The sequence below is a fragment of the Castanea sativa genome, chromosome 7, assembly GCF_040712315.1.
Source record: "Castanea sativa cultivar Marrone di Chiusa Pesio chromosome 7, ASM4071231v1".
Classification (NCBI taxonomy): Eukaryota; Viridiplantae; Streptophyta; class Magnoliopsida; order Fagales; family Fagaceae; genus Castanea; species Castanea sativa.
The window spans coordinates 43,630,702-43,701,543 of record NC_134019.1 but is presented as its reverse complement, the minus strand read 5'-3'; the positions used below and the strand labels follow the sequence as shown (position 1 = coordinate 43,701,543).

At 34.8% G+C, this 70,842-nt stretch overlaps 7 protein-coding genes and 1 pseudogene across 8 annotated transcripts in view; 4 read left to right on the top strand and 4 right to left on the bottom strand.

Moving 5' to 3' along the window:
• LOC142642877 (beta-amyrin 6-beta-monooxygenase-like) overlaps positions 1–1,895 on the top strand; it is a 2,594-nt gene extending 699 nt beyond the window's left edge. Inside the window, exons 1-3 of the mRNA XM_075817317.1 lie at positions 1–331; positions 1,116–1,303; positions 1,398–1,895. The exon at positions 1–331 is cut by the window's left edge and continues 699 nt beyond it. Of these exons, the coding sequence (XP_075673432.1) occupies positions 1–331; positions 1,116–1,303; positions 1,398–1,700 (822 nt within the window). The 3' untranslated portion in view covers positions 1,701–1,895. The remainder of the gene's footprint in view (positions 332–1,115; positions 1,304–1,397) is intronic.
• Positions 1,896–7,605: 5,710 nt separating this feature from the next.
• Positions 7,606–7,914, bottom strand: LOC142644524 (protein S40-7-like). Its single transcript, XM_075819112.1, has one exon. It carries the CDS (start codon positions 7,912–7,914, stop codon positions 7,606–7,608), a length of 309 nt encoding a protein of 102 aa, XP_075675227.1.
• Positions 7,915–12,789: 4,875 nt separating this feature from the next.
• Positions 12,790–15,311, top strand: LOC142642012 (beta-amyrin 28-monooxygenase-like; annotated as a pseudogene).
• An 8,813-nt stretch (positions 15,312–24,124) lies between these two features.
• Positions 24,125–31,589, bottom strand: LOC142642723 (V-type proton ATPase subunit B 2). The gene is made up of 15 exons (XM_075817140.1): positions 31,469–31,589; positions 29,931–29,995; positions 29,499–29,554; positions 29,285–29,383; positions 29,020–29,079; positions 27,787–27,898; positions 27,474–27,682; positions 26,752–26,880; positions 26,488–26,625; positions 26,055–26,205; positions 25,854–25,936; positions 25,318–25,365; positions 25,092–25,145; positions 24,912–24,995; positions 24,125–24,795 (listed from the first exon to the last, which is right to left on the bottom strand). The coding sequence occupies exons 2-15, from the start codon at positions 29,986–29,988 to the stop codon at positions 24,610–24,612; spliced, it is 1,467 nt and encodes a 488-aa protein (XP_075673255.1). The 5' UTR covers positions 29,989–29,995; positions 31,469–31,589; the 3' UTR covers positions 24,125–24,609.
• Positions 31,590–34,095: 2,506 nt separating this feature from the next.
• On the bottom strand, positions 34,096–40,700 carry LOC142642722 (uncharacterized). Of its 2 annotated transcripts, none has more exons than XM_075817139.1 (13): positions 40,364–40,700; positions 40,058–40,109; positions 39,219–39,325; positions 38,899–38,967; positions 38,749–38,803; positions 38,015–38,059; positions 37,764–37,918; positions 36,421–36,659; positions 36,019–36,109; positions 35,182–35,310; positions 34,923–35,076; positions 34,569–34,663; positions 34,096–34,479 (listed from the first exon to the last, which is right to left on the bottom strand). In XM_075817139.1, exons 1-13 carry the CDS (start codon positions 40,571–40,573, stop codon positions 34,294–34,296), a joined length of 1,587 nt encoding a protein of 528 aa, XP_075673254.1. In that variant the 5' UTR covers positions 40,574–40,700; the 3' UTR covers positions 34,096–34,293. The 2 variants fall into 2 exon arrangements, with proteins under 2 accessions (XP_075673254.1, XP_075673253.1); XM_075817138.1 differs by having other exon boundaries at positions 38,015–38,062; positions 40,364–40,699.
• A 4,245-nt stretch (positions 40,701–44,945) lies between these two features.
• On the top strand, positions 44,946–48,392 carry LOC142643321 (protein CHAPERONE-LIKE PROTEIN OF POR1, chloroplastic). Its single transcript, XM_075817890.1, has 3 exons — positions 44,946–45,399; positions 46,783–47,143; positions 48,051–48,392. Exons 1-3 carry the CDS (start codon positions 45,031–45,033, stop codon positions 48,224–48,226), a joined length of 906 nt encoding a protein of 301 aa, XP_075674005.1. The 5' UTR covers positions 44,946–45,030; the 3' UTR covers positions 48,227–48,392.
• Positions 48,393–49,273: 881 nt separating this feature from the next.
• LOC142643320 (protein ALTERED PHOSPHATE STARVATION RESPONSE 1-like) lies at positions 49,274–55,137 on the bottom strand. Its single transcript, XM_075817889.1, has 4 exons — positions 53,580–55,137; positions 51,987–52,210; positions 50,592–50,815; positions 49,274–50,504 (listed from the first exon to the last, which is right to left on the bottom strand). Exons 1-4 carry the CDS (start codon positions 54,478–54,480, stop codon positions 49,655–49,657), a joined length of 2,199 nt encoding a protein of 732 aa, XP_075674004.1. The 5' UTR covers positions 54,481–55,137; the 3' UTR covers positions 49,274–49,654.
• Positions 55,138–64,330: 9,193 nt separating this feature from the next.
• On the top strand, positions 64,331–65,953 carry LOC142644521 (uncharacterized). Its single transcript, XM_075819107.1, has 3 exons — positions 64,331–65,262; positions 65,545–65,713; positions 65,828–65,953. Exons 1-3 carry the CDS (start codon positions 64,331–64,333, stop codon positions 65,951–65,953), a joined length of 1,227 nt encoding a protein of 408 aa, XP_075675222.1.
• The last annotated feature ends 4,889 nt before the right edge of the window (positions 65,954–70,842 follow it).

Here is a 70,842-nt window from a genome sequence, read left to right as displayed (position 1 = left end):
ATGCAAGGTTTATTGTCTGTGCCTATAAATATACCAGGCACAACCTTCAACCGTGCCATAAGAGCAGGCAAAGTTATTCGCCAGGAGATTTTAGAAGTCATCAAACAGAGGAAGAAGGAGCTATCCGAGAATAATGGGACAGTTGCTCGTGACTTTTTGACTCGCTCGCTTCTTGAATTTAATGAGAATGGAAAAGCTATTAATGAGATTATGATTGCTAGTAGAATTATGTCCTTACTTATTGCTGGCCATGATTCCACAAATTCAGCAATCACATTTGTGTTGAAGTATCTAGCAGAGTTTCCTCATGTTTACAGTGAGGTCTTCAAAGGTACTTCTCAACGCTTGAACCCTGGCTTCTTTTAATGATTTACAATTAAGCTATACTTCTTTTGTTTCTCAAAAAAAAAAAAAGCTATACTTCTTTCCTAGTATAAAATAATCTTTATCAATAGTACTAGTGTCTCTACCATTTAACAATTTTCGATAGTATAATGTTGAATTGCGGTTGGGGATCAACTACAATTTCAATTTAGAATTCATTTTCATATTTTCTATATGTATATATTCAACTAAACTTGGTGTATATCTTTGTTAATATAGCACTGCTTAATAACTTCTTCTTGGATTAAAATTTGAAAATTTTCACCTTTAAATTAAATATTTTTGTACTTCTTAATATGCATGTTAAATTACATATTAATCGAATGCTATGTACTATTTGATCAATAACTTATGTTATTTATTATTCGATCAAAGCCCATGTTTTGTTGAAAACTTAAAAATATAAAAACTTTAAATTTAAATATTTTAAAAATAAGACAATTATTGATCTATGATGATCTTGATATTTTGGACAAATATAAGGTATAAGAAAAAATATATAATTTAATGGTTTATTTATCAAAATACATATCTAATATAAAATTATTAAATGGTCTAGCATTATCAATACATCTACATACACACTATAGATGCAAAACCTTACTGTGGCTCCCTAAGAAGAAATAGAAACTTTTTTTGGTATGCTATATGCCTTCAGACAAATGACATAACTTATAAATGAAATTTCGAATGATTAATCTAATGAAAAAGTGGGCCTTATTTGTAAACAGAGCAAATGGAAATTGCAATATCCAAAGGCCCGAATGATTTGTTGAATTGGGACGACATTAAAAAGATGAAGTACTCTTGGAATGTGGCACTTGAGTCTATGAGGCTAACACCACCTACTCAAGGAACATTTAGAGAGGTTGTAAATGACTTCACTTACACAAATTTTACTATTCCAAAAGGGTGGAAGGTATGTGACACTTTCCAAGTTACCAGTACATGAGCTAAATTATACATCAATTCTCTATAGTGATGATTCTTAGTGTTAATCCATATATTTGCAGACATTTTGGACTCCATATTCGACACATAAAAATCCCGAATACTTTCAAGATCCTGAGAAATTTAATCCTTCAAGATTTGAAGGGAATGGACCTGAACCTTACACTTTTGTACCATTTGGAGGAGGAGCTCATATGTGTCCTGGGAGGGAGTATGCTCGATTAGAAATACTAGTGTTTATGCATAATGTGGTGACAAGATTCAATTGGGAGAAAGCAATTCTAGATGAAAAGTTGTCTTTCAATATAGCACCCATTCCGGTTAATGGTCTTCCAATTTACCTTAAGCCTGATAGTCATAAATAATAGATTGAGTCAAACATTAATTGAATGACACAAACTTTGTATAGGAAAATGTTAAATCTACTACCGATTTTACTGTAAAATTTTAAAAATCTATCTAGCAATAAATGTAAATTGTGTCATTTCAATAACATAATAAATGAATGTTTAAATTATTTTTTTATGATTTGTGATATATCAATATATAAGTCTCATGTAATAAAAATTGTAATATCCCAATATCAATCATATGTGCTTAGCATTTATTTATTTCTTTTTATTCTTGGGAAGGATGTAAGCTTATCAATTGATATGTCATCAATCATAAAAATAAAAATAAAAAAATAAAAAATGTAATGCAAAAATTTGATTATTATGTTATTGAAATAACTCAAAAAGAAAGATTCATTGCAATATCAATTTATAAGCTTTCGGTAATAAAATTGGTAATAACTTTAGCATTGTCTAACATTAATGAGTCCCCCTCTTAATTTCAATTATGCTTTAATTTTTTTTTGCCCCCAAGGAGTATATTTATGCTCATTGTTGATTCAATAAAACTAACTACTAGTCCCCCAACTTGGAGAAATTATACAGTGTCAGAGCATTCACATCAGTTTCCTAAAAAAAAAAATCATCAATCTCCTTAAATACTATTATCTAAACTTGTAGGGACACGATTTTCAGAACAAGCCTAAAATGTAAGGGATCTTAACCCAGTGAACTCAGTACAATAAATTTGTAGATAGTGGGTCAAAGAGCTAGGTTTTCGTGCATGGATAACAGTTAATATGGTTTTGGATGATGAGCCAACAAGAATTGAACCCAGTTTGTGCGAGAAAGTTTGTCATCAGCACAGTCTGAGGAGTTCTATTCTAGTATATATTAGATGACAATGGTTACAGGAGTTGTTGAGATTGCTACAGTGTTTTCTCTTCTCTTTTTTCCATCCTCTTTTCATAAAGGGCCTCTTTCATTATGTAATTCCTTTTGGATGATCTTAATCCTACACTTGTTGATCTTTTGAGCCACCACTTGAATGTTTGTCCCATTAGACACCCTTTCTGGCCTTCTGTGAGTTGTGATTGTCCATGTAGCACTGTTCAGGGGTTTTTTCCACATAAATGCGGTCAGAAAGTTAGCTGCAGGGCATTCAATGCGGTGTAGCAGCTTTTCCTTAGATATTTTTGAGTCCTTATCCCTCTTGTACGTTCATGATGCTTGTCCCTATCATTAGAACGTCCTGAAATGTCACTTTGATCATTAGGATCTATATCCGATCTGCGTTTAGGTTATTCGAGGAGATATTCCTCCTCAGATTCGGATTACTCACGATCTTAGCCAAAGCCCCACGCTCTCGGCCGGAGCCCAAGACCCCACAAAACTAATCAAAAAACTCTAATTTTGCTTGCTTAGCTATTTATTATTTTCATACACATACATCAGCCTCAACACTTTATCAACATTAAAATTTAATGTAGTGGGGATAGAGGCTCACTACATGTAACGATGAGTCCTCTTTAAAAATTTTAGTTAATTAAGTGAGGCTAATGTACGCTTGTTTCGGTTGAGTTTAGATAAATTTTTGCTGAAATATTAAATTGGTGAGACTGATGTAAATGCTCTTAAATCACTATGTCTTTCTTTCTTTTTTTCATCCTGTTCCTAACCCTTTATAGCCCTTATTTTTATGGGAAATTTACTTTAGAATTGCATCAGTTTGTGTAAACTTTTTTTTTTTTTGTCTATTTTAGCATAAAAACCTATTCTATTTTACATACTCACTTTTGAAAACACTCATTTATATTATTTATTTTACACTACATTTCATTAAAAAGAAATCATTTTTTCTTGATTTTTTAATTGTCTCTTTCTTCACACATAATAATCATCATCCACTCTCTTCTTTCATCATACATAAAAAGAAAAAAAATGCAAAATAAATAGTGTCAGTGTAAATTTACATTGTAACAAACTTATAAACTTACACAATTATACACTAATTGATGTGGGTCATTTTTTATACAAAAATATGTAAATTATATATATATATATATATATATATATATATATATATATTTCTATTATACACCCACTAATGTGAGTGCTCTTAGGATTACAAAAAATATTACGCAACTTTACCCATTACTCGCAACTCACCTTGTATACATAAAAAATAAAAATAAAAATAAAATAAAAAACTCACCAGTTGTGACAAAAATTGTGCAAATTTTTGTTATAGCATGGTTCAAATTCCCTTCAATAAAAAAAAAAAAAAAAAAAATGCAATGGAAGGCATACCTTAAATCATTAATAAACCATTTTAAGAAATTTTTTTACAACATTTCAATTTATCGTAAAAAGTTTCTTAAATTATTTTTGCCAAAGTTTCCTATATATATATTCCCAAATTGCAGCTAGGAAGGACTCTTGTGGGGGAATTTGCCAATGCATTTTTTTGGCTGTGCAGTTTCGTTGGACCAAATCCTTGACCTAGTTGTTGATTTAATTGTTCTTCTCTCTTTTCATTTATGTCATCCCTTTTTCTTCATTCCTCTTTCATGTAAGTTCTCATTCACACTTTACCTTTACAGGTCTGCTCCTCTCACATGGGTGATGAAAGAAAACTGAGTTGTAGACCCAGCTCCGAAAAGACTATCATGGTAAATGGCCTAAAGATTTATCATATTATTTTAACTAAGTAGTAAATACTTTTAACTTTTATGATAAGTGATTCTAAAAAAAGAACTTTTAAATTTTATCTATTTAGTTTATTAATTTTTATTATTTTAAAGAGAGATTTCTTTTGATAAATATTAAATAGTCCTTCTGTCCTATTTTTATTATTCATGTTTTAAGAATCAAACCTTGGAAGGAAATCATTTGATGTATATTGTAAAGTCACAATTTGCACCCAAACCAACAGTAAGATGGGGATAGGCTCAAAAAATCCAATACAATGAAATTTGTAGAGAGTAGGTTTGAAATCTAATTTTTAGTGATGTTGAATAACAAAAATGATGGGCTAGATTGCAACATCATACACACTGGATTGTTTATGTAATAGAAATTGTCCTCAAACACAAGCCGAGGATGATTGATATTATCTTTTCAAAGACAGATTACAATTATGGGTGCTAATGGGTACAGTATTTTCTCCCTTTTGTGTTCGATCCCCCCCGAACGTCTTCCTTTGCCTTTTATATTATCCTCCTTCTTCTCCCCATCTTCCATGTATGAATCAGATTACTGATTTAGATACTTGTCCCATCAACCTCTCCCTGAATTCTTTAGAGGCAGTTGTAAGGCTGAACTTTGATGCTCAGGCATCACTTTCCCATTAATGCGACCAGAGAAGTAGTTGTTGAGTATTCAATGCGGTGGTAACAGCTATATCTTATATATTTCACAGCCTTTCTTCTTATCTTGTACATCCACCATGCTCACCCTTACCTATAGGATCTTCTAGAATATTGTCTTTGGACGTTAGACAGCCCTTTTCCTACCACGGCTTTACATAGCCGTGGACATATTCTTCCTCGGATCACCTTCTTAGATAAACTTGATCAAATATCACTTCTTTATCTATTAGTATTGCCTTGTGAGTTGATATTCCCACATCCTCGGACCATTCAACGTCCTCGGACTAGGCCTTTAGCTCAACCAACAAACATTCCTAGGCCAACCCAACACATATTCCTGGGCCCATTGACCCTACCTATATCATTTATATAAAAATATATAAAATAACTATTGGGTTTATTAATTTTTATATTTTAAAGAGAGATCTCTTACGATAAATAGTCCTTCTGTCCTATTTTATTATTCATGTTTTAAAATCAAACCTTGGAAGGAAATCATTTGATGTATATCATTTACATAAAAATATATAAATTTTCACAACTATTTAATTTTCTCAGCAGGAAAAAAAAAACTCATTTATTTAAAATTTATTAATAATTATATTGGTTTTTAAAATAAATTATAGAGCATGTTAAAAAATTATTTTGAATAATTTGGTACATCCAAAACGAAATAAGCCCCTTCTATTAAAAAAAAAAAAAGAAGAAGGAAAAATAAATAAAGCCTAACAATTTGGGACAAGAAGTAATATCTCAATATGTGATATGAAAACCCAAAAAGGACTTTCATTGCTCATATGCATGGTTCCATGACCATATTTATTTCATAATATTGCTGGATTGCACAATCTGAAGTCTGAACACTTTTAAGTGGGAGGTGTGTTTGGATACTGCTTATTTTGTTGAAAATTAAAAACTGAAAACATTGTAACAAAATAAATTTTAAATGTGTAAATAATGCCATCAGACCCATTTTTAATGAAAGTTTTGGTGAAAAAAGATATTTGTGGGTCCCGTGAACAATGCACGGTATCCACTGAACAGTCACATTCTAGTGAAAAATTTGGATGATCAAAGAGGTAGTGGGTCCAATGCACAGTGCACGAGACCCACTGACAAACAACATCTCACGTGAAAACACTATTCTCAATAAAATAAAAAAAAATAATAAAAAGGAAAACGCAAACACCGCAAAAGAAGACGCAATCCAAAGGCATGCCCTATCTAAGATGTATTGTCAAATACCAATCATTTTGTGTGGTAGGCCAAGAGTTATTCGTTAAAAGCACAATAATTTTGTATTGTTGAATACCAAACCAAATCAAATCATTTGGATTGCGTTTTTGTTTGCTGCGTTTGCGTATTTTTTTTTTTTTAATTGAGAATAAGTATTTTCATGTGGGATGTTGTTTGTCAGTGGGTCCCATGTACTGTGTACAGGACCCACTATCTCTTTGACAGCCAAATTTTTCACTGTAATGTGACTGTTCAGTGGATTTTGTGCACTGTTCACAGGACCCACAAACCTCTTTTTTCAACAAATTTTTTATTAAAAATGGGTCTTACCGTACTATTCATATATTTAAAAATTATTTTGCTACAGTATTTTCAATTTTTAATTTTCAACAAAATAAATGGTATTCAAACTCACCCCAAAACTCAAAAGCAAAGCAAAATCACAAAGTGAGAAAGAAAATATTGTCAGATAAGAGAACTGAAACAAGCTATACGGCTTCTTCATACTGAGACTCTGAGAGTCAGATTGGTTTTCAAAGTTGGGTCACTAATGCATGTGACCAGGTCAGATCAGCTCGAATGCGTGGCAAGCAATGAAAATGTTAGATGTCTGAACGAAAGACAATAAAGAAACCTTGCTAAACGTGGTGAGGCTTCTGATTAACCTTCACTAAAAACTGGTAAAAAGTCTTTTGAGAAAATCAAACTCTGAGCATATGATAAACATTATAGTTTAAACCAGTACGTGCATATACCAAAATAGCAATTAATACAACAAAGATTCAAGGTCATTCCTTCACGGTGGTTTCACCTATATACTTTGTGGAAATAGAAATAAAGCACTATAGTATTAATTAAAGTAACAAATTGAGATGTGACATAATATCCAACCACTAGGGTGGTTGCCCCGGTGGTTATGGGCTCACTCTTATGGCCTGTTTGGAAGTTTAGAGAGGGAGTAGAGGAGAGAAGAGTAGTGGAGAGGAGAGGAGAGGGCAATGGTTACCCCTCTACCTTGTTTGGGAGTTTTTAAAATTAGTAAGGGAGAAGGAAGTAATTAGTCATTTTTCTTATTTAAATGTTAAAAAATTAAAATGGAAAAGAGAGGAAATGATTTAAAATAGACAATTTACTCCTATTTGATTTTTTTTATCCAATTAATAAAGCAAATTTTTTTTTTTTTTTATATCTATTCTTTCACTGTTTGACTGTTTGGATGCCAAGAAAAAGAAAAAAGAAAACTTTGTATGCCTGTTCCATCTAACACCACCGGATCTTCCTCTCGATCATGCTCCACAGCGGCCACCGCCGGATCCCCGGTCCCACCGCCCTCAGTCGAGAAAACCCGTTCGGCGCCACACCGCATTGCGAACCCGCCGAAGATCCCTCCCTTTGAGGGTCCTCCCAGCGCCTTCGAGCACCGAACAGGCCAGCATCAGCGACTGAGCTCTCGCCCCAATCTCGTGCGGCGGCAACATCTCGCCGTCCACGACGTCGTCGTCGTCGTTAACGTCGTCGAATTCGTGCGGACTCCGCATCGGTTGAGACATGACCGGCACGTTCACCGGCGCCGACTGGTACTTGACCGAAGAAGGCAGCGGCATTCGGTCGACCGGCGGCTTAGAAATTGCCGGAATCATCGCGAGGAAGAGGAGGACGAAGAGGAAGAAGACGACATGGAAGCCTTGTGGTAAAAGTGTGAAACGTTTCCAATTTCTCTCCTTTGCTCTGGATCCATTTCCGTGGTATTTCAATGGTTTTTAGCAAAAATGACATGGTTGTTTAGCTTCTCAGTCAGTGAAATAGTGAGATTCAAAAAAAAATTTCATATACCTTAAATTTTCTCAAGAAACAAACAAAGATTATTTATATAATTAGTTTGTAATTTTATTAATTTAGAAAGGGTAAATTAGAAAATTCATTTGGTCAATAATTTATCTACTTTCCTCCCCCCTCCAAATCTCTCCAATTTGGGGGAATTAAAAATAAGGGATTAGAGGGAGTAGAAACTCCTCCAAACCCCTCCAAATCCCTCTCCCTCCTTCCTTAAAAAACTTCCAAATAAGGTAATTGAATTACTCTCCCTCCCTTTACTCTACTCCCCCTCCTTTTTTTAACTTCCAAACAGGCCATTAGGGATTTGGGAGGTGAAGGTCTCAGGTTTGAATCCTACAATGAAAAGCGTTTAGAAAATAACTTCATGCTCTCAGTTCATGCTCAATAGTGTTCTTGATGATGCATTGCTAGCTATGACTCATTCAGATCCTTTACTTCCACAAGTTCGGGTCCAGTAAATAAAGTGTTATTCTGATCACGCTCAGGTGGAAGATGTCAACTCAAATCGCCCTCATTTACTCTTTTTTTTTTCTCAACAAAAAAAATAAATAAATAAAAAAAGACATGATATCCAACTCTCGTGATAATTAATAAAACTGATTACAGTAGCAAGATATGATTTTGATATAGTCTGATAGGCTGGTAATTAATGGCTTTAGTTACAACTTACAAGTAAAAAATAGCAATACCTAGGTGTCGGCTTCAGAGTTTAGACACATAAACTTCCATATTTGAACCTTTTGTCAAGGAATACTGATTGTCATTTGTTCACTTCCTCAAAAAATTATTTATGGCAGATTGTTAAACTGTGTTGTGCCTTAAACCAAAGTCCACTAATAAAAGTTCAAACTCCCCTCAAAATTAAGAAAATATGTATTTACGACAATTATATTTATAATGGTTGTAACTTTCTAGTCAGACTAGAGCACAGTAGGCAACTACTTTAATAAAAATCTAAAATTTTAAAATATATAAAATTGCTTTTTATGTTGCTGTTAAAATTTTTTGAAGATCAAAAATATGAATATTCTAGTATCTACTTTATATCTCTCTCAAATTTTTGTTTTTTGTTTTTGTGGTCTCATCCAAATTCCTAACCCTTTAAGCCCTAACTAGCTTTTTAGTTATTTTGACTACTTTATTGTGAATGCTCTTTATATAATGTATTATAACCCTAAAGCCTCCACTTAATTTTTCCCTGCTCCATATTTCTTGAGTTTGTCACAATTTTAAAGTGTAGGTTTTCGCTGTAAACCTAAATTTTTGCTGTTTAAAAACTTAGAAAAATTGAGAAAGAAATATTGAATTCTCTAAATATTTTTTAAATGCAATCAAGATGGGGAGACCAGGTATATTGCTCACTTTGAACAATTTTTGATTAATTTATTTTGAGCAGTAAATTAGATGTCTAAAATTTATGTATTTAGATAATGTTTTACCTTGATTGCTAGTAACTATGAATTTTATTTGTGTTTCTTTATTTTAATGATATAAAATATATACTTGTAATTAATTAAACTATGTATGAAAAAATAAATTATAATTTACGTTTATATTAATTTTGAATAACAATTACAATTGTTCAGAAATATTTATTTATTTATTATTAATACCACTTAATATTTTGATTAGAAAAGGGTTAATATTTAATTGTTTTCTTTTTAATGTTCTTTTACTACTGGCCCTAGCTAGACTAAAATCCTCACTCTACCACTATTTTTCCTATTGTAAACTATCTCCTTGTCACCACCTACCAATACATAAATTTCTTGTATCTTTTTTTCTTCTCTCTCATCTTTAATCTTACCTACTATCTCACTCTCTCTAGAAATGCAACATCTTGCTCTCTCTGTCTCCCTCTAGAATCTTTCAATATAATTATAGATATACAATTGTTAAGGGTGGCTCTAATTTATGCCTAAACTTTTGCCTCGAGTTTGGCACCTTAAAAAAAATAATAAATAAAAATTTCAGTTTTTAGTCTTTTTTATCCTATTTGGGTGGGTCTTTCACAATATATATCATAAATTTTTTTAGCTTCAAACATGTTTAAAGCTATCACTTTGCAATTTAGAATATAGCAATTGAAGAGGCAATTCATGTGTAATTTTAGTCATATGACGTTGTTTATGATTCATTTTACTTAAAAAGAACACATAGATAATTTCATATATCATCACACACACATACATAATATATATATATATATATATATATATATATATATATATATATATATATATATATTCCCTTTAGTACCTTTAGCATGTACACAATATAGAAAATATACCAACAGCACATTTAAAAAAATAATGTATACGTATTTAGTATTAAAAATAATGAATACGCATAATTTTAAGAGCATCCACATTAGTGGTGCTAAATAACTATATTGCTATTTTTAGCACCACCAAATACCAAAATGTGCCCTGCAATGGTAGAGCCAAAACTATATTTTTTGGCTTCACAACTACAGTGCATAGCTACTACTATTAGCTGTGCACTGTAGCTAAAAAAATATATATATACATTTGTGCGTTCACACTGCTTTTGATTATTTTGCTCATTTTTATTTTTTCTTTTATTCTTATTTCTCTCCCCTACACTGCTATTGTTTGTGCGTTCACACTGCTTTTGACTATTTTACTCATTTTTATTCTTTCTTTTATTCTTAATTCTCTTCTTCTGCATTCACATTGCTATTGTTGTCCATTCACACTTCCATTACTCTTTCTTTTTTTCTTTTTTTATATAGCGTCACACGTAGGGCTGTAAATGATCCAAGCTTTGCCGAGTAATGTGTATTTGAGCTTGGCTCATCAATAAAAATCAAATGCTCAACCTTGGCTTGAGCTTGAGACAAGCCTAAAAACAATATTTGAACTCGAGCTTGTGAGAATGCCAAAAAGTTTGAGCTCAGCTTGGCTTGGCTTGGCTTGGCTTGGCTTGATTAATTAATCAAGTCAAGCTCGAGCTTAATACCAAGCTCAAACTCGAGCTCAAGTCAAGCTTTCTAGCTTGGGATCCAAAAAAATTGCATCATCAAATGCTTATATCACCAAAAATCAAGTAAACAAATACACACACACACACACACATATATAAATATATAATATACTCATTTTATCATGCTTCTAACACCCATGATTAGAATTTGTTCAAATTACAACTTTACATAATTAAATCCATCCAGCATCATTTAGGGTCCGTTTGGATACAGCTGAAAACTGAAAACACTATAGCAAAATAATTTTTAAACGTGTGAATAGTGCCGTGGGACCCATTTTTAATGAAAAAGTTGTTGAAAAGTGAGGTTTGTAGGTCCTGTGAACAGTGCACAAATGTGCAGAAAAATAAAAAATCACGGCTAAAAAAAAAAGGCATGAAACACCAGTTTGGCATTGTCCATAAGCCTCTTGCACTGTTCGTGGACAATGAACAGTGCAAGAGACGCTGTCCAGGAAAAAAAAAAAAAGCTGAAATGCGTTTTTCAAAAAACGTGGACGCAATAATCTAAATCCAAACAATACCTTATTGTCTATAGCTTGAGTAATTGTTCAAAATACAATTTTTATATCCACATTTGTCATTCGTACAACTATAATCTTCACAAATCTAAATAAATTAACAGTCCAAAACATAAATGAATAAACAAGCTATAAAATAACATTCAAAAATATGTGTAATGTCATAATAATAAGTTTATTTAGTAAACATATATCAAGCTATAAACAACGTTAAGCTCGGCATATTTTGTATTGAGCCCTATTGTTCACGAACAATTTATTTTGCTTCAGCTTGGCTTGTTTATTAAATAAGCCTAAAACTAAGGCTCAAACTTGACTTATTTATAAACAAATGAACATGAACGAGTTTTTTATAGAACCGAACCCGAGTTGTTCATGAATAGCTTGGTTCGTTTACAGCTCTAGGCTATATATTGTTTGTACGTTTACACTGCTATTGTTCTTTTATTTTTATATTTTATCTTTTCATATATATTGTTTTTTTATTTGTGCGTTCATACTACTATTGTAGTAGATATATTATTTTATTGTAATGTTTATATTATTTATGTTGAAAGCTAAAATAGATCTACTAATACTAGATATTTTTTTAAATGAATAAGTAAAATAGATAAAGTAATTTTTTGTGGTGCCAAATAGCTAAAAAAATAACTCTATCAATGTAGATGCTCTAACGGGGAAAAAATGGTGCAATAAAAGGTATGTGCTCCCAAGCCTTGCAATCAAACGGTTTGGTATATGAAAAAACAATGATACATGCATCACAATTGTTTGACTGCCAAGGTTTGCAATCGTATTATAGGTGTACGTAAGTAGTCCTAGAGCAATGTCTTGGTTTTCTAGACTGCTTAAAAATTTGAGCAGCCAAATTAATTTTATGATCTAAATTTTATAATTTAAGATGCAAAATTCGAAATTTCAGGGGGTGCTAATATGCAAATTTTCATCTAAGTTATAGGTATTTTCACCTACTCTAGGGGAAAAGCCCCCTAGCTCCGCCTCTACCTAGGGAGGTGGTATATAGTGTACCCGGCATATATGCCGGTACAAGATATCATTTTCGCTACCTAGGTGGCTATTATTTCTGTCAAATTAACTGTTAGGAGTGTGAGGTTCCAACCTCTTTCTCTAAAATCTTTCACTCTCTAGAAAATGCAAGCACTCTTCTTTTCCTATATATATCCTAGCTAAACTTGCTAGAGCTTGTCCATCACCTTTTCACGTCTTGCTCATTGCTTGAATTGTGGAAGTTGGTATGGATTTCTTCCCAAACTTGCTTCACCTTGTAATCCTTTGTATTTCGGTCTCTCTCATATTCCTTATATATAAACAAAAATCCAATCATGCCAAGTTGCCACCCGGTACAAAGGGATGGCCTGTCATTGGAGAATCATTGGAATTTGCCACGGCTAGAAGAAGAGGAACCCAAGAGATCTTCTTTAACGACAGAATGAGAAAATATTCGCAGGATCTCTTCAAAACCTCACTGTTTGGTGAGAACATGGCTGTGTCTTGTGGTGCTTCAGCAAACAAGTCACTGTTCTACAACGATAAAAAAAATCTCTCCGCTTGGTGGCCACGCTCCATGCTAAAAATTGTAACTTCTCCTGAACTTATTGAAGATGTAGCCCAAAAAGATTTTGCTCAAATGAGGAGGTCCGTGGCTCAATTTCTCAAGCCCGAAGCTCTTCAACATGTCATACCCATCATGGACTCCATGGCAAAGGAACACTTGGAGAAAGAGTGGTCTCCTTACAGAAAAGTCAAAAGTTTTTCCACTCTCCATGAAATATACCTTTGCATTGGCTTGTAGGTTATTTTTAAGTGCCACAAATCACAACCATGTGACAAAATTTGCTGATCACTTTGCCATTATCATGCATGGTTTACTGTCTGTGCCTATAAATATACCAGGCACAACCTTCAACCGTGCCATAAGAGCAAGCAAAGTTATTCGCCAGGAGATTTTAGAAGTCATCAAACAGAGGAAGAAGGAGCTATCCGAGAATAATGGGACAGTTGCTCGTGACTTTTTGACTCACTCGCTCCTTGAATTAGATGAGCATGGAAAAGCTATTAATGAGATGATGATTGCTAGTAGAATTATGTCCTTACTTATTGCTGGCCATGATTCCACAAATTCAGCTTTCACATTTGTGTTGAAGTATCTAGCAGAGTTTCCTCATGTTTACAGTGAGGTCTTCAAAGGTACTTCTCAACACTTGAACCCTGGCTTCTTTCAATTAAATTACAAGTAAGCTACACTTCTTTCCTAGTATAAAATACTCTTTATCAATAGTACTAGTGTCTCTACCATTTAACAATTTTCGATAGTATATTGTTGTATTGCGGTTGGGGATCAACAACAATTTCAATTTAGAATTCATTTTCATATTTTCTATATGTATATATTCAACTAAACTTGGTGTATATCTTTGTTAATATAGCACTGCTTAATAACTTCTTCTTGGAATAAAATTTGAAAATTTCCACCTTTAAATTAAACATTTTTGTACTTCTTAATATGCATGTTAAATTACATATTAATCAAATGTTATGTACTATTTGATTAATAACTAATGCTATTTATTATTTGATCTATAACCCATGTTTTGAAAATATTTTAAAAATAAGACAATTATTGATCAATGATGATCTTGATATTTTGGACAAATATAAGGTATAAGGAAAAAATAATAATTTAATGGTTTATTTATCAAAATACATATCTAATATATAATTATTAAATGGTCTAGCATTAATTGTCAATACATCTACATACACACTATAGATGCAAAACCTTACTGTGGCTCCCTAAGAAGAAATAGAAACTTTGTTTGGTATGCTATATGCCTTCAGACAAGGGACATAACTTATAAATGAAATTTCGAATGATTAATCTAATGAAAAAGTGGGCCTTATTTGTAAACAGAGCAAATGGAAATTGCAATATCCAAAGGCCGGAATGATTTGTTGAATTGGGACGACATTAAAAAGATGAAGTACTCTTGGAATGTGGCACTTGAGTCTATGAGGCTAACACCACCTACTCAAGGAACATTTAGAGAGGTTGTAAATGACTTCACGTGCACAAATTTTACTATTCCAAAAGGGTGGAAGGTATGTGACACTTTCCAAGTTACCAATACATGAGCTAAATTATACATCAATTCTCTATGTTATAATGGTGATTCTGAGTGTTAATCCATATATTTGCAGACATTTTGGACTCCATATTCGACACATAAAAATCCCAAATACTTTCAAGATCCTGAGAAATTTAATCCTTCAAGATTTGAAGGGAATGGACCTGAACCTTACACTTTTGTACCATTTGGAGGAGGACCTCGAATGTGTCCTGGGAGGGAGTATGCTCGATTAGAAATACTAGTGTTTATGCATAATGTGGTGACAAGATTCAAGTGGGAGAAAGCAATTCTAGATGAAAAGTTGTCTTTCAATATATCATCCATTCCGGTTAATGGTCTTCCAGTTTACCTTAAGCCTCATAGTCATAAATAATAGATTGAGTCAAACATTAATTGAACGACACAAATTTTGTATAGGAAAATGTTAAATCTACTACCAATTTTACTGTAAAATTTTAAAAATCTATCTAGCAATAAATGTAAATTGTGTCATTTCAATAACATAATAAATGAATGTTTGAATTACTTCTTTATGATTTGTGATATATCAATATATAAGTCTCATGTAATAAAAATTGTAATATCCCAATATCAATCATATGTGCTTAGCATTTATTTATTTCTTTTTATTCTTGGGAAAGATGTAAGCTTATCAATTGATATGTCATCAATCATAATAAATAAAAAAATAAAAAAAAGTAATGCAAAAATTTGATTGTTATGTTATTGAAATAACTCAAAAAGAAACATTCACTGCAATATCAATTTATAAGCTTTTGGTAATAAAATTGGTAATAACTTTAGCATTTTCTAACATTAATGAGTCCCCCTCTTAATTTCAATTATGCTTTATTTTTTTGCTCCCGAGGAGTATATTTATGCTCATTGTTGATTCAATAAAACTAACTACTAGTCCCCGAACTTGGAAAAATTATACTGTCTTTTGGTAGACCACGTCATTTGTCCATCATTCCACTAAAAGACTCCTATTTGTTTAAATTGCTCAGTCAGTAATTAGTTTCTGTTTTTTTTTTTTAATTTAACTCAGCAATTTTAAATAGGAGGGAGTCTTTCACATGTCCACCATGAAAACCTTATAATTTCTCTAGAACTTGGATGTACACATATTTAGAGTTCCTAGAATAAAGAAATTTTTATTTATAATCTAAATCTTGTACATTATTGTTCTTGCATTACCAAGTACACATTTGGCCGAATTAGGGAAGAACAAACACACATTGATTTTATGGGAAATTATACCGTACTCAATTTTTTATTTTTTTTGTGGAACCTCTTATAGTTATAAGAATATTTATGATAGTAATCTAGTGACGCAGTGTTAGAGCCCGGAACATTTTTTACAAGGCCAAGCGAAGTATAGCAATAAATTTTAAAATCGACAAAAATAAGAAACACACAAATATATATATATATATATATATAGAGAGAGAGAGAGAGAGAGAGAGAGAGTATTATTCTAATATGGTATATTTTATAGTATTATTTTACATTTATAAAAATTAAAAAAAAAATCACCAAGAAAATTTTATAAAGTTCAAGACAATTATTTTATCTCATTTAGTCATGTGCAATTATCCTCTAAATTGAATTAGTCCTAATTGATATTCTTTATGTTGGGTTATAGATTGACTCCAATTAAATATTTCAATTACTTAAGTTGATTAATTAGATCAAATTACATGCAAATAACGTGGAGGTACAAACAAATTACCAAATAATCTAGAGTGCAGTGAAAAATAAACTTGACAAAGTGATTTGTTGACAAATGGAGAAATCTTCGTAAGGCAAAAACCTCATTAGGTGAATTTCAAGTCACCACTTCTATGAATTCATTAATCAAGAACAAGCGGTTACAAGTGTGGACACAAGAATCCATAACGAGTTTTTAGGTTTCTCCAAAGACGTGGGAAGTACGCCTTGGCCTAGGGTAGACCATGGCAGAGGGTGTAAATGGAGTCGCCACCTAGATTAAGTCTAAGAACAATAAATATAGCACCCTTGTGGAATGAATAATCTTTACCAAAGCTCGTGTCTGGAGATTAGGTATGGTGATGAGAAGGTGTTAGGCACCTAACCTCACCCGACCCGTAGGTCGGCCTCCACTTATTGTGTTCCAAATCCTAATCTCATCAAAGGGTCATCTAATATGTTATTCTAAACTCACACGCACTAACATGCATCTAACATCCAAACAAGGCAAATGTCCAACACTCATCCAAAGCATAAAACCCCTACCATTCATCTAGCAAAATATATCCAAAGGCAGCAAGCACATCACAAAACAGTATCACTAATAAGGCATCAACATCAAGCATATCCCGAACATCCAAGCATAGCATCATGACATCAACCAAGCATATTCATCATATTCATCAACCATATCATGCTCATCACCACACCTATGCATCAATGCATGTTCATATTATTCATCCAAGATACAAACCCTAATTATCAATATATCAATTAAACAAGTAAAACATGTTATTCTACTAACCTTAGACCTAGACACGTGAAAACTAGATTCAACAGGACATAAACATGTGATTAAAACTAATCAAAACAAACAAAATAGTAAGAACCCTAAAGTTGGGTTTCTAGGCACACGTATGCATACGCATGCCTTGAGTATGCATACGCATACATAAAGCATATGCACACATACACGCCCAAAAACACATTGTTTCTCATAGCATTTGGATGGACCATTACCAATAGATAAAATTGTTTTTGAAAAAGATAAAATAATCTTTGTAATATGATCATATTGAAGACTCTCTAAAAAAATTTAATTTAATATATTTAATATAATCTACTAGTAAATAGAGAAAAAAAAATAGACATTAACTTAATATCCATCTCCTATCAAAAAACAAAACTTAATATTCATCTGAAAGCTAATAAATGAATTATTATTATTATGAAATAATTATTTATTGCTATTCTTTAGGAATGAATTATCAAATCATTTATTGGTGGCTATTTGTTTTTTTAAGGAATGGTAAGTGTTTCACTATTTTAAGGGATATTTTTTGGGAATTTTTCAATAATTTGTTGTCGTGGTTATCTCTTTAGGTAAGTGGTGGGTATTAGTATATATATACATAACGATAGTAATCCCTAATTATAGCCACTACAATTCTCAACAGTCAATCCTAACCAAAAGGTGTCGCCGCTTTAGCAAAACACTCAATCCTAACCTTACCGTTGCCCTTACCCTTGCCCCCTTTGCCCAAATATGGAGGAGAACAAGGTGATGCCTACAGATTTACCCTTCATTTTTATCTTAGGATTTGATTGGAGCAAACCCTCGTACAAAATCTCCAAATTCCAAAAAAGAGTTGAGATTTTTGCAATGCAGATTACAGATTTAGAGAAAGAAAGTGCACGACCATGACAAAGTAAGTTAGATCCACTTATGATAGTCGGTCTTCCTAGATCAGTCTTATAGTACTGCTTCAAATATCTTATAGTAACAGACTATTGCTTCATGAATTTAGATTGAAAATAATTGACAAAAATAATTCGGGTTAAGTTATTGCAACGATATATTCGTTGTAATTGATAATTGTTTCATACTTGTCATATAAATAAGTTCTAAAATAATTTATATCAAGTTATTGCAATGATATATGCTTCATGTTTGTCATTGCAATAAATTATAAAATAATTGATATCAACTTATTGCAATGATATATTCATTGCAATAAAATATCACTTTGAAATTTTTTTTGCAATAAATTGCAAAAATAGTTGGTATCAAGTTATTGCAACGATCTATTCAAACTTGTGCAACAAATTTTCTTCTACCCTTACCCTCTTTGCCTGGATATTGAGAGGAGTAAGGTGATGCCTACAGATTTACCCTTCATTGTTATCTTAGGATTTGACTGGAGTAGGCCCTCATACAAAATCTACAAATCCCAAAAAAGAGTTGAGATTTTTGCAATGGAAATTACAGATTTGGAGAAAGAAAGTGCACAACCACGACCAAGTAAGTTAGATCCACTTATCGTAGTCGATCTTCCTATATCAATCTACACGGCCGTACTTGGTTCATCCCTTTACATCTGTAATAGTTCAAATTATATAATTTTTGACGTCTTTGATATTAATCTCTATGCTAAAACTAATGTCAACTATTCTACTGCCAAAAGCTGTAGTTCTATACCAACTACTATTAGCTAATATCACCCTCATACCATAGTCCACGACTTCAAGTTATATGTTTTGGGTGGTCTGAAGTACCCCTTTCCCAAGGACAAAAAAGAAGGGGGTAATTTTCATTGGATGGAAAGTTTTGACCATATTTTAGAAAAATGGAAATCCTTATCTAGTCCTCCAGTGGAAATCAATCCTCATCATATGGTTACAGCTCTTCGTAAGAGCCAAAATTAGATTATTGTTAGCACACTTCTAACTTACCATGGGAACGAGAGTTTTGATACTGCTAGTTGTATGCTCTTTGCGTATGATATTAGGTTGGGTTTTAGGACAAATCTAGATCCCTTATTCGCAAGCTACTTGGTGGGGGTAGTGCTCCAACCTAAAATGCTCATGATTTGTTTGTTACGATTTGTTATTTGTCTATGTTACAATTTGTTTGTTGTTATGTCTTTAGCATTTTTTACCCAACAAATATGTTACTTAAATTTGTTGCAAAAGTTTAAAATGAAAGAGATCGTTGCAATAACTTGATACCAACTATTTTTGTAATTTATTTCAACGAAAATTTCAAAGTAATACTTTATTGCAATGAATATATCATTGCAATAACTTGATATTAATTATTTTATAATTTATTGCAATGACAAACATAAAGCATATATCATTGCAATAACTTGATATTAATTATTTTACAACCTATTGCAATAACAAGTATGAAATAATTGTCAATACAATGAATATATCGTTGCAATAACTTAACCTGAATTATTTTTGTCAAATGTATTCAATCTAAGTTCGTGAAGTAATAGTCTATTTCTAAAGGGGTATGCGCGGTTCGGTCGACTCGGTTTTTTCTTAAATTTATTACCGAATCGATAGAGATCGGTTTTTTCATAATTAAAACCGATGCGCACTGACCACAGTTAGTTTTCTGATCTATAGCAGTGCGGTTTTTGCGGTCGGTTTAATCGGTTTGGTCGGTTTGAATATTTAAAAAAAAAATTAATTAAAAATATTGGGCTTCAAGCCCAATATCAATACCCAACATGTTCAAGACTTCACTTCAATTGACAAAATTTTCACACATCAACCTATTCACAGTTCACACATAAAAAAAATAAAAAATAAATAAAAAACCCCGTCCATCTGTACAAACTTCTTTTTTAAAAACCCTACCCATAGTTCACGCATAAAACTTTTTTTTTTTAATTAAAAAAATTGGGCTTCAAGCCCAATATCAATACACAACATGTTCAAGACTTCACGCAATGTTCAATTGACAAAATTTTCACACATCAACCTGTTCACAGTTCACACATAAAAAAACCCTGTCCATTTTCACACATAAACAGCTCCTTGCCCAAATAACTCAACTTGAAAACAATTGATATTATGATATATAAGCAAATGCATTAGAAATTTAGAAACTACAAACAAGCGCAGACCCACAACCCTAATCTCCTGCTTGCACTCACCAGCGCTTTTGACATTGATCTCCTGCCTACACTCACCCATGACCCACACAATGGTTACTGAAGATTAAAAGCAATAGAGAATGATTAAAAGCAATAGAGTTACCAGCGGTAGTTAGTGGTGATTGGTAAGCCAACTGAGCCAAGAGTGGCGAGAGGCAAGACACAAGAGTGAGAGATACACTAGAGCTGAGAGAGTTTTTTTAGATTGAGAGACTTAAGTGATCTAATGAGAAAAATATATATTTATACTAGGGATGAAATCAGAAAACCTAGCTTAAAACTACACCATTTTGATGGTTTTTTTTTTTTTTTTTTGGTTAAATTACTAAGTGAAATGACCACGTTTTGTTATTTAAAAAAAAAAAAAAAAAACTAAGTAAAATGTATCGGTCGGTTCGGGAATGAAATCGGTTTTGGATTTGCAACTCCGGTGGTGGCACCGCACTGGCATCGGAACAGGCTTCACCCTCTGAACGCCGGCCTAAGCTCATTCAGTAGGCGATAAAGTCGGGACGGTGTCATTGGCGCCAGTCGGTTGGATCGGCTCCGGTGACGTTTTGCTCACCCCTAATTATTATAAGATATTTGAAGCAATAAATTGTTTATTGCAACAACATATATATTATTGTATTAAAATTGTCATTAAAATATCTGTAATATATCGCAACAAAATTTTTTATTGCACAAACATATTACCTCATATTTTATTGTAACACACTGCATCAACTATTGCAATGACTCTAAGGTTATTTATTGCTACGATTTTTTTTTTGTCGTAATAAAAAAAAAAATTCTTGTAGTGCTTCCATCCTCTCCATCAACTATTGCAATGGATTGCCCCATTATATTAGATGTGTTCATCATCATTTTTTACGAAGGGTAAACTCTTTTTTCTTTTCTATGAACTTGTTTTTTTTTTTTTTAAATTGTCTATTATTATACATGTTTGATAACCACTAAATTTTGATGTTTTGAATAATAGGGTCATTATAACCATGAACACGCGGATCGATACATGCACCTGTGGTATCCAGGATATTGTGCGAAGATATTAGACGCAATTATTGGGAGTTTCCATGATAGATGGCATCTTGTTCCAATAACCTCGAGTATTATCTAACCCAGCCACCATTTGGGTTTCAAATCATGCCATGAAGTAGAGGTTAGAATTCTAAATTTGATAATCTACGTTAAAGTATTTTGCTTTCATACTTTGTTTTTGTTTCTTATTAGTTTTATTTTTAAGGGTGTTATTATGAGAAATGATTACTTACTAATGATATTATTACAAATTATTTTTTAGTTTATGATATGCTAAACATTAGCAATCTATCTTCTTCTTCTCTCCCTCTCTTTTTTAAGAAGATAATGAAATTACTGATAACAAAATCACATTACGAAAGTACATCTCTCTTGATAGTTGACAATTCACCTTGATCTATTAAGGCCTTCCCATATTTTACATTCTTGTTGTACTTAATCTCTTGATGCACTAGTGTCTCTTTGTGATAGCGATTGAAAGTCTAATGGATTTTGGCAGGGTTGGCTTCCTTTTGCACCTAACCACTCCCAAACATGACTTCATTCTTAATTTTTAATTTATATCTCGTACTATGGCAACTAGTTGTATGTTATCCTCTTCCTGTACAGTCTTCCCCAAAAGTGCATTTAGGGGATCTTCTAGTAACTTGATTAAGTCCGATTTATTGATAGCGAAGAATCCATCCTAGTCAAACACTTGAAAATTAATTGATTTTGATTGAGATTTGAAGTAGACAAGTTGAATTATGATTTAGTTTTGAAGGTACATATATTAATTATCTATTAATCTAAGTTATAATTTATTTCAGGTGCTATGCTGGTGAGTTATGGAGCTGCCGTGATGAGTGACCGTATAATAAAGCTGCTTGGATTTTGATTTCAATACAGAGCTGGGTCGCATATGTGAAAGAGCTTATACATAGTAGAAAACTAGAAGAATTTATGTGAAAAAGGAAGGTAAAGAACAAAGGATGACCAAGCTCCTCAATAGCTTTTCTAAAACTTACTTGAGTTTTTCCAAACTCCCTAATGTTACATGACAAACTCCCTAATGTTAAGTATTAGCTTAGCTGTTTATATAAGGTAATAAGGAACTACTTTATCTCATTTTAGCAACTTGATGCACATGCCACCATTAGATAATTGAATCTACACCTATCTTTGTATCAACAATGAAACCAACTCCTCATCAATCAAAATGTCAAGCTACAATTTTTATATGAAAACGAAACAAAACCATATTTCTTGGAGTCTACCGATATTTGAAAAACTATCAAATTAGTCTAGAAATTTAAGTTAAAAACAATAACACTCAAATTGGGTCTTGTTGAAATAATGAAATGCATTTAAGGAAAGAAAAGTTTCAATATTTTTATTAATTCTATCATATATCAAGTAACTTTCGCAATTCCCATGATGAGGTTATGGCATCTCTATCAGAAAAAATCTTGAACCTTCTTTTGTGGTTAATGGTTATCATCAAATCATTAGCAGTTAGGTGAGTGGCGCAATTTGTCCATGAAGTCGGCCTTGGAAACTCCATTTTCAAGGGGTACTCAAAGATAATCTTAAACTCCCTCCAAAAAGATTATATGGTTGATTCTGCTTTTGGTCATTTAGTAAAGGCACCATGTCCTTTGTTAATTCTCTTCAAAGTTTTTCCTTCTCTCACATTTATAAGCAAGACAATATTGTAGCACATGCCTTAACTAATTGTGGACATTAATCAAAACTTGAATAATGCATTAGCAGGAAGTGGTGGTTCTAGGATTTGCAGCCTTGCAGGGATTTAAGGTGTGGCACGAATGTCCTACACCTTACCCCCTAATGATCACAGCTTCTAAACGTTCTACCTCACCTTTGGGTTGGGCCTGAAAGTTCTCAAATATAGTAGCCTTGAAAATCACAGGCCCACAAAAGCCTCTAAACTAAATTTAAGTCTCTCACCCAACCAAGTCATTGTGAGAAACAGAAGTCTTCACATGGGCTGCGATCGTGCTTGTTCTGCCGCTGCCCATGTGACCATGAAGCAGAAGAACTGATTGGGTTTTCAGAGCTGGGCCTGCAACTCAGATTTCTCTCATCACCCATGTGACTGTAACTATGCGAAGCAAACTTCTGATTGTGAAGTGTGAATAAGATCTTATATGAAAAGGGAATGAAAAAAAAAAGGACGACATAAATGAAAAGAGAAAATAACAATTCATACTGTGATAAATCAACAATTGGGCTGAATGGTCCCAAGTCCCAAGCCAACGGCTCAGCCGAAAAAACTTGGGCAAAGCATAGGTTAAACTGCATCCTCCTATTTTTTACATTTTATTCAATTTTTTTTTTTTTTAAATTATTGCCATGCATATTGACATTGGATTTTCAATATAACAAACGTTTAGATAAGAATATAAATAATACAATTTTCTTTAGATTGACTTTAAAATGTTCACGAGCCAATACACCCGGCTAGCATATTGATCTTGAAAAGTTACATGATTTATTGAAAATTGAAATAAAGAATTAGCATATTTTCACATACGTGATCTAGTGCAAAACAAGAATTAAGAGATCACTAATATTCTTAAATCTTAACTACATTCTCCTAACCCCAAGTAATATCAAAATGGTAGAACGCCCACGACAGAACAAGAATAGACATTATTGCATTATGAAAAAATAAAACTAAGATTGTATATCACCCCAAGAGTAAAAAAAATCCATGAAGATAAACTTACAATTAAATATGATTATAGAACAACAAGCATGTCTAACAAGACTTCTTCATTCCTAAATGTCCGATAGTTCCTCAACTTTTCAGGGGAAAAAAGAGAGAGAAATGCAACACCCAAACCACGGATGGGTGACACAAACTAATAAAAAGGTAACCCAAAAAAATTTAAAAAAACACAGATATTACAAGAACTAAAAGCCTTCCCTAGAAGAATACTCATCACTTTGACTAGCCGAATAGCTTTCAAGATGCGGGACTTCAAAAAGACCACAACCATTATTGATATATAAGAGAGATGCGCAACCCAGGAAGTAAAAGCAAATAAAGAAACAAATTGCAGATCTCATGCAACGCTAATTAAGTAGGAGAAAAAGAGATATGAGCTAACTTTCCTCCATCAATTGTTTGCATCACGGCTATAGAACTGGTCAAGGGTCTTTGCAGGTATACGGTGGAGAAGCTCACGCGGGAAAATGCGAAGGAGTGTCCATGCCAAATCTAGCGACTGAAAGACATTGCGAGTGTCATAAGCTCCTTGGGCCACGAATTTTCTCTCAAATTTATCCAAGAACTCCAAATACAGCTGTTTTATAAAGACCAAAAAAATGCTCATTAGTTTTTTTTGTTCCTTTCCATTCCATAGTTTTACTTATTAATGAAACAAAACAATCTTTATGAGAAAAAGAAGAGGTAAGAGACCAAATCCTCAGAAGAAAGTGCTTCTTCTCCAACTACTGCTTTCATGGCCTGGACATCCTTCCCAATAGCATAGTTTGCATATAGCTGAAAATAATAAGTCAAGCAATGAGGCATGAAAAGGAAGGTTACATGGCTTCAAGTGAAGACTAATAAATTTATAAAAAGACTACCCAAGCAGACCTGGTTGGAAACATCAGAATGATCTCTGCGAGTCATCCCCTCTCCAATGGCACTCTGCAGATAATCAATAATACTTTAGAGTACCACCCATAATTTGTATAAATTCTGAGATACCATCCCTCTCAGGACCAGTTTGGTAGAACTCTTGGCAAGGCATACAGCTGCCCTTTTACAGCAAAAGCAATAGTGCACTCAAAGTTCAAATGATTTAAAAATTATTCCTTACCTTCATCAGTCGAGACAGTGACGGAAGAACATTAATTGGTGGATATATCTGCCCCATTAAAACAGATCAATGTTTAGCTTCAGAATCATTTAAAGCTCATACAACCAATCAATAACATTCGTAGACCTCGTACCAGTCAATGAGTGGAAAAAGAACCTAACTTTTAAATGCATCAAGAACTATTTTAAAATTTGAGATCAAAATGAATGAGAGCAAATCTTTATTCACTGTTTTCAATCATCAACCAGTTGTTTTAAACACGGTCACTCTAAAAAATTCATCAAAACCATGCTACAATACTGAAGTCAAAATTCTTAATGTTGACCTAAAAAATTCATCAAACCATGATACAGTTTGTTGCATTTAGTTTACTATATCTCGCACACGCACATTTACATATTCTTATAAAAATGTTGTTTTACTTGTTGACATCATTCACATGTGGCCCTAAATTACTTTGATAAGGAGAACCCACATCCATCTGAAATTTAATTCCCATCATTAAATTACTATGCTAATAACATTTAAAACTTTACCTGTCTGTTTTGCAACTGCCTGTCAATGTATATCTGACCCTCTGTGATATATCCAGTAAGATCTGGAGTCGGATGTGTAATATCTGGCCAAACAAAGAAATCAATGTTCAAGTTTTTTTTTTAATTAAATCAATGTTCAAGATCATTAAAACAAGATCAAAGAATGGGTGAAATTATGAATGCGGTTTAGCAATGCACTACCATCATTAGGCATAGTTAAAATTGGAATTTGTGTAATGGAGCCTTTCCGCCCTTCAATCCTTCCAGCACGCTCATAAATTGTTGCCAAATCAGTATACATATACCCAGGATACCCACGCCTTCCTGGCACCTCTTCACGAGCAGCAGACACCTGCACATTAGCAATCAGGACTTGCATCATGCATATAAATTTAGAAATCAGTTGAGGCTCTAACAGAGTACTAAAAATTCGGACAAACAGCAAAGCGACTTTCAAGTACAGTTGGAAGCCATGTGAAATTTGCAAATATATTGAATATTTCTAAGCATCAGGACCACAAAATTATGCTAAAGGATGTACAGGCGGCTTCATGCATCCTAACTTTTTTTTCCATAAATTACAGCATATGGCACAGCCTCAGTGAAAATTAAAGAATGAAAATTTTTACAATACCTCACGAAGAGCATCAGCATAAGAACTCATATCCGTAAGTATGACAAGAACATGCTTCCCGCATTCATAAGCCAAATATTCAGCAGTAGTTAGAGCTATACGAGGAGTGATAATACGTTCAATTGTAGGGTCATTTGCCTGTACAAGAGCACATCAGAGGACACATTTTACGAATGCAATTCAGAAGTGGTATTATTGACAAGTTCACTCATTACAGAAACAAATATGCCACAATATGGTCCACATGCAGATTTCAAAATATACCAGGTTCAGAAAGAGGGTCACTCTCTCCATAGAGCCATTTTCCTCAAAATCACGTTTGAAAAACTGTGCAGTCTCCATATTTACACCCATAGCAGCAAATACAATGGCAAAATTGTCATCTTCCGCATCCTGTAAATACATAAAGTAGGTCAGTGTAATCACCTAAAAGTTTGAGGGGAAAGAAGACGTCAATATGAAGACAAGAGACATAGCAACACAGGTGGTGATGTAAGAAACAACTGGATCAGTAGCGAGCAATAGCACAAAATAACTCTTCAATTGAAGCAGCTGTCCTTCAGGCTATCCATGGGCCATTTCAACTATTTCAGAAATATTAGATTTACTTCAAACAACAAATCTGGGCAATTTTATCTAAAAGGAACAAAAAAATGAAAGCTCAAATAAGTCACAATGATAAGCAAAACAAATTGTTCTTATTAATTCAAATTGATATTCCTATTTACTAATTACTAAAAAGGTATATAATACTAGCACTGCATGAATTTCATTGTAAAAGGGAACTGCTAGTTCTATTCAGATTTTAACTTCATTAGTTCAATAAAATTATGTTGTGCATGCATCTAAGTATGCACATAAAAATCAGTAAAAAAGGCAGATTTGCCGGAAGTCATATCCTTTTATTGCTCTCCTGCTTCCAGTCATCCACCCTTGTTTAACATTCAGTAAAGACTAGCTAACAAAAAATTTTATGGCAGATGCACCTCAAGAAGATTTTCAGTCTTCTCCAATCGCTTGACCAAACCAGCCTGGCGACATATCTGAGCAGCAATTTCATTGTGGGGAAGACCAGCAGCAGAGAAAAGCGGAATCTTTTGCCCTCTAGCAATGGAATTCATCACATCAATTGTAGAAATCCCTGTCTGTATCATCTCCTCAGGATAGGTTCTCTCACTAGGGTTGATAGAACTTCCTGTAAAAGACAAAGTGATAGATTGAAGGATATGCAAAAAACTTACGAATAGAATAACTTACGAATACAAAAAACATATATAATCATTCACTACAATAACTCACCAGATATATCCAAGTAAGCCTCAGGCAAAATTGGGGGACCATTATCGATTGGTTTCCCAGAACCATTAAATATGCGCCCAAGCATGTCCAATGAGACAGGAGTTTTCAAAACCTGCAACACATGTCCAGGGAGAAGAAAGGGGATCAAAAGAGTAGAACTGATTCTTCTGAGAGAAACAGAACCCAAAAGTCAGAGAATCACAGGCTTGCAAAGATCAATAAAATGCTCCATTCCATAATCATTGTTAACAAATTGCTTCGTTAAAATTCACCAAAAAATGGCTGCCAAGCAGAGACTTCTTTATAGTAGGCTTTTCTTTATGTTAGAAAACCAAAATTGGGAGGAAACTCTTAATTGAAGATAAAAAATTGATGCAACATCTTATACAATAAGTGAAATCCTGTGTGCTACAACTATTTCCTCAATTTGCTTGAGGATGATCACATTTACATACATTATGCTTGGCTGTATTTTTATCTCATTTAGTTTCAATCTCCTTTATCACCTCACCACTCTAGCAATAAATACAAAATGTAAAATTTTCCAATATAGTGGCATACCATCCAACAATTGTAGATTAGTACTTACAAACGCACATGATGGGTCTTGAACCCACAGCCTCACCCTCCTCCCTGCTCTTAGAAGCAGAGGAAGTGTCATAATAGCTAGAGCTTATTGGCAAGACTTCTAGATTCTATACAAAGATAGCCCACCAATGCTTACTTAAAATATGAATAGTAAAGAAAACTGAAAGGTTATTGCTTAATTTTTTATGTTTTGAATTTGAAGAAAACGTTCATGGTCCATAGAAATAAAAAGAGTGGGATAAGTTCATAACTTGTTGAAATAAACTATCATAGAGTCCCTGTTGCCTTAAGCCTAACACAACAGAAAAAGTATCTCATTCCATATGAAACTTCCTGCTAACTGCACATACATCAATTTGGTCTTGTGTGTTATAATGATGTCATTTCACCTGACAGATAAATCCAGATTCAAAAACTTCCTTCTGTTGGTAAGATAGATGGGACTCATTGGATCTCAACTCTTAAAAACTTACAATCTCACCCTCCATTCTATTAATGCGGGAAGAGGAAGTACCATCTCATTAGCAACTCTATATTCAAATTTTTCCTCATAAACAATGTACCATGCCTCTGGACAGCCCAATTTTTCATCACGCCAAAAGATGATTTAAATTATATGGAATGAATAAGAACAAAGTTGAATACCTCTCCTGTAAATTGCACAGTTGTGTACTTGTTGTCAATTCCAGATGTTCCTTCAAAAACCTGACAATTGAGAACTAAATAAGCAAAAGTATAAAGCTAAAAATATCATTCTCCATGAACAATAGTACTACAATAGAGTTACAATTGCAAGGAAATTAAAGACGTATGAATTACACTTATAAGAGAAAGCATAGAGGTCCATCATCACAATGTGAATGACGTCCAATTTTATAAACTGTGAAAATATAGATTTTCAAAAAATCACCTGAACAACAGCCTTTTCTCCATCAACTTCTAGGACTTGACCACGTCTCATGGATCCATCTCCTAAACGAATATTGACGATCTCTTGATATTTGGGTCCCTGAAAATTAACCAGAGGATATGTAAATCACATAGTACAAGGAGGGGGAAATCCTGGTTGAGAAAGGTTAACACAATTACTAAGAAATGTATGGCAAGAGAGCAAAATCCCCCACCTTTACTTTCTCAAGGATAACTAGAGGTCCTGCAACTCCTGAAACAGTTCTATACTCTGCAATTTAATAAAAATAAATAAGCAGAATTTATCAGAATCAATTTACCAATTAAATAAATCCTCAGTAATCTTAATCAATTGACTTAATTTACTACACATGGTATAAATTATTTATTATTTTTTGTAATAAATCGACGGTATAATTTATTATTAGTTCGAAGAACATCTCCATTCTGCTTTATGCTCACATTCAGATAATAAATTAAATCACTGACGCAAACAATATGAAAAATGAAAAGTAAATTAGGGTCAAACTCATTAGAAGAGATTGTTACTATCTCTCATCATCTTGTAATTTATCATGGTATTAGAGTAGGTGATCATGAGTTCTAAAGTTGCTTTTATGTACAAGCAGTAATTACAAAAAACTTACCCATGCCGATCTCCAGTAACCCCTCATCCACATCGTGATTTTTTGGCGGCACACCCATTATAAAGCTTCAAACACAAAGTCACAAATATCAATATATACACACACGACTAAAAACATACAGACCCAGCCAGCATCACAGTTTGTTCAGAAAATCACTCCTCAAAAAACAAAAATGCCTTGATTAACACTGAGTACATGAATTTCAGGGATTCATATAATAAAATTGTCCAGTGTGCTCTAACTAAAATCATTAATAACTCTCTGCTTGATTGCCAAGAAAAAAAACACACATCAAAATGGTAATATAGAGAGACCAAATCTCATTTCCCTCAATCAAACTAATTCAAACAGGGTTAACGAATCTATCTGAGAGTTAATGCTGCAATCTATCGAAATTCTAACAATTCTTCTTTTTTTCACAAACTTTCTTGATAGCCAAACAAAATCTAATCACAATTAAGTAATCAAAATTATTCAAAACCTCAAAATCACACTGAAAACCAAAAAATAAATGGGAATTGAAATAATAAAAATGTATAATTAACTCAACACTCAAAATAAATTTTCCTCAATCCAACTAATCCAAGAAGTAAAATCAAACAGAGTTAAAGAATCTATCTCAGAGTTAATGCTGCAATCTGCCTAAATTCTAACGATTCTTCTTTTTCTCACACTTTCTTGTTTACCAAACATAGCCCTAATGAAAATCTAATCACAGTTAAGTAACCAAAATTATTCCACAACCTCAAAATCAAACTAAAAACCAAAAAACACTTGCAAATTGAAATAAAAAACAAATAATTAACACAATATTCATGGAAAATTTTCCTCAATCCAACTAATCCAAAAAGTAAAATCAAACAGATTTAAAGAATCTATCTCAGAGTTAATGCTGAAATCTATCTAAATTCTAACGATTCTTCTTTTTCTCACAATTTCTCAGTTACCAAACAGAGCCCTAACGAAAATCTAATCACAGTTTAGTAACTAAAATTATTCAAAAACCTAAAATCAAACTAAAAACCAAAAAGTACATGAGAATTGAATCAAAGCAACGAAAAATTAACTCCAAACTCAAGGAAATTTTACTCAAATCAAACTATTCCAAAAAGTTTTAAAAAATAAAAAAAAAAAAAAAGAACAGAGCTAAAGAATCTATCTCGGAGTTAATGCTGAAAATGCAATCTATCAAAACTCTAACGATTCCTCTTTTTTCTCACACTTTCTCGGTAACCAAACAGAGCCATGCCTATCGAAAATCTAATCACAATTAAGTATAACCAAAATGATTCGAAAACCTCAAAAAATCACACTAAAACACTAAAAACAAATGATCATTGACATAAAAACAACAACGAAAAATTAACTAGAAATTCAAAGAAAAGTAGAGAATTAAATGCGATCGATTCGATATAAATTCAAAGCCCTTGTGATCACAGAGATTAACAACAAACTCAAATCAAATACAACTACAATTACAAGTTTTAGGACTAAAATGGCTGAGAATTTAGGATCTGAAAGTGTATAAAGAGCTTTACCTTCAATTTCCGATCCGAAACGAAGCGAAGCGAAGACGAGAAGAGAGAGAGAGAGAGAGGGATTGGCGAAGAGAGAGAGAGAGAGAATGAGAACTGGGATCTAATGGCTAAGAATGAAAATGAATAAATATAATGAGTTTTAATTTAAATATAAATGTGATTAATTGGTTTTTTTTTAATTTAAATTTTTTTATAGTAGGATTAGTTTACATGTGATCGTTATTTTTTTTTTTTTTTTTTTGAATTATGTGATCGTTATTTTAATGGAAGGTCATGAGGAGGGTAATAATGACAAAGAGACAACGAAGGCTGTTTTGTAGTGTGTATAATAACAACTGTGTGGGGGGGAATATCACGTGAATATGTAGAGTCTGTATTGGGCTTACGTGGTCCAATCAAAAAATGCCAACTAATTAAAAATAAATTATATTATATTACGTATCAAAAAAAATTATATTATATTATTATCTCTTTGTAGGTTTGTGAGTGTGTTACTTTTTATAAAGAAAATACTAACGAATGCTCTTAGAGTATTATTTAATAATTTATTTAAAGAAAGTTTTTATAGAGAAAGAAAGAAAATTAATTAATTTTTTGACAGCTTTTTTCATTTCTCATAAAAGTGATATCAAAACTTTCCTAAAATGGATTGTTAACCAATGCCCTAAGAGAATTCGTTAGCATGACTCTTTTTATAAATATCTTTGTGTTTGGTATGCGTTCTTTTTGACCATTTTTGTAAGCTTTTGTACCTTATTAACATTTGGAACCAAAATGAAAACAAGAGTCAAAAATACAAGCTAGTCTTAAAGAAAAACCACATTATCTTATCTCAACTCAGCAATAAGTTACACTCTTGATTTGGAATTACCGAGTTGCTAGTGTTGTGGCCTCAATTCTAGTATAATTTTGGGGGCTAATAATTGATTTGTGGACATTGGTGTTGTTTCTTTATAGGAGAGTAGTGAAAACTATTTTGGATTCGAAAATTCGGTTTTTGAGATGTTGATAAGTTATGATTATACAACATTACTTTCACATAGATTTATAGACAGTTTACACAAAATTTTCACATAACAATTTAGGAGTGGTAATGTTTGACACAACTCGCGAACATGACACAGTTTGATTAAAGATTTTCTATGAACAATACGAATCCAAGTTCGAAGAAAGGGAACAAGTTTTATGGGTTAGCATTTAGTTTAAAATTTAACTGGTTTCATGCCAAAACAGGCATCAAAGTGAGTCAACTTAATTTGAACAACTCCATGTTGACTTGAACCAATTCGTACTAGCATAAAATTAAATTCTAAAATATAATTAAGTAATTAAAAGATTTTAATGGTTATATTATAAATTCTTCGTTGAAATTCAAAAATGCCTAACCCTTTCACCCAAAACAACATCAAAAAAAAATCTCTTTTCAATTTACTTTTCTTAGATTATATATTGAAATGGATCATATTAAATCAACTAACTTAATAAATGGATCTGATTAGATTTAAACTATGTATTTAAATATGCTTACTTCAATAGGATACAAACACGATCCGCTAACATGAATTGCAAACCTTACTAATCACAACTAACACAAATTAATTGTGAATGAAGGTGTATCCTAACTCTTTGGTGTGAAATGACAAGTGGGGATATTTGGCTGGATGTGATGTAGTGACTATGGAATGAGGACGATTGTAGAGTATCAATTCCAGTCCATCTCCTCCTGTTTCTCCTGCTATTGTGGGGAAAGTGAGTCGTGGATTGGAAAGTTGGTTGGGGGTCCACTGCAGCTTCCGGGTTTTTGTAACATTATGATTTTTTTGGTATTGTAATTATTGACACCAAAAAAGAAGAAGTCGGTATTGTATTTATTTATTTAGGATCGGACGGTCCAAAATCACTGAGACAGATATCATTTTGGTTTTACTCAATTACTCGTATGATTGGGACTAGACTGAGACACTAGCCAACCAGTTGAATAAATAACAGTAAGAGATAAAAAGATTGTCACCCCCTGATATTTGCACAAAGGGAATATGCTTCATTCTTGACCATATATGCTCTATACAGTGAGCTTAATTTGTCCACCAAAGATATCATAAATTGGAACATTATTATAAGAAGCACTTATTTTCATTGATTACAATTTATAAGGGAATTAGAATTAGTCCCCTTTTAGTCAATTTTTTTTTACTGCTTGATATGAATGTCACACATGAAACAGTGTTTGGTAATTGATCATACTTTCCATTGAAATAAACAAATGATTGTGTTGACACTTTCAGAGAAAGAGCTGTCTTCAAAATTGCAACTTCAAGATTGCAACTAGGGTTATGTAAGTTTCGATTAGCCTTTTTATCTTAACTTATTTGCTTGTGTACAGAGTTTTTTTTTTTTTTTTTTTTTTTTTTTTTTTTTTTTTTTTTTTTGCTTTTTCTAGGCACATTTGTTACCAACTTCCGATAAATAGGTAGATGAGTTTTCACTAGAAGGGTGTTTGGTTTGCTGTAATATACTCTTGATGTACGATGTCACATTAAGATTTTTGATTTATTTTATTTTTTCTAACATTACCATAATTTAAAATTACAAAATATATCACATCATCTTAATCTCATCAACTTCTTAACAATGTAATGTTATATTCTTGTATTAAAATTACATTAATGTAAGATTACAATAACGTAATATTATGACGTAATATAACATCACGACGAACCAAATGCCCCCTAAAGCTAATCAAAATGGACATGCAGTAGCATCCTTGTAAACATTATGAAAAAAAGTACATGCTCTAAAACATACAAAAAAACTCAATTACAGGTTCACTGGAGGAAAAAATTGGACAATGGAATTTGGTCTCTAAACTCATTGAAGCGCCTGTTCAGGTTGCGAAGCGCTTCAATGTGAGGTTCATCTTCCTCTACTGGTATTATTTTAGCAAAGCTTCCTTCTTCAAGATAGTCTACTACCCGGTTGGCAGCTTCAAGCGCCGTCACATAAGATTTCTCCTGTCAATGATATTTGTCATAACATATTTTCATTTGGTTAGTAATTTTCACTCAAATCAGCAAAGGGAAGGGACTAGTTGAAAGCTAACTTGTGACCAGGAACCATGTCGATTTATAATCCAGTCTCCAGCCATGAATACATTTGAGAAAGATGTAGCCCCGCGCATCATGTGCTTGTATGAACCTACATAAAGAACATGCAAACAAAGAAAAATTATATGATGTTAAACATATATGATATAAAATAATAAAAGCAATATGTGAACAAAGGTACTCTTAGTTCACTCTTATTTAGATAATTTCTTAGAGATTTTTAGTTTTCGAAATAGAAGATTATTAAAAATGCTCAATAATAGTCCCGATACATCATAGAGAGGAAGTAGAATCAAGTTCTTTGTCTATCATCTATACTAATTTATAAAAATAACATGCTTATAAATTACCTGGAAAAAAGTGAGTCAAAGATTGTGGAAATCTTCCTATCTCCTTATCCACCACGGAAGCAGACTCGAAGTCCTTGATGCACTTTGAAAGGTATGACATAACTTTTGCAACTATGTCCTCATCCTTCAATGGCAAGAATTCATTGGAATGGTACTACACACGACATATTGAGACAAAAGATTAGGAACCTTCATTTCTGATGTGATATTTTTAATCCTTGATTAATTTGGATAAGAAAAAAAATAATGTGAAACTCACAAAATCGGCTTGTAGGACTGTTACGGGATCATCGTTGTGCTCATCATGAATTATGTTCAAATCAAAAAGAGTCCAGCCAAATGAATCATCAAATCCAGAGCAAACATTACTAGCATTTGGGATTTTAACCTGCACAAATGTAGAGTTTTCACCTTTTCTTTTATAAGACAAATGTAGAAGTTTCACTTAAAATAAGCCATAGCAAGGAAACCAATTTGATATTGTAAAAAGGAGCCTGCAGAAGTCATGAGTACTATATAAGCAGACATGGCATAAGTGCAGAAAGATAAGCATCTTCATCATGAAATTCCTGCCAGAATGTATGAAAATGGACCAGACCAACTGGTCCAGATATCAAACTGAAAACACCCTTCTCTTTTAGAAAAATAACACATCTTTTGTTGTAAAATCAATTTTACCCAACCTTATTGTTTTCGTACATGTTTATTATTTGGAATTTGGAAGGACAAAATTTTCCCTATCTATCTATTTGCTACTTGAGGTCATCAGTTGAGCAGTCAAACTGATGACTTTAAGCAGACACTTCTACATTTCAACCTCCAGCTTAGTATATCAACAACCATATTTGCACGTGGAGACGTGGTATTGATGAGCATGGTGGATGCAAGAGTTCCGCATAACTTGAAAAATAAACATAGGGAAAAAATTTAAAGAATCGAAATACATAATAAATTTGGGTTACTATAGGTAACAATATTCTAAAGTATCTTAACCTATCATCTCTAGGCAATTATCTGTAACATAAGGACAACAATACATATAGCAATAAGAAAGTAAAGGAAGTAAAGGTTAAAAGAGAAATTTCCCCATACTCACCTTCCTATCAAGGCGAAGCTTAACAGTAACTACATCAATGCTAGCCAAGTTTAAAACCTTCAGAAACTCCTCCCTTGTACGTAATACTGCACTATACAGAACTCAATCGCCAGTTAAAAAAGGATAGCAAGAACAGGTTAACTCTAAAGCTGTTAACATTCTGCTCAATATTTTAAAGTAGAACAGAACTAACTAAAGCAGTATCCCAATTTGTTTTTGTAGGATGATTAGAAAAATTGGTCTAGATACAGTCTGACTGTAATGCTGTTCACCACTTCCTTGCAAAAATATGATGCATTGAAATATGGCATAACAAGCTAAAACTTGAATTCAAATAGCTGAACCATTTCAAGTAATAAAGACAATAGAGTTAATGTACAAATTACTGAAAAAACAGCACACCTGTTCTTGATAAGTTCCTGGAGCCTGGAGATTCCAACTGCCAATATAACTGCATCAGCATTATACAACTCACTACCACAAATTACTTCTGAAATACAACTTGTTTCCTCATTAAAAGAAAAATCTGTCACTCTTCTACCCTCCAGAATTTCACAACCTTTAGTCCTCATGAAGTCAATCCATGGCTCAAAGATCTTTTCTTTCACTGTCCCACGACACCATACCATATCAAAATCTTTCTACATCCATCCACATAGAAAAGAATATAGTTTCAGCTTAAGAAAATGCACAATACAATAGAAAATATTACTGAACAATGCAGAAGAATGGATGTTTGCATTATGTTCTCCATGCAGTTCACATAATTATTATGGTTTGCAAAAAGTTTAACAGTATTAATATGCCTAGAAGAATATGTTAGGCTGAGTATACCCTCATTATTTTTCTATGATATTTTGCATGGAAAACCTTTTTTTTTAGGAGATTTATTGTTCCAATGTCCTCAAGTTTCATGGGTCATATAACACATACCCAAGGGCAGTTGCAGATAATTTTAACTAACAAGTTGTCCATTAACATCAGCACCTGCAAGTCTATGGATCCATTCTTGATAAAATTACTGTAAAGTAGCCTTGAAAATTAGTTTGTGAATGACTTTGTGGTCCAATGGTAATCTTATCCTCATTTGTTGCATATTGTCAGGTAATTTTTGTTAAAACATGTTGTGTAGATTTTGATATGGAAGGAAGTGGATTTGTGATTTTTGACTTATCCCACGTAGAAAGTTTACAAAGCTTTTGGTGGCTGTATAATTAACATAATCACCAACAAATAAAAAGAACTGACAGAATAGATAGACGTGGCTCTAGAACATGCATGTGGCGCATCATCTTATCACTGTTTCCACTCATTTCGTCTTATCAATCTTACTTAGTTAATAATTGATGCCATACACTGTTGCAGTGCTCTTATGGTGGAACATAAAGTAATCCTAGATGGTGCAATATTATTATTTCTTGCCCCTATGGAATTAAGGGAGAAAAGAATCTGACACCATATTCAGTCTCAATAGGATTTGCCATCGAAAACTTCAGATAGGTATTAGATGTTTTCCTGGTATAAGTACTCCTTAAGTTTTATACTTTGATTGAAGGAATAATGGATTCTTTTCTTTTCATTTGGTGTATTCTTTTTCTTTATATTGTGGGTATCACAACTCTCACTATCAAATATCAAGATATAATGCTACTGCACAACCTAGCCTAATCTGATACGTACACAGTTGGTTTAAGAGATTAGTGCAGAATCTTATGCATTCTAGTAAGGAGCTCAACCCCTCAAACCTGGTGGGAGAGGATGTAGACTAGCATCCCCAAAGTTGCTGCAGCACTACATTGCTCTGCTGGAGCAAACAAACCCACTTGAAGCAATGGACCAAAAACATCCCGATAAAGCTTTTCCGAGCAGCCAAACTGTTTAAAAAGCTCCCTTGCAGTAACTGACAGTTAAATCTATATAAGACACTTCAACATTCATTGTTGATTTTATTCATTGGTGATAAACAGCTAGTCATATGAAGATGGGGGATCCTTACTTGAATCATATTTTCTCCAGGCTGTGTCAGTGTTGTCAAAGTCAACTACTGCAAAAAAAAAAAAAAAAGGTGCAGATGAGTGGATGAGTGAAAGAAAATAACAGGTAATGAAAAATAGCCTTTTAACCTTTTTTATGCAGTTTGCCTATTCAATTGCAAATATGTAACTTAAATCTTGAGACCAGCATGGTATGAATAAAATCACAAGTTTAAAGGGATGAAATGTAAATATAGGCATATTAATTATAAATATATATATATATATAATAAAATAAAATAAAAAGTATTTTCTAGGTATTTAGAGAGAGAATTTTCTAACTGTGACATATGCCATGTTACTGACCTCTCCTGAAGGAACTCACAGAAGAAGTGCAAATACGCCATTGAGTTTCAAAATAATCTTAAATAGATAAGTAATTATAATTATAATTATATGCACTGACTGTACTTCTATACTGGATGGACAACTTGATGTGTGAGTACTTATTACTTTTTGAAAGACAAATTAATAGTGTGGTTCTACTGCAGTAAGATAGAGAAACTAGGAGTGAGAACTTATTATTTCTCAGCCATGGGCTTCCACTCCATGTTGAAAAAAGAGGAGAGGAAAAAGTAGTGGTGACATCCCACCATAACATGATGATTCAAATCATGAGGGTTCACTTTGCTCTTGTAGTCAGTAAATTCATTACTCAATAAAAAGCAAAATCTAGATTTTCAAAAGTAGGCTGTACCTGCAGCCAATAAAGGAAGTGATGTTAACCTATCAAACAATGGGAGCCGAGCAAACTGCACAATGTAACAATTATTAATATAGACAATGATAAATATACTTTTCTTGCTAATCAAAAAAAATAATAAAGTGGATACAATGTGAAGCATACTTGACTATAGTACAAGGTTCCCAATGGAGTTGGCAATTGAGGCAGATCTTGGAATATGGGAAATTCAACCTGCAGGATGGCCTTGGTTTTGTTAAAAGAATTTAAAAGCCATATACCTAGACCTCAATGTGATTCTTGATGAGAACTAATATATTATTAAATTTTAACACCATTCTACTACCAAAAAAAAAAAAAGGTTCCTAGAGAAAACATCATAACAGAAAATTGAGTTTACTGATGCAAAAAATAGGAACTATGGGATTATAATCTGCATATCAAATCTCCTTCAAACAACAAGAGAAAAGAAAGCTGGTGATTACCTCTAACCCCCCTCCTGAATACTGTGCAGATTTTATCCAGTTTGTGAATGGCTTGATTCCCAGTTCATCAACAAGGCTAAATATGTTTCGGTGAGGATACCAATAACCTGCAAAGTAGAATCCAATTTCATTATCATATGACCTCATACAAAACATACATTTGAACATAATTTAAAAGACAGAGTAAGAGAGAGAGAGAGAGAGGGACCAAACTACACTTTTGGTGCTCCAACAATGCCTGTAATTTCAATTCTGTCCTCCTAGATTTAATTTTGTCAATTTCATCTCTCAACTTTTTAAAATCAAGTCAAGTTCTAACAATAAATTTGACTTTATCTTTAAAATTAAGTGATGGAATTTACTTGATGTTGAAATTTGACGGATGAATGACCCAAGTAATAGTTTAGGGACTTCAATTTTGAAAGTTGGAGCATGAGATTAATACAATTTATTGTATAAGGATAAAATTGAAGCTATGACAAATGTAGAGGGACCAAAATTATGGTTTGGCCTAAAAAAATCCAAATCAGATCATCTACTTTCACCCAAAGTTGGACATGACCATTTGGATTCTAGAGGTACCCCTACTTGCTTGTACAACCTTCTTAGTAGATTAGAAGTGTTCAGCAATGATATAGCTATAGACAACAGGATATATATTGAGGTTCAAATTACAACAAAATCATTTTCTTGAAGCCATTTTGATCAATTAAGAGCAATACCAATGGTAAAATTATCATATTTAGTTTTAAATCTGTGTATACAATTTGGATTCGAAAATTCTTGGCATCAGCAAATCCCATTTCCATTAAACTCAAATGGAAAACAAGTTTCATTACCACGTATACCAACATCTTCTGGACTGCCTTCAAGAACAGTAACATCAAAACCCTGAAAGTAAATCATGTTAGAATAATGGTCAAATAATTAAATTCATCATTTTCTAATAGCTTACGCTTTTAGAACGAAAATCCATAATTTAACATGTTACAAGAGCACATATTAAAATGTTAAAAAATATAATAATTTATCAAATTAATCCTTAAAATACAAGTTACTATGAAATCATTAAGAAACAATCTACACCAAAAATATATAATAAAATAAAACACACAAACGGGCAAAGATAGAGATAGAGAGATGACCTGGTTGCAGAGGTGATGAGCAGCACCAAGGCCAGCCCAGCCAGAGCCAACAATTACCACCTTCTTCTTCTTCTTCTTCTTTATATCATTGTCTTGGTCTCCATTTGCATGGCTTTGAAGATCAGTAGCTTTACAACAAAACCCAGTTCCATATCTCTTGTTAGACAAGTATGGTGCAAGTGTAGTGACACTCCAAGAACAAGCCAACATTGTTAACTGTAAAATTGTAGTGTCTGCTAACGGCTTTCAACGACTATTCAGTTTCCTTTCCAGGCTTATATAGTTAGAGACCACCACCAGCACAGCCAAAAGGAAACTGATTTTCTTTGTTAGTTTTTAACAGTTAGTAAAGAATTATCGTTTAGATTTTTTTTTTGAGTGGGGGTCGGAGTCTCAGCCACAAGCAAGTCGTCTACACTGTACATTGTGTAGCCAGTGTGAGGACACGCTAGTCTAGTGAGAGACACTGGTCTCCAATACTGTGGTTTTTTTTTTTTTTTTTTTAAATATTCTCTCCATCAATAAATATAAAGAAACAAACATTTTCACAAGTGAGGAATTGACCTACTAATATACTACTGATTTTTTTTTTTTTTTGTTAAACTTGACATACTATTGATGGTAGTAAAAGTTATGTTACTCAATTCATAACATTGTATGTTAAACCAGTGATGGTGGATAGCTAGGTGAGTTTATTTTTGGTTTGTTTAGTTTACTTGGTTTTTGATTTCATATCCCTTATCCAAGTAAAAAAAAAGCTACCAATTGAGCTAATTTAGAGCAACTTTTAGATTCAATCTTATTTTGAAAAATTGTATAGATTGGGTTTGGTGTCTAGTTGCACTATAACAAGATGATAACACGTGTCTACTTTTGGACACATACCACTATTGTGATGGATCTAATGTAACTGAACACTAGACCCAAGTTTAAAGCCAAGCCTTTTAAAAAAGTCTTGTTACACAATTGCTATTAAACATTCTGTACACGTTTTCCTTGAAATCATGTTTTCAAAACATAATTTCAGTTAAAATTATAAAATCTTGAAATTGCGTTCAACCCACATAGTAGTTTGTGATAACTGATCAATCTTACCTTCTTATTGCTATCTAACTTACACACGGTATTTGTTGGTAACTTGCAAGTCTGTAACGCTAATAATTTGTTTATTCTCGAGTATCTTACACGTCGAATGGTCAATTGAGCAAGTTTGTCTTGCATCACTTGTATGTTTCGTAATGTACCGGATTACGACGTATGACATGTGAGGTTATTTGATTATAGCAATATTTTATTATTGTAGATGATTATTCATAAAAATAGAAAATAAAAAAGTTTAATTCTGACTTCATGCTATAAATATAATTATATATATAAAGCTAAAGTGGAGAGAAAATCATGTTAGATTTCAATTAGAGTCTAATTTTGTACTGTGTATCTCATTTAAACTGTTTCATTTTTGTATAAAGTGAGTCAATTCAATGTAAAAAAAAAAAAAAGTTCAATATAATTGTCGGAGTAAAAGGACCCAAATGGGCATTGGGCCTTTGGACTGTAGCATGGAGGGCCGACTTGCTTCAGAATTAAACTCTATGAATTGGCCCATACGCCGAGGATCCGAGGGTACAGCCGAGGGCGAGCTTCTCCTCGGACAGATCCAAAAGAACTCAAAACTTCATTATGAAGGTCAAGGCACAACTCTGGAAAGACTAATGGTTAAAGGGGGACACCCTGAACCTTCTAGATGCACCAGTGTTAAAAAAAATATCAAGAGCAAAGGCTGCCACCTCCGCATTAAAGGCTCTGCACCTACCTCCCTGGCCGCATTAATGGGGAAGTGACCCCTGAACAGAAACTTCTAGTCATCCAAAAGTATGAAGGAAGTATTTAAGGGTGAAGGCCAGGAAAAGGGGATCGGCAACAAAGAAAGAAACTAAGAATTGTAACTTTTAAGTAAGAAATAGAAATAATACGAGTAGTCGTCGTTACGTCCGAAGCCTATTTATAATTATCTTTTGTTATTTACATGTGTTTGTAACTCTTAACCCGTTATCAAGTTCTCAGCACTTCTAACCTAGGTTTCAAGCCCACGCTCTACAAATTTTATTGTCTAAGGCTCATTGGGCCTGAGCCCGTAGTTGTCTTTGGGTCCAGATGCAATTGTGCACTTACAATAATAAACCATCAAAAACTTCATTATATATCCAACTCTATATATAAAATTTTTATAAAAAGTTTCAATGATTTTATTTCTATGAACTATTTTTTATGTAATTAAAAATAATTCAAATTTATAAGTAATTTATGTAATATTATAAATACGTACAATACTAACCAAGTAGAAACATACTCTATTATATATATTTGTGTGTGTGTGTGTTTTTTTTTTTTTTTTTTGAGGGAGATTCATCAACTTATAATATCTGCTCCTGATAATAGCTCTTTATCATCAGACCAAGACATCAATCAGTTTTTAGTGTAAGCCGAAATTGAACTTAGACATGTGTGTATTAACAATAATTGTTATTAATTGTACTCGTGCTGCTGTGCACATGAAAAGACTATAATTTTTTTTTTTTTTTTTTTTTGAGAAGGTGGACTATAAACTAGTATAATATAATAATATACACTAATCAAATTTTCAAATCAAGATGTGGTCGATTAACATCGATACTTCCTTACGGACGAAGACATGCGTGGCGTGTACCTACCTTCCAAAATATGATAATTGTCGAAGGAACATTTAACTTGTGGGGCTATAATTGATCTCCAAAAATTATTGAACAACACCAAATAAAAGATAATGACAGTGAAGAAAGGAAATTGTTAATTTATTACAAAATATTTATAAATTTATTTGATAATTAATATGATTGGCATTACATCAATAATATAATAAATATTTTTTCAACTTTATATTTTATATTTAAAATTTGACACATTAATTTATAATATTTAAACATATAAATTTGTAAGTTGTAACTACTCTAGTATAATTTATAAAGAAAATAAGGTGAAAGACACATTTTTTGGAATTTCTTTGAAATGATAAAGTGACGATGCATAAGACTACTTATGTACTTTTAATAGTCACACAACTAATAAATAGTTAGCATAAACTATAATTATTAAAAATATCATATAATAAAAAATAAAAAAGTACTACTTAGTTATTTTATGGTGAGATGAAGATCCTCTCTTTTTAAAATCTTATTTCACCTTAAATAAGCCTAAGTCAGCTTAATTCTTAAGCTCTTTTTTTTTTTGTCTCACTTTTAAGCAAATTAGTTGATTGCAAATACACATCGATGCCTTGAATTAGTATGTGACAGGCCAATGGTGTTTGTTCAAACTAGAAAACTTGGACCATCAAGTTAGAGGATTTATTTCTTCTCCAAAAAAAAAAAGAAGAAGAAGAAGTTAGAGTACTTATTTGTTTGGAAAATAAATAAAAAGATAGTTCCGCCAACAGTTGTTCAAATGGTCTACAAAAATTCATCCAATTGCTTTTATATTACATGACTTATTAAATAGTCATATGAACCATCCCATTTTGTTGCCTCATATTAAGCCGAATGAAATTTCCAAAAAAAAATTGATAATTTAATATTAGAGTTAGTGAGAATTAAATTTTATTACATAAAATCTTATAAATCAATGTGTTAACTTTTAAATACAAATAAAATTTTATTTAATTCATTACTATATCAATTTATAAACCTTTTATAATAAAATTAATATTTTTTCTTTCATTTTCCTTTTTTATTAACTATAAAAAAAATTTGTAACTCAACTTAATCTTTTTCAATGTTTTAACAATTCGGTATTCATATCACTTCTCCCTTATTATAACTATAAAACTTTTAAAAAATAAATAATTTTTTTATAAATTCAATAATTACAACTGAGGAGATGAATTTGAGGAGATGAATTTGAATCTTTGCTCATGATGATAACTATTTATTATCAGACCAAGATACTAATCAATTTTTTGTGTAGATGGGGATTAAACCCCAGATCTCTTATTTAGTCATCAAAGATTTTACCAGTTGAGCTAACTAAAACCCACTATTATCTATACTATTATTTAAGGGGCTTCTCCTGTTTGAATTTCTCATTTTTTTTTAATTCAAAAATACCCTTATACCCTTATATTTAAGTGAAGATAAAACTAAAGGACAATTCGGTAAAAATGCAACTTTAACTCCCACTAAAGAGTTTTGCAAAATAAAATTTAATGTAACTCTAACTCCCACTATAATATTGTCTAAAAAATAAGATCACTTTCTTATTAATTTTCAAATTCATTTATCCACTTATAAATTAGATTTGTAAAATAAAAATTATATATATAAAATAAAAATACAGTTTTTTTTTCTAAAAAAAAAAGCGTGATAAAACTAGTTATTATTATTATTATTATTATTATCATTATTATTATTATTTTTTGTTGAGAAGGTTATAACTTATAAGTTGAGTTTTAACTTTGAAAGCTATTAGAGAGAGAGAACCTCATAATAATTTGACCCACAATAATTCCCCCAATCAAATGGTGATGTATTTAAGTACAAAATCAACATTGCAAAATACAAGTACAACTATCTCTCTCTTTACTTTACTCTATACTCAGCGCCATTCATTTCTCCCCAGAACCCAAAAAAAAAAAAATGGATGCCACCCTCTCAGTACGACCCAACCGCTTCACATCCGGGTCACCTTACCCTCGACCCACATCTCGCAAACCCGGCCCACCGCCCCACATCTCCCGTCGCCGCCACACCACCACCACCACCGCCAAGAAGAACCAACCCTGGCCGTGGCCCCGCCCATTCTCGTCGACCCGGTTCACATTCATAGCCGCTCCGCCGGTTCTCCAAGCCGGTTCGAGAGCCGACGACTCGGCTCCCTTCGAGATGTCCGTTGAAAACGCACTCAAGCTCCTCGGTGTCTCCGATGGAGCTTCCTTCGACGACATACTTCGCGCCAAAAACTCCGTGGTCGCTTCTTGTAAGGACGACCAGGATGCGATTGCTCAGGTCCTCTTCTCCTTTTGATTTTGTTTTTTGTTTTCAAGGTTTGGATTTTTGAGCTTCGAATTATTGTTTTTGATTTGGTATTTGAGTTGTTTATAGTACTAATCATTATAAACAAAGTTGACAAGTTAACATCTTTAGCACTAGTTGTTAATTTCATTATGTTGTTATTAATTATCTTTAGCTTAATTTACATTATAGTTTGGAATTCAAGTTTCAAATTAAACAAAAAGAAAAGTTTTTATTAAATGGGTTATTCGAGTCGGTTGTGTTAGGGTCGAGGATTAGTTTGTGTTGGCCTATATAGTTGAATACTTATGATTCGACACGAATTAAATGGGTTATTCAAGTCGGTTGTGTTAGGGTCGAGGGATTAGTAAAACGTGTGGTGTTTGTGTTGGCCTGTATAGTTAGATATTTATGATTCAACACGACATGAACACAACATGTGAACATGAATTGCTGCCCTTATTTAGGAGTATCTTATAGTTTCACTTGTCTCAATTCAAATTTTAGAGGATTGATTTGGAACTAATGAAATTATGGGGTTTAATTTGTAATTTTCTTAAACTTTGGGGTTTGATTTGAAACTGCCCATAAAATATAAATGAGTGCCACATTCACAACATTTTCACAACAAATCATAGGTGGTAGGTTGTTATTGGTTCTAATTTGAATCTACAACTTAAGTTTACTTTTTCGCCCACCCATAACAATCAATAATAACCCATCATTTAGGATTTGTTGTAAAAATGTTGTGGATATAACATTTCTCTAAAATATAAGGATTAAAATGCAACTTCCATTTTGTTTATGTTATCTTCACATTATTACAAATTTTCTCCTTAATTTTTGGGTGTCTTAATTTGTTTTGTGCGTGTGTGTATGTTTGTGTTTATATATATTTCAATTGTGGTAAGTTTGTCTTAGATTTTGTACTTGATTATAGGTGGATTGATTGGACAATTACTAAAGATTTTAGACCATAAGATTGGAAGAAAGAGTCATGCAAGTGTGAAAAAAAGTAAAATGGTTGTGTTCTTTTTTAGTGTGTAAGGCCAGTGGTTTGTCATAGAAGACATTGTACCCTGTGGATTGTCATGTGCAGTGTTGTTTGTAAAATGGATACTCACCTTATTATTTGGAAGGTTCTTAATATTGATGTTGTTATATTAAGTATGATTCTGGTTATAGATGTGACTGATTTATTCAATTTCACGCTTAATTCAGAAGGTTACATTACACCCATTTGGTGGTGTATACTGTAGGTCGATGTTTAGTTTCTGACGTTCTGTTACTTATTAATTATTGAAAGAATTGACTATTTCTGCTAGTTTTATCATAATGAAGTTGCCAATAGTTTTTACTAGTTTGAATGTATTTTAGGTTGAGGCTGCATATGACATGTTACTTATGCGGAGCTTAACTCAGCGACGAGCAGGAAAAGTTGTGAATAGTAGCATTCGTTATGCTGATGTTAAACCTGTGAATGCTCCTGGCATTGGATCAATGCCTCAGTGGTTGCAGTCAACTGTGAAGAATTCACCCGTTTCAGTTGACACACCATCAACTGGTGATTTAGGTATACAAGTGGGCGTGTATGGGGCTTTGATGGTATTAACCTATGTCAATGGAGCTTCAACATCCTCTTCCCTTCCATATTCTGGAGCTGATGTTCCTGGACTAATATTGGCTGGTAGCTTTGGAGCTTCCTTGTACTTCATGACCAAAAAGAATGTGAAGTTGGGTAAGGCTTTTTTATATTGACAGTACTACTTGCATGGCTTTATTTGGATTCAAAGGAGCTTCCTTGCATGGCCAGTAGCATGTTCACTTTACATTGTTATCAATATGTTTAAGCAACTATGGAAGTCTTGCGGTTGTGTAAATTAAGTCGGTTCTTCATTATTGGGAAGAAGGAGAAAAGAGAGGGAAGAGGAGGGGGGGACAAACCATCCTCTATTAATGGAGCATTAATTAAGTCATCTCGGACATTAGTTAGTCAAAAGTTTTTAAGTGATTTATGGTTCTGATTATATAAATAATACTAGCTGTTAATATGAATTTGCTTCTCCCGTTAGTAAAGCAAGGTATCAAGTTATGGTATAAGAACCTGTCATTTTGATGTTGCTGGCACTGGAGCTACTTCATTTTTGGTTGAGTCTAGTTAAGGTAGTGAAATTAGCTTAAACATATCTGTCACTTTTTCTATGGTCACTTTGCTGTTGACAAAGAAGAATCAAGCAAAATTGATTTGCTTCAAAAGGAAAACGAATGTGGGAAGGAAGACAAACTATTGAGAACTTAAATGGAGTATGATTTGTACATAGTTCTGGTTTTGCCGTGGTGATCTGGTTGAGTTTGGTGGTCCAGAAACGAACCATTTAAAGAAAAAAAAATTGGTATCCTGCTATTGAAGAGGTAATCAAGACTGCTTTTGATGGTTCCACTTTTAAAGCAAGGGAAGGGCAATTTTTTTAATTTTGTGGATGTAGGAATGATTCAGCTGGTGATTTGGACTACCAGGGAGGGGGATTAGGTCACTCTTCCAGCCTTTTCTGTTAAACAAGCCAAGGCTTTAGAGAATGCAAATTTTTATTACTTATATGCTTCAGCTAGGAGGAAATATCTGAGTGTGTTGTTCATATTTGCAGGGAAAGCTACTGTAATTACCTTAGGTGGGCTTGTGGCTGGTGCTGTTGTGGGATCTGCTGTTGAGAGCTGGTTGCAGGTAGACATCGTCCCATTTCTTGGCATACACTCCCCTGCTGCTGTAATAAGCGAATTTATACTCTTCTCTCAATTGTTGGTCTCTCTGTACCTTAGATAAGATTAAGAGAAGAGTGTATTTGTAATTGATATTTTGAAATCTGTAATTATTCATTTGCATGATCATACCCAATCTTTTATAGGATGTGTATCATTGCAACATATTGTACAAAACCAAAAGTAGAATTCATAGTTTCCGACGTAGCGTGAGTGATTTTGTGTTGTTATTGTTGTCTTCTGATTAGTAAAGCCTTGGAACCATAAAAAATACCAAAGGTTAGGCTGCTGTCATTGTTACTACATACAAGAAGGAAAGTTGTTTACTCAACCACGAGGAAAGTCGTTTGCTCTTTTCAATTGTCATATACGCTAATTTACCAGATACCAACTTCCTTCACTTACTGCTACTCGCCCAAGCCAGTGTCGGCTCTTCACTCTGATATTATAGAGAGGGAAGAAAATGTAAAGGCGTGCTTGGGCTTCGATGGTTTCAAGGTTGGTTCGTTTTATAGGTCAGTTTATATGTAGCTTGCCTCATGGTTCATGAGGTGTGTCCCTAATTCATTGTTGCCCTTTTGGGGTTCATAAGCATTGGAACATGATCCCTATGCTACTCATTCGGGTTAGAGGGAGACAATGATGACATTTCACGATGCTTGAAATAGTTGGTTTCAGTCATTGACATGAAAGAAGTCAAGAGGCAGAAAAACTATCTTTGATGCAACCAACCTAGGGGCAGAATGTTGCTTAGATTCTCTCAGTTAAGGCTAACATCTGGGACATTTTTTTTCCTGCCTTTCACAGGGGCCAGTAGAGGTGGTTTTGAGCATCATATTAAAATTGGTCCATCGAAGAAAGTCATGAGTATTTGTCTCATAGTACGTAGTTTGGCAAATTTTATTAGAGCTTTAAAATTTGGCAAATTTGTGTCTCATGAGTATTTGTGTCTCATAGTATTCGTGTCTCACAGTATTCCCCCCAAAAAGCTCTAAATTTCATTTTTCATATTTAAAATAAGTTCATAACTTCAAAACGCTATTCGTACTCTATCAAGCACTGGAAACATAGAAGAGCTTTCCAATTAAAGCTCTATAATACAAAAGTTCAATTACTAAAGCTTTACCGCTTTACTTCCAAAAGCAATGCTAAACGAGCATTTTTTTCACCAAACACTTGATATATAATTCCCCTGTCCAAGACCACAAAATTCTATACTTAACAACAATTGCCCACTTGAATTTCCCCTCTACACTTCTTGGAACTCTTGCCAAGAAAGACAAGCAGAAAGGAAATTCACAGGTTTTGCAATGAAAACCACGGACAAGCATAAACAGCTATTAATAATAACAATAATCAGTTCATGCTGCAAAAACCTCCTAAAAATGTTAATAAATGCCTCAGCGAGCTGCTTTGACACAATATAATATACAAATACCTTACAGAATCCATGAATCATAGATCCTCAAAGCCACTTTTTTAGCTTCATGCATCATCTGCTGCCATTATCTTCAATCTTGGAGTCCTCTATATATGATAGGTTCCCAGCTTTCTCAGCATTTTCTTTGCAATTTACAAGGTCATTGTATATATTTTGAGAAACCTTGGAGAACTCCACCAAGGACTCAAAAATTGTAGAAAACCCAGTTTGAAATCCGTTTAATGTGATCCTTTGTGTTTCTTGCATGTAATTATGGTGTTTCTCCTTCTCAGTATCCAACTTACTTCTCAATGTGTCCAATTGATCCTTCTTGTCAGTCAAGTAGTCATCTTGATGTTCCACTTCGGATTCTGACTTCTGTTCTGTAAGCTTAGACTCAAGAAACCTGCTTTCTACCTTTTGGAATGATAGAATCCTTCTGTCGAGATCTTTTGCTAGACTGTCAACTTTCCTCTTTTGTTGCTGTTCCTTCCCTTGCTGTTGCCATAGAGCCCTCACATCCTTTGCAAAGCTTTTCAATGCAAAAGCTACTGCTTTATCTGGTAATTTATCCATGGAGGCTAACCAATCATGGCAGATCACGAGCAATGGGGGTCCATTGACTCGAAAAGGCACAGCTGATTTCCTGCTCCTACTGCCTCTAGAGTAGACTTCAACTTCAGGTGCTATGAACTTTGATAGCCAACCATGGAGAGCTTCAACATACCCTTTCTGTGCTGCAACATAATCCATGAAGCATGCATGCCAATTCTGAAGCTCAGCCTCAAGCTGAAGTGTTGCTAGTCGGTGAGTGTCATTGCAGAATTTTCCAAATGTTGGGCAGGTAAAAGACCTTACTTCAAAGAGGATCTTATTCTGGGTTTCATGTGATTCCAACATAATTTTCCAGGTTCTCGTTAGGCTGCACTAGCAAAAAGGAAAATAAGAGAACTAGGGAAAGCTTTTTGACTTTTGAGTGTGCTTTTTTTGTTAAGGCTTAACTCCTTACCCTTTTAATAGTTCAACAATTTGAGGCTGCAATTCTTCATCTCTCATTTTCTGAATTCTCTCTGAGATTGACTCAGCACTTCGAATTGCAACCAAAATCCTGGCATACAAATCTTTTACGGTAGCTCTGGTTTTGTCCAGAGAGAGTTCATCGTCTCCTCTGACATCCTGGTTTCTCAGCTGTGAGCATTTTTTCTCATAATTTTTTCGCATGCTGTCTCCAGCCTAAGGGCAAAGTAACATGTCAAATACAGACAATAGATTTGGAAGACATAAGTTTAATTCTCCAATTGTTTAGGTTTTTATGGTTTACATTCATATCATATACGACACATGCTAGGTCAAGGACCAACAGTACAGTAATGACGGGATATTTCTGCCCTAACATCAGTAGTTGCAACAGTCCTGTTTCTCTTAAGTTATAGCAAACATCAAAATCAAAATAACAACAATTGGATCTATAGTCTACACATACCAGAAACTTTCAGTAGCTGATCAAAGAGTACTGTATCAAATCCTATCACCTTGAATCAAGTAGCTAGTTGTAGGGTTGGAGACGGTCAACATAAATAGCTTATTGATAAATGTTGTTTGATATTTTTGCTTGCAACAAATATTTCTAAACTATACACACTTTGGAATTACTCAGTGTAGGTATTGATCATAAATGTAGCTGCAGACTCCTACAGAAGATAATGCTACCATATAAAATTTTGCCACTGTTTCAGTGAAACTGTGAAAGAGTCTTCTTCTTACATCCTCAGGCAGTTACTTCATTCCATCTCTAATCTGATTGTGGCTATTTTGATAAATATAAAACTAGTATCATTTAGTGTGCATCATTTTAGCTAAAAAAATCCTGTCTGAGTTGTATAGCCTACTTAATTTTCCCTCTTACTTCTAACTCTTGCTTCTAACTCAATTTGGTGTTTGTTATTAGTGTCCAAATTATCAAAGTAGAGGTCCTATTAATGTCACCGTCCGAACCTACAATTCCAAAATAAAGACAATAAAATAGCCACAATTGCTACGTATTCACTGCTATTCAAGAATGTCAGGCTACTATTTTTCTAGGTGATCTGTTATCCTAATAGCACAAGATAGCAGATAGGAATCCATGTGAAGCAGAACCTAAAGTCACTGGATGACACAAAGAATCTAAGAAGCTGAAATCACTGGATGACACAAGGAATCTAAGAAGCTGAAAATTATACAACTCAAAGTTAAAATCCTAAGAAATAACTGCCAAACAATCTAATCCCCATGGTAAGAAATTGGAAGTGACTGATATAATTATATATTGATCTCTGTGTCTAGACAAAACATATAAAACTACGATGTCATTGGGAATAAATTATGGAAGTAGGGAAGTCAGTCTTGAGAGAGGATAATTTACCTTAACTTCTTCATACAGCTTCTTTTCCCAAGCATAAAGTCTTCCTAAGGTTAGTGAATGGCTTCCTGAAGCCATTCCTCCATATTCCTCAAAGAGGTCATTCTTAAACTCTGTCCATGTTGAAGAACTTTTGGAAGTGGATGCTACAAGACTCTTGCATGATGAAGGCTTAGATGAAATGGACCGGTTCCATGAGATAGCTTGGACGAGTTTTGTTGAGTTCTCTGCATCCATGAGGACAAGTGAAGCATTATGTTTGTACGGTAGGAGTTGAAATATGCAGGATTAAAGTAGATGTTCTTAAATAAATTCTGGAAAATTTAAAGAGAAAGTTATTCTTAGACCCACATTGGAAAATACTTTACAAAGTATTTATAATCCCAGCTTTCTGATAAAGGAAAGGATGCCAGGGTCCAATATTATCAGAAACCAACAAACTCAAATCTATATATTTACATAATAAATTAAATAGGTCAATTCTATGGAGTTGAGTCAGGGGGGTTACACACAAGCTAAGGCATATCTTCAACATATACATACATATAATAAGACTTTCTCTGTTCAAGTCCAAAATAATGGAATTCTATTTAAAGCATTTCTTCCTTTGTTAGAATTTTTTTTTAGAGATCAAATCGTTCTCTGCAATTCACAATAGTAGAACAACAAAATAGTACAATTTCTAAGAAAAGGAAAAACAAAATTGAAACTTGAAAGGTTCATGATCATGGATTAACAAAACAGTGCACTAACTCTATTCAGCTCTGCCATTCTATGAGTCTCTTCCTTTTTACTTTTTAGGATGCCATTCCTTTGGCCGCTATTTTGGAACTTATTCTACCTACCCATCTCATGCCTTTTTTATTTGCTTTTGGGTCTTTCTTCCTTCCTTCTTTCCTACTTTTGGCATAGAAAAGAAAAGGGAGGGAGGTGGTCCAGGTGGAGGGGAGAAATTCTTCTAGACAAACCTTTTAGTTAGTTCAAGAAAAAAGGGAATCCAGGTTGTTTTAACACATAATGACACTGATATAATTCATGTAAAGGCACAGAAGATTCAACAAGGAAAGAAAAATAAGCACTAAAGTAATACTTCTTACTAAAAGATAAAGAAACAGTGGTGGGAGCGTGGGACTACTACAGGGACAAACCAAAACCCAGAGGAAAAGGCAAGGATTTGAAAGAAATTACTGTCAAGCTATCTGAATTCTGAAGATTTGACTGCAACTGAAACTATTTCTAATGCTGTCATGCATACCCAGATAAGCCGTGCCAAAGATGGAATTTTTGGAAACTATAGGAAGAAACAAATTTGTACCTTATATATCCCCTAAACTACATTGCAAATGAACTTATAAGCTTGGATTGCATGTAAAAATAAGATACAAGCAAAGGTGACATAGAAGATAGAACCAAAGAATAAAATTGCAAAAATTTCAAAACTTGGTAGTAAAAAATCCCACCTTATTTTCTTACTAGACCACACTTCAGATCAATTTAAAAACTGTGTTGCAACTCAATCTAGGACCATGCAGAGCTAAAAAGACATAGGAACCACTTTTATTATCAACAAATATTGAAGTACAAACAAAGACCCACCTTTTATTTCCTCCAAGTTGTTCTGTAGGTGAACTCTATTAGCCTCTAGCATCCTAGAGACATCCTTGCCAGAATCATAAGCCCTGATAAAATGATCCTCAATATCTTTCAGTGCATCCAGTAGCTCCCTCCCTACAACTGGGGTATCAATAACTGTAAGCCCCTTGTGTTCCTTTTGGCTCACATTAGCACTATGCACCACTTTCACCACCTCAACCCCACTGTCATGCTTTTCACCAACATTTTCTTCAGCCACCACCACCTTGGTTTCTTGCTCTTCTCTGTGATCACCTTCCTCTTCTAGCTCTGGAATCCCTTCCTCTTCCCTCACAACCCTTAAATCATCATCTGAGCTCCTTTGGTATCCGCTGATAACCTCAGGTCTCACGGTGTCAAAAGGATTAAAGAAATCCCACCCAAAATCTCTCTGTGGTGATGGCATTGGTGGTGGCATTTGCATATAAAAGTACCCACATTGCTGCTCTAATCTTCCTCTTTCTGCTGCTGCTTCTTGCTCTTTTTCCTCTTCTTCTTCTCTCTCTTCCTCAGAAGAATCTGAAGAGGTTGAGGACCCACATGACTCACAAGCAATGGCTTCATGTGTGGTGGACTCAGAGGGTCTTTGTTGAAGGAACATGGGGTTGTTTATCACATTCTCAGTTGGTGGAGAAGGAGGGCAAGGTGGTGGGAAAGTGATGAGAAAAGGTGTAGAAGGAGAAGAGTGGCGAGCAACAAAGAGCTCTATAGCTGCAGCTACAGCATAAAGTGCATGACAGTACCTACAATGTGCTTCTGCAAGAGTATATCTTTTCTCCACAGCAAGCTTTAGCTGGCGTTTCCTCTCTCTGCAGATGCTTACTACTTCCTCTTCTTCCTCTAGTTTAGAAGCAACACAACCCATTTCTTCTCTTGGTGAAGTTGGGAGGGACTTTCTTTCTTGCTTTCACTTAGGTGTTAAGAGTGAGGCTGCTTTTAGAAAAACAGGCTAAAAAGTAAGAAAAGGTGGTTTTTTGGAGGAATCTGTGTATTCTTTTCTGATAAAAAAGGAGGTGGGTTTTTTTCCCAAATGGAGAATGTGTTTGTCTTAAGTTACAAGTTTAGAGAAATAGACGAGAAAATGTAGCTTTTTGAGGAGTTTTAGAGCAACCCATTTCATTTTTCTGGTAAAGAAAGGTGGGGTTTTGTTAGAAATGCAACTCTTTGAGAAGTTTTAGTCCTCTTGGACTGCCCATTTCATCTCTTGGCAGGGATAGAGATTCTGCAGAGGTAATATGTTGTAGCAGTATTTTTTTTCAGAACCCAAAAAAAATAAAAATGCTACTATGTTAGCAGAGATCTTAGAGTTGACTCTATTCTTCAATACTATAAAACTGGCTAGAGAGATTAGCAGAGTTCAAGCAAAACAGACTAAAGATTAGCAGAGAGAGAGAGAGAGAGAGCAAGTAGATGACAGTAAAGAGCAGGCAGAACTATAGGGCGTAAAGAAGGCAAGGGGCTCGAGAAAGAGAGAGAAGTAGGCATTCTTGTGTTTGGTAATTTGTATTTTGTACTCCAATGAATTGGCGGACGACCATTGCAATCTATTCTCTGCTTTTAAATTATATAAAAGTTAAAATAAAATAAAATTTCAGCAGAGTATTTAGAGAGAAAGATCAAGTATTTTTTATTCTTAAAAAGGATGATGAATGACAAAAAACAAACATGGAAAGATTGTACTTGTTGAGCTTGTGCAACAGTGCATGCAACATCTTTTTTTTTTTTTTTGGTCACAACTCACATGGAAGGAAAACGCATGTAAATTACACTCTTGTTTACATGTGCGTGGAATATACACTTGTTTATACTCCATTGTCCATAGACTCCATTGCCACCCCACTCAAATTTCTTATAATATGTTTGTTGAGTTTATAATAATATGATGGATACAATCAATTTTAAAATACTTTCATAATTTATTTTGAGAACAAATTATTATTAGTGAAATATCATTTTCACTCATTAGGATGATTATTAACAACATCATTTTTATTGTACCATAATTACAACTAATTACTTTAACACTTATTAAAAATGTTGTAAAATTTGTTTCGTTGTTAAATTTATTGTTTATTTTATGCCATTCATATTTGATTGAAATTTTAAACTAAAACCTAATGTTTCTTTTTTCTTTTTTCTTTTTAATCTTACAAGAATAGAGTGATTATACATGTAGGAGCCCAAAAACGCAAAGTCCACTTAGAATGGTGGAGTCATTTTCTTTGGGCTCAATACAATTAATTTGTTAGAATATAGGCTTGCAATGTTAACTTTGATACATAATTATGGTCTAGCTAGAGGGTTAGCAGAATTAGAACTTTAATGATAACAAAGGAGATACAACGATGAAGGAACAACACTTCCTTAGGTCTAGCTAAGGATATATTAATCATAAAAAAGCTTAAGTGTTTAATACAAACTCATGTTCTTCAATTTATATTATTCTCAGTTAAGTGTTTCATCATCCCCTTTTTTTTGTGGATTTCTTTCTTTTATATAGGCCTTAGGATTGCATTCTATCCCTCCACTTGTACCGTCAGAGTTTTTCCTTTGGATGCTTGTCCCATCAAAGTTGTGCTAGAGGTAGTAAACTGTGCTGCAAGTTATGAATTCACTATTTAGGGTCACTCTTTTATTAATGCGACCGTCTGAGTTGTTACAGTGTATTAAATACAGAGGTGATAGTTACTTTATTTAGATATTTCTTTTCTTCCTTGCTTTATTGTCTCTTCCTCCTTTCTTGGTTTCTTGTCTCGTAGCACCGTTGGCTTACCTGAGAATTCCCAAGGGATGCTTGCTCCTTGGAGGATCGACTTCTTTATCTTTTCTTCCTCGAGCTTCGGTCCTCGGGTCGGGCCAAGATCTAATGTGTGTGTGGCTCATTTTTTCCTCCTCTTGCTAGGCCCACCGTTCCTAATTCATACTCGATTCCTCCCCTCCTACAATACACATAAGTTTTATTACATAAATCCATTAAAGTGATATGTCAACTTAGTATAAAAAAGTTTTTAAAAAAAACAATTTATAAATTTATTTATTATGTTATTAGTGTTACACTAATGATATGAATTGTAATATCAGATTATAATATTAATAATTTAACATTTTTAGAAAATAATAGACATTTTAAAAAAATAATATACATTTTTAAAAAATATTATATATTTTCTAAATATAATTACTAGAAAGCATATATATTTCATTTAAAACACCATACTTATGTTGTGTTTGTATCATACTAACCTAGCCATATTATAATTTTTTAAAAATAGCCCGTAGCTCGTAATGATGTATCGTATTTGAACCTGTCCTTGCTCCCTAAGTATAATTATACTTGCTTAATAAAATAAATCAATAAAAATAATAAGTTATATTAGGTCATGATAAGCATTTAGAACAGTGCATGCTTGTTATTAGCCTAGACGTGGTGCCCACTGTCCTGAGTCACACAGAGAGACAGGGCAGTGACTAGTGAGTAAAAAGAGGAGTCAAACTTGGCAAATTACTGGCAAAAGTTGCACACAAAAAGAGAGAGAGCTCTGCCATTGTTGGGTAGAGATGTATTATTTATTGTTTGTTTCTTAAGGTACTTCTCAACCCCTGTGGAATACTAAATATTTCAGAGCATTATTGTGTTTTTTTAGTTTGTTTATGGAGATTAAACAATGGGTTTAAGAGACTTAAAAAAGTCATTATTACTGTGTTTGTGAGAGTATCATTATGCCTTTTAAGGCTTTAACTGCTAAGGACAAGTCTGTGCCTTCATGAGAGTGAGATCATAATGCTCCTTTTGGCAGTGGCAATAGATTTTCCAACAAAAGGTTTATCAAAAAATTTATCTCTAAACCCTGTAAACTTATCATATACATATTTATAAGATTTTACTAATACGTGTCCTTAGTAATATATTATTTTTAAAAAAAGTTTTATCAGGAATTGAAAAAATTATAAAATTTTTTCAATTTTTTATAAAATATTTTCAAAAATAAATGGTTTAATGTGTGTTTTTTAGAGCACACATTAACTGAACCCTTATTTATTTTGAGTGTTAATTTTAAAAATTTAATTATTAAATTGCATGTTCTTATTACATTGTTAATACTTACAAATTTTAAAAAAAATCAAAGATTAATTGTTATGTTATTAAATAAATGTTATAATTTAAAGTTTTTGTAATTTAAAATTTTTGTAATTTAAAGTTATATATAAAAAATAAGTTAATTGATTAAATAGTAAATAATATTCGAATTGAACGAAATTTAATATATATGTTAAGAATATAAAAATATAAAATTTAATAATTAAATTTTTAAAACTCACATTAAAAAAAAAATTATAAGAGAAGATTGAAAAGAATATATGTAGCGTGGGCGTGGCATAGGAAAAAGAACTTGGTCCTGTATTGTCCATTTATGAGTCTGGTGATGGACTGATGGTACCATTTAGTATCAAGTATTTCTTGTAATATTCAGGAAAAAAAAAAAATCACTCTTTTTTGCAGATGAGGTATGGTACAGTAGTACACTGGGATGGAATAAAAATTGTCACTTATTTGATCATGTAATTATAATTTACTAGTAAATTAACTGTGCGGATAATGTTATAATGTTTTTATGTAAGATGATTTTGAAGAATGTTGTACATGTATTATAGCATAATTGTTATAGAACTTTATTAATAATGAGTTTATCATAAAAAGCAACAATTATAAATTGCATACATATATCTGTTATAATTATTGAATTGAAATAATGAGAAATAAAAAATAAATTTAAAACATAAAAAAAACACTCCTATTTCAACGTCAATGTTTAATCAAATCCTATTAAAGTTCAAAATTAAAACTAAAATTCTAGCGAGTGCAGTTAGTGCCAAATTTGCCAAGTTTAGATTTGAAAACACTCTGTTATTTTTTGTAAGTATCCCAAGCTAATATCAACATGACCATTTGCAATATGCAGTAATTTGAAAGTCACAAACCACAATGGTTAAAAAGTAATTACAACATATAAATTTGGATGATCCCTTAAAGCTTTCAAATCTTCAATCCTTTATCATACATAGAAAACTTCATTAATTTTGCATGCCTTAAAATTATAAATCATTATTAATTAAAAAAGAAAAGTTCTTTCTAGTTGAAAACATTTAAAATAACCTCCCCAAGGAAACAACGGGGTAAAATAAAACTGACCTCAAAGAAATACTCCAATTCTGATGATACATTTGTGATTTTGGTAAATGTGCAAACTGTGGAGAGAGAGCCATTGGATATGATTGGATCCTTTGCAGATCGGCGACAACGTGGCGTGGGTGACAATGGTGGAGATTTGGGCTGTCTGGTGGCGGTGGTAGGTGGTTTAGGATTTCAATTTGGCTAAATGGTGGGTTTTGAGTTTTCAGTTTCTTCTGTGAAATTTTTTCAGTTTGGCTCAAGGGATGATGGTGAAGTTGTAGATTTGTTTGGCGACGGTGATGAAGATATGGTGGTGATGTTGCAGAGTGAAGAGGAGAGGTAAGAGAGATGAAAAAATTATAGAAATTGTTGAGATTTTTGTTAAGACTCAGGGCTGGAAGTATGGTAAAGCCTAAAATGTAACTTGGATAATTGCAAGGGGTAGGCAAATGAAGGGTTAGACGCAGGGCTAAATTAATGGTATACTTGAAAGTTTAAATGTTAGAGGAGTGAGGAGTAATAACAGATGAGGTGTAAAAACTTGAAACAAAAAAAGAAAAAAAAAAACCAAAAAAAGAAAAAAGAAAAAAGATGGATGGATTAAATAAAAGAGCTATAGAAAGCGCCACTTGGCAGAACCTCGTGCTCTCTCGCATGAGGTCTCTGCTTTTATATATATATTGATTAATTAATACCTTAATAAAAAAAAAAAAGCATACTACCCTCTTATCAAAAAAGAAAAAGAAAAAAGGCTTACAATCTTAATTATCAAAAAAAAAAAAACTTACTATTTTGATAAACTATATGATTATGATTTTTTTTCCTCTAACATTGTTAATTTGAAACACAATAAATCCAAAGGTATCAAACTTCCACCAAAAAATTCACATAACCCCTTTTCTTTTCTGAAATTACTGTGCTTGGTAGGTTCAAGTGAGGAGCCAATGTGAGAGTGTAACAAGGGAATCTTTTTGGTGAACATTTAGCAAATTTGTTTAGAAAAAGGGGAAAAATGTACTTTGTTGTGGTTTAAAAATACAGCACGAACAAAAAAAAAAAGATTTTAGTATAAGTTTATAGTTTTTTCAAAATTAATTTAATTAGAATGAGAAAAGTAAATCTGTAAATGAAGGCTTTATGGCCGGAAACCACAAGCCCACACCATAATGAGTACTATTTAATTCTTTATCTCTCTCCTTGTGGGACAAGTTTACATTTAAATCAAAGTTTTTTTTTTTTTTAAAGTAAATAGTAATACTTATTAGAAGATACACAAAAATAGTAATAATAATGTTTTAAATCGAGTTTATAATACAATGTATAACCAAAGTATAACTACAAAATGATTAAACCTTTGTAGTTGTAGACTAAAGTTATAAGTAGTAAACACTAAATACACACAATCAATGTAAGATAAACATCAATTTTTTTTAGTAAATAGTAATGTGAGGTTCAGAGGACCCAAGAACCCGAAGACCCGAGGAAAGGAAGGCCGACATGCATTAAGCAAGATAAAGTAAAGGTGTAAGGGAAGTTACCTGGGGATGCCCGAAGATGACGTGGCATGGGCACGGCTGACATAAGGGTCGCAAATATCCGAAGGTGGCAGGCCAATTTAGAGGGTTGCATTAAATGCCCGGCAACAACCATTCTGGTCGCATTAATTGGAGGATACCAACTCAATCCGTTGCATTAATGTGGATATGACTTGAACAGTGCTGAACGCGAAGTTAGAGCTCTGCTCCATTACCGACGGACAGGTGTCAGAGGGAAAAGCATAGTAGATTGTGAGGTGTAGGGCCACGATGAAAGGAACAAATGATATAAATAAGAGTCAGGACATTACGGATGGGAGGATTTTTGTTGTTGAACCCTCTCTACCAAATGTATTGTATGAGGACCTTTAGTGAATAAAGAAACAGCCAAAGTCTCTAAGTTGATTTTGTTCTTTTTTGGTCCTTACAATTGGCACCGTCTGTGGGAACAACAACAACGTATCACGTTCCATCTAGAAGTGTATGGCGGAGGTGTATCTAGAAGGGGAAGAATCAGTAAGTTCACGAAGCAGGGACGTAGCTGTAAGTCTCCAGCGTGACAAAGGGAAGGGACATACCTCAGGGGTGGTGAAAGCACATGATGGCGGTCTGGGGGCTGAGCAACGATCACTAACTGAGGGGCATATGTCTCGCGACGATGTATTACAACAGATGCAATCTGAGATAGCTTACTTACGCAAGTGCGTGGATAGTAGGAAGCGGAGACGTAAGGGTAATACTAGTTCTTCTAGTGACAGTTCGGAAGCAAACCCTGGAGGAATTCATCCCCCAGTAGTTGAGCCAACTCGAAGTGTGACCCGTGTCAATGTGTCTTCGGGCGTTAGGGCAAAGCAGCTGAAAGAGACAAGGATGCCTGATACTGATGGGATATATATTGCGATGACGGGAGTGATGCAATGGGAAAAGCCCTGAGGCAAATTGCCAAATCCCCTTTTGTGGCTAAGATAAATAGGGCAAAGTTACCTCGTAGGTTTTCTCAACCCATCTTTACTATGTATAACGGGAGGACTGACCCTGTAGAGCACGTTAGTCAGTTTAGTCAGAAGATGGCCGTTTATTCGAATAATGAGGCATTGATGTGCAGAGTTTTTCCCTCCAATTTGGGGCCCGTGGCTATGAGGTGGTTTGATGCTTTGGCAGAAGGTTCTCTGAGGTCTTTTGAGGAATTGACTAGGGCATTTGGAGCAAGGTTCATAACCTGTACTAGGATTCCAAAACCTTTGGATGCTCTACTGTCTATGTCCATGAGGGAAGGCGAAACACTCAAAACCTATTCCGACCGGTACTGGGAAACGTATAATGAAATTGTTGGGGATGTGGAAAATGTGGCCGTGAGAACTTTCAAGGTGGGTCTTCCCACGGAGCATGGGTTAAGGAAGTCTTTGACAATGAAGACCGCGATAGACATGCGTCAGCTCATGGACCGGATAGATAAGTATAAACGGGTAGAAGAAGATCAGATGCAAAGCAAAGGAAAAATGAAAGGGTATCTGGAGAGGAAGGATCTTCGGGAAGGGGGGTTTCAAGGTATTCGGCCCAAACGAGACTTTACAAGCCATCCGAGGACTGCTGAGTCTCCTCTAATTAACTCACTATTTAAGGAACCCGTGCATCACATACTGGAGAAAATTCGGCATGAGCCATATTTTAGGCCACCCAACAAAATGAGTGGAGATGCATCCACGAGAAATCAAAACCTCCACTGCCATTACCACCAGGATAAGGGACACACCACGGAGGAGTGCCGGACACTGCGCGACCATTTGAATCAATTGATTAGGGCTGGGAAGATCAATCACTTATTGGCAAAGCCGAATGGGAAACAGGAACAACTAGACACTCGGAAATATTGGGGTCAGGCCCCTCAACCATCTTTAGGCACTATTAATGTCATATTGACCCAGCCGAGAGGAGACTTTGGGAAACCTTCTCGGGTCATGACCGTTCAAAACAAGTGTGGGAATGAGGACGTAGAAGAGAATCATCAAGCAAACAAAAGAATGAGATCCTCGGTGACGCCTATATTGGGCTTTTCTGATAAGGATAAAGAGGGAACGTTTCAACCCCACGATGATGCCTTGGTCGTCACAGTTCGTATCGGGGGATATGATGTGAAACGAGTCTTGGTGGATGATGGAAGTGGTGCCGAGATTATGTATCCGGACCTATTCAATGGATTAAAGTTGAGAGATGAGGACTTGGAAAAATACGACCATCCGTTGGTCGGTTTTGATGGAAACCAGGTGATCCCACGGGGAATGATTAGGCTGCCCGTGCAGGTGGAGGGTTCCGAAGTACAGGTAAACTTCATAGTTGTTATGACATATTCTCCATACACGGCCATTTTGGCTAGACCATGGTTGCATGCAATGGAGGCAGTTTCATCTACCTTACATGTGATGGTGAAGTACCCTATACGAGGAAGCGTGGGAGTATTACATGGCAGTCAAATGGTAGCCAGGCAATGTCTGACGTCTGCCACCATTCGTACAGGCCGAGGTTCGTTGGAAGGAGAAGTTCCTGAGACATCATAGCAATTAAAGGAGGCTGCTCGGGAAGTCGGCCTAGTTGAGGATGAAGGCTCTGCCGAGAAGCTAACCAAAGTAATTATTGGGGAAGATAAAGAGAAATATTTTCAAGTCGGATCCAAGCTGCCGGTACAGGAAAGAGAAGAGTTGATTCGATTCTTGCGGGATAATATTGATGTTTTTGCATGGACGACTTATGATGTACCAGGAATTAATCCAGAAGTTATCTGCCACCATTTGAATATTAACCCCCATGCGACGCCTAGACAGCAGCCTCCTCGGCGAGCATCTCAAGAACACGCAGAGGCAGTCAAAGAGGAGGTTGGTAAGCTAAAGCAAGCTGGTGCGATCAAGGAGATCTTCTATCCTAAGTGGCTGGCCAATACTGTCGTGGTAAAAAAGAAGAATGGGAAATGGAGAGTCTGTATTGACTTTACAGATCTGAATAAGGCATGTCCTAAGGATCCTTTCCCTATACCCAGAATTGATCAATTGGTGGATGCAACTGTGGGGCATCCCCGAATGAGCTTCTTGGATGCATTCCAAGGGTATCATCAAATCCCTTTGTCACTGAATGATTAAGAGAAGACGGCTTTTCGTGCCCCTAATGGTAACTACCATTACCGAGTGATGCCCTTTGGTCTAAAGAATGCAGGGTCCACTTATCAACGAATGGTGACCAGAATGTTTGATGCGCAGTTGGGGCGTAATATGGAAGCTTATATTGATGACATGGTAATCAAAAGTAAGAAGACAGAAGACCATTTGATAGATTTGCAGGAGACCTTCTCGGTGTTAAGAAAGTATAAGTTACGCTTAAATGCATCAAAGTGTTCCTTCGGAGTGGGCTCGGGAAAGTTTTTAGGGTACATGATTACTCATCGGGGAATTGAAGTTAATCCTGATCAAATTAAGGCTGTCTTAGGTTTGCATCCCCCTCAGAACCCGAAAGAAGTGCAGAAGTTAGCTGGTATGATTGCAGCCTTGAATAGGTTCATTTCACGGTCCGCAGACAGGTGCCGCCCATTTTATCGCCTTTTGCACAGGTGGAAAGATTTCCAGTGATCTAATGAATGCAATTTGGCTTTTGAGGATTTAAAGCAATACCTATCTAGACCACCGATATTATCAACGCCCGAGAAGGAAGAAGTGTTATATGCTTATCTAGCCGTCACAAATCACTCCGTAAGTCTTGTCTTAATACGGAATGATGATGGGGTCCAGAAACCAATATATTATATCAGCAAGTCTTTTCAAGAAGTAGAACAACGATATCTGCTGTTGGAAAAAGCGCTTCTAGCCGTGGTGCATGCAACAAGAAAATTGCCTCATTACTTCCAAGCTCACACCGTAGTAATACTCACTCAATTGCCTCTGCAAGCTATCATGAGGAAGTCAGATTATACGGGTCGTGTAGCAAAGTGGGGAACCAAGCTGGGAGCTTATGATATCAAGTATATGCCCCGGACAGCTATCAAAGGGCAAATCCTTGCCGACTTCGTGGCCGAGTTCACGGAAGGTCAGGTTAACCACGAAGATGCCGTGATGACAATAATGTCCATTGGGATGGAAAATATCACTCCTTGGGAAGTCTTCACGGATGGGGTATCAAATCGAAAAGGAGCCGGGGTTGGAGTCATGTTAATATCTCCCGAGAAACTAGTCATTGAAAAGTCATTGAGGTTGGGATTCCCAGCCACTAATAATGAGGCCGAGTACGAGGCTCTCTTGGTGGGCTCCCAGATGGTTAGACATTTGGGAGGAAAGGTAGTGAGGGTGTTCTGTGATTCCCGATTGGTGGTAGGGCAAGTTAATGGAGAGTTTGAGGCAAAAGATGAACGGATGAGAAGCTATCTTAAACGAGTCCAAGGGGTGTTGGGTTTGTTTGACAGTTTCAAGGTACAACAAGTCCCAAGGGGACATAATTCTCATGCTGATTCATTAGCAATGTTAGCCACTTCACTGGGTTCGAAGTTACCGCGTATGGCTATGGTGGAGGATTTATTGTCCTCTAGTTTGACCAGCATCTCGGCAATACGGGTTCACAGCGTTCATGTAGGCCCAAGCTGGATGGACCCAATTATAGCTTTCTTACAGCACGGAATACTACCTGAAGATGGAACAATGGCCGAGAAGGTACGAGGAAGTGCTCCCCGTTACTGGCTATCAGAGGAGCAAAAACTCTATAGGCGTTCCTATGTAGGGCCGTACCTCCTTTGCGTACATCCTGAAGCCGTGGAACCTTTGCTGGAAGAATTGCATGAAGGTGTGTGTGGGAGCCACACTGGAGGGAGGTCATTAGCCCATAGAGCCATGACCCAAGGGTATTGGTGGCCAAGCATGCAAAGAGCCTCTCAAGATTATGCCAAGAAATGTGATCAATATCAAAGGTTTGCGCCAAACATACATCAACCAGGAGGTAACTTAAATCCGTTGTCCAGCCCATGGCCCTTCGCTAAGTGGGGCTTAAATATCGTCGGACCTTTTCCTCGGGCAACGGGTAATAGGAGGTGGCTCATCGTCGGCACGGATTACTTCACGAAATGGGTGGAGGCCGAGCCGTTAGCCAACATTAGGGATGTGGATGCAAAAAGATTCATCTAGAAAAATATCATAACTCGCTTCGGAGTCCCTCATACCTTGATATCTGATAATGGTCTTCAATTTGATAGCAAGGCTTTCCGGCGGTACTGCGCAGAAATGGGAATAAGAAATGGGTATTCAACACCGTCCTATTCTCAAGGAAATGGACAGGCCGAAGCAACAAATAAAGTCATCTTGGCAGCTTTGAAGAAACGATTGGATGACGCTAAAGGAGGCTGGGTAGAAGAATTACCTCATGTATTATGGGCTTATCGCACTACACCCCGAAGATCGACAGGCGAGACTCCCTTTTCAATGACGTATGGAATGGAAGCTATAATACCATTAGAGTCGGGTTTTCCCACCCTGAAGTCCGACCAATATGACGAAGCGAGCAATCGCGATAGGATGAATGATTGTTTGAATACTATTGAGGAAAGGAGAGAAATAGCCAATGTGAAGATGGGCAGCTATCAGCAGAGGCTCGCGTACATATGACAAGGAAGTTAAGACCAGGCCCTTGGTACCAGGAGATTTGGTACTGAGAAAAGTAGTGGGGATAGCAAAAAATCCTGCTTGGGGAAAGTTAGGTCCTAATTGGGAGGGGCCGTATAGAATTACCTCAATAGCAGGTGTAGGGGCTTATCGTTTAGAAGATCTGGATGGAAGGGTGATTCCTCGCCCTTCGAATGTAAATAACTTACGACGATATTATTATTAAGAAAAGAATCTCCTTTTGTGTGTGGCTTCTGTTCGTTTCAATTCTGTACTAATAAAAACATGAGTGTTAAACTGACCTTAGTTCTTGTTCGGCTCCTTGGGCCACAAGTCTAAGAGAAATTAATCACTTACAAAAACATGAGTGTTAAACTGACCTTAGTTCTTGTTCGGTTCCTCGGGCCACAAGTCTAAGAGAAATTAATCACTTACAAAAACATGAGTGTTAAACTGACCTTAGTTCTTGTTCGGCTCCTCGGGCCACAAGTCTAAGAGAAATTAATCACTTACAAAAACATGAGTGTTAAACTGACCTTAGTTCTTGTTCGGCTCCTCGGGCCACAAGTCTAAGAGAAATTAATCACTTACAAAAACATAAGTGTTAAATTGACCTTAGTTCTTGTTCGGCTCCTCTGACCACAAGTCTAAAAAAAATTAAGCGCTTGCGAAAACATAAGTGCTAAACTGACTTTTGTTCTTTTTTGGTTCCTCGGACCATAACACAGGAATTATAAATCCAACAAGATCACGGCTAAAGAATCTCAAGCATCTAAGGCATTAGCATAAATAAATCATTAAGCCTCGTTGCTCATTATCATCTTGAATCTCATGCCTTCTCTTTCAAGCGTCAAAAAAGGTTAAGTAGCGAAATTATGGTGCCCAGGTTAAGCTTTTCACGTTTCTTAAAATCACAAGTACAATGAACAATTTGAAGTAATACTATGATTTTTTTAGAGTAAGCTTCTGAATGCGTATAAAGTGGCAGTTGGATGGTAGCACATTGTAATAAGACTTGTATATGAAACAAAAGAGAAGGGCTAAATATTAATTTCTTAACAAATACTCGTTACAAAATTGGGGCAATCATATAGCCCCTTACATCCGTTTAAAAAAAAAAAAACAACAACAAAAAGAAGAAGGAGACAATCATGATAGAATGACTAAGCAACAGGCTGCTTGTCCTTCCTTTTCTCAGGTTCTTTATCTTTTTTCTTCTTTTTTGGCTCTTCAGCCACATCACCCTCAATTACTTCTTCCACGGGCTAAGCTGTGGGAGAAGGGCCTTTTGAGGCTGCTGCATCAGAAGGATCAGGAGCAGGAATAGGCTCAGCTGGTTCACTTGGTGGCATGGGGGGAGCAGGAGCAAGCCGTAATGCTGTGGGATAGTAAACACTATCTGGAGCCCGAAGTTCAGCATCGGCAGCTACCCCAGCAGCGTCCAAGGCATGACCCCATACCTCCAAACAAAACGCCCTAGCAACCCCTTTGAGTTGGGCGGTCAAGCTATCCGAAGCCCTTTTCATTCCCGCATCGTATGCTGCTTGTTCCGCTACGGCCTGCTCTTGCTCCTTGACGGCCAATTTCTCTTGCGTTTGCTTAAGCTCAACAACAGTAAGAGCGAGCCTACTTTGAGCTTGTGTTTGAGCCTCAAGAGCAAGGTTTGCTTGTGATTCGTAGCTTTTCAGGGCCGACTCAGCATTCTTGTGAGCCTTTTCTACCTCGGACAGGTGAGTGAGGGTCTCTTTCAAGTTCAACTCGGCTTCTTTTTGTGCCCTCACTGCCGTCTCGGCATTTTGATCAGCTTTTCGGGCAAGATCCAGTGAGTGATCTACCCACTCCTCAGCCATAAATGAAGCTTGGACCGCCTATGATATATTCGAGTTAAAAAAAAAAGGAAAGAAAAAAAAAAAAGAGTTAGTCATGCTAAAGAGTTAAACTCATGTATGGACTGTGCAAAGGCTTAGGAAATACCTTGGCTAAGTCCTGCTTCAAAGACAAGAAAACTTCCCTCTTACGGAAGGACCGTAGCTCTGCCATATCTTCAGGAAGGCATAGAGCCTTCTCTAGACACTCGGCCACTAGGCTCGAGCTCCCCTTCTTCGGGTCCCTCAAGTTCGCATCATCCATAACAGGGCTACCCGAGCTGAGGGTGAAGTTGGGTCGCCAGGCTGACGCCTTCTTTGTAGACTCACTACTGGGGTCCTTAGACGAGCCAGTAGGAGCAGCCTTTTTGGAAAGGGCTTTCCCAGCCCTGGTATCTTTAACGGAAGGGTCAAGACTCTCCCCTTCTTCGATTTCTATCACATGCTTGCTACTTTGGCCCCTTTTTCGTTTTTTATCCGCCGCCTCCGAGGAAGGTGCACGGGTAACAGCTGGAGTGACTGGACGAGGTGGGACCGGAATCGCCGGTGAGGAATCGCCTGCGTGCGCCTGCAGTAAGGCCAACAAGTCGGGCTCTTTCTCTTGAAAACCCATCTCGCTGGTTGACGGATTGGAGCCGGAAGGAGCGTCTGGACGGTAGAACACCTCAAAATCCTTCTCGGTCACCTCGGGAGGATTTGGCTCGGGCGTATCAGCTCTTTCCTCGGCTACAAGGTTCGCAGCCTGGTCCAAGGGGGGATAAAGTAACTGGGCGGCAAGAGGAGCAGGAAGCTGTGCATCTTGAGTTCCTGCAGGAGGAGGTGCGAGCAGTAGGAGGTGCGAGCAGTAGGAATCCAGGGGCCGCAACGTCAATCCGAGCTAATCGTAGATCTCTTGCTTTGATTACGTTCTTCGGGCTTTGGAAGCGTTTGGTGGATGGTGTGTACCCGAGGATAATGTGGGCTGCTCGGAGTTGTCCGTTCCGGTGTACAAATATTTCTGACCGAAGAATCCGGTTCAGATCAGCTCGATTCACAGCAGATAAGTTCGGGGCAGTATGGAAATCGTCTGCAATAAAGAATGAAATGGTTAGAATGAATAAGTTAAACAAAGCAGAACACATGAAAATTTTGGTCATTCCTAAATGCCAGGTCAGTCCTCGGGAACACTACTCCGGCGTCCCTTCTCGGGTAGGGCGTGTAAGCCGTCATGCCAGTTGCCCGAGACGACAAGGTAATCTTCGTCCATCCCTTTACTCGAGTCGGGTAAGCAAGAGATCAGCCTAACGGAAGGGAATCTACATTTCATGTAATATTTAGTCCTATCCCCTTTTTGGCAGTTGTACACCCAATTTACGTCCTGCCATGTCATTTGGTCCCCATCTTTCGGTTAAGCGCGTCTACGCATCCTAAAATTCTAAGGACGTTTGGGGAACATTGTGAGGGGGTAAGCCTATAGTTTATTAAAAAATCCCTGGTTACTCTACCCATAGGAATCTCCATGCCCCCCTCGATAAACGCAATCATGGGAATCAAAACGGACTTAGGGGGGCGAGGTGCGAGTGGAATCTCTTCTTCCTCACAATACGTGATGTTTACGTCATCAGGGATCCTATATCGGTTTTTAAAGGCAGCCTTTGCCTCATCCGTGTTTACTAGCTTAGCGTACCTACCCATTAATCCCCGCGGTAAGAGGAGAAAAGCAAGCAAATAGAGAGAAACGAAAGGAAAATGAACACACCTCTGAAGATCGCGTAAAGATGGTCCTCGGGAGCTCACTCTTCTTTCGATCCTTCAGAATGCCAAAATGAGCTACATCCAGCCAAAGGTTTTGCTTTTATAGGGGTGGGGTAAAAGAAATAAGAGCGGTAACTTTCCCGCTCATAATTGAAAGCGGGATCTGAACTGTGCATTATTCATCCAGCCGTAGAACGTGCGTGGAAAAAGAAACGCCAGACTCCATAAATGCTCCATCGTGGGATACGAGGCGCCAGACGCGGGTCATGGGGCAGTGAAAAGACGGCTGTACGTGTGAAAACAAAGGGAAGGTAAGAAGCGTGTGTAAAAAGTTAAAACTTGGTTATTAACTGGTCGTTAATAACTCAAGTGTTAAAGGGGCTGTTGTGAGGTTCAGAGGACCCAAGAACTCGAAGACCCGAGGAAAGGAAGGCCGACATGCATTAAGCAAGATAAAGTAAAGGAGTAAGGGAAGTTACCTGGGGATGCCCGAAGATGACGTGGCATGGGCACGGCTGACATAAGGGTCGCAAATATCCGAAGGTGGCAGGCCAATTTAGAGGGTTGCATTAAATGCCCGGCAACAACCATTCTGGTCGCATTAATTGGAGGATACCAACTCAATCCGTTGCATTAATGTGGATATGACCTGAACAGTGCTGAACGCGAAGTTAGAGCTCTGCTCCATTACCGACGGACAGGTGTCAGAGGGAAAAGCATAGTAGATTGTGAGGTGTAGGGCCACGATGAAAGGAACAAATGATATAAATAAGAGTCAGGACATTATGGATGGGAGGATTTTTGTTGTTGAACCCTCTCTACCAAATGTATTGTATGAGGACCTTTAGTGAATAAAGAAACAGCCAAAGTCTCTAAGTTGATTTTGTTCTTTTTTGGTCCTTACAAGTAATACTTATTAAAACACAAAAAAAAAAATAGTAATAATAGTATCTTGCACCAATCTCAGCTTATTTTGTTAGATATAACTTTTCAAAATATTTTATCTTTAGATATATATTATAGTTATACTTTTACATAATTTATTTTAAATAAAATGAAAAAATAAAACATAAATCTTACCAAACACACATTTTATTGCAATTTAAACTTAATAAAAGCAAGTCATATTAAACACACACGTATTGCACATTATAACTTCTTCTTTTTTTACTTTAATGTCTTAATATACAATATTTGTCACAAACTGCTAATATGATTGATTGTGAGTGGTATACAATAAACTAATATTAGTGATAATTTAGCTAAAGTAATATTATACTAATCATAATCTAT

What these genes read in the sequence shown, in the direction of transcription:
- LOC142644524 (XM_075819112.1), bottom strand. Translation starts at nt 7,914, where the DNA reads ATGATTCCGGCAATTTCTAAGCCGCCGGTCGACCGAATGCCGCTGCCT.
- LOC142642723 (XM_075817140.1), bottom strand. Translation starts at nt 29,988, where the DNA reads ATGGGTGTGCCGCCAAAAAATCACGATGTGGATGAGGGGTTACTGGAG. An exon ending in CTGTGCAATTTACAGGAGAG is followed by an intron (nt 27,899 to 29,019) that starts GTATTCAACTTT and finishes CATGTGTTGCAG; the next exon opens with GTTTTGAAAACTCCTGTCTC. An exon ending in TGACCCTCTTTCTGAACCTG is followed by an intron (nt 26,626 to 26,751) that starts GTATATTTTGAA and finishes GCTCTTGTACAG; the next exon opens with GCAAATGACCCTACAATTGA.
- LOC142642722 (XM_075817138.1), bottom strand. Translation starts at nt 40,573, where the DNA reads ATGTTGGCTTGTTCTTGGAGTGTCACTACACTTGCACCATACTTGTCT. An exon ending in CAGTCCTACAAGCCGATTTT is followed by an intron (nt 35,077 to 35,181) that starts GTGAGTTTCACA and finishes TGTCGTGTGTAG; the next exon opens with TACCATTCCAATGAATTCTT. An exon ending in TTTGACTCACTTTTTTCCAG is followed by an intron (nt 34,664 to 34,922) that starts GTAATTTATAAG and finishes TTCTTTATGTAG; the next exon opens with GTTCATACAAGCACATGATG.
- LOC142643321 (XM_075817890.1), top strand. Translation starts at nt 45,031, where the DNA reads ATGGATGCCACCCTCTCAGTACGACCCAACCGCTTCACATCCGGGTCA. An exon ending in ACCAGGATGCGATTGCTCAG is followed by an intron (nt 45,400 to 46,782) that starts GTCCTCTTCTCC and finishes AATGTATTTTAG; the next exon opens with GTTGAGGCTGCATATGACAT. An exon ending in CAAAAAGAATGTGAAGTTGG is followed by an intron (nt 47,144 to 48,050) that starts GTAAGGCTTTTT and finishes TCATATTTGCAG; the next exon opens with GGAAAGCTACTGTAATTACC.
- LOC142643320 (XM_075817889.1), bottom strand. Translation starts at nt 54,480, where the DNA reads ATGGGTTGTGTTGCTTCTAAACTAGAGGAAGAAGAGGAAGTAGTAAGC. An exon ending in CAACTTGGAGGAAATAAAAG is followed by an intron (nt 52,211 to 53,579) that starts GTGGGTCTTTGT and finishes TCATGGATGCAG; the next exon opens with AGAACTCAACAAAACTCGTC. An exon ending in ATTGTTGAACTATTAAAAGG is followed by an intron (nt 50,505 to 50,591) that starts GTAAGGAGTTAA and finishes TTGCTAGTGCAG; the next exon opens with CCTAACGAGAACCTGGAAAA.
- LOC142644521 (XM_075819107.1), top strand. Translation starts at nt 64,331, where the DNA reads ATGCCCCGGACAGCTATCAAAGGGCAAATCCTTGCCGACTTCGTGGCC. An exon ending in AAATGTGATCAATATCAAAG is followed by an intron (nt 65,263 to 65,544) that starts GTTTGCGCCAAA and finishes TCAATTTGATAG; the next exon opens with CAAGGCTTTCCGGCGGTACT. An exon ending in GGGTAGAAGAATTACCTCAT is followed by an intron (nt 65,714 to 65,827) that starts GTATTATGGGCT and finishes CCCACCCTGAAG; the next exon opens with TCCGACCAATATGACGAAGC.